The 62,819-nt window shown below is 43.4% G+C and overlaps 3 protein-coding genes across 3 annotated transcripts; all 3 read right to left on the reverse strand.

The window, feature by feature from the left end:
• Window positions 1–13,958: 13,958 nt before the first annotated feature.
• Window positions 13,959–17,785, reverse strand: LOC128496971 (2-acylglycerol O-acyltransferase 1-like). Its single transcript, XM_053466811.1, has 6 exons — window positions 17,701–17,785; window positions 17,056–17,234; window positions 16,399–16,603; window positions 15,608–15,782; window positions 14,716–14,915; window positions 13,959–14,433 (listed from the first exon to the last, which is right to left on the reverse strand). The coding sequence occupies exons 1-6, from the start codon at window positions 17,783–17,785 to the stop codon at window positions 14,279–14,281; spliced, it is 999 nt and encodes a 332-aa protein (XP_053322786.1). The 3' UTR covers window positions 13,959–14,278.
• Window positions 17,786–33,260: 15,475 nt separating this feature from the next.
• Window positions 33,261–39,768, reverse strand: LOC128498125 (2-acylglycerol O-acyltransferase 1-like; the record flags this gene model as incomplete). Its single annotated transcript, XM_053468432.1, has 6 exons — window positions 33,261–33,638; window positions 33,921–34,120; window positions 34,803–34,977; window positions 35,594–35,798; window positions 36,251–36,429; window positions 39,732–39,768. Coding segments are annotated over 6 exons (951 nt in total), but the record flags the coding sequence as incomplete, so codon positions are not given.
• Window positions 39,769–54,462: 14,694 nt separating this feature from the next.
• Window positions 54,463–58,119, reverse strand: LOC128496973 (2-acylglycerol O-acyltransferase 1-like). Its single transcript, XM_053466813.1, has 6 exons — window positions 58,035–58,119; window positions 57,390–57,568; window positions 56,733–56,937; window positions 55,942–56,116; window positions 55,065–55,264; window positions 54,463–54,782 (listed from the first exon to the last, which is right to left on the reverse strand). The coding sequence occupies exons 1-6, from the start codon at window positions 58,117–58,119 to the stop codon at window positions 54,628–54,630; spliced, it is 999 nt and encodes a 332-aa protein (XP_053322788.1). The 3' UTR covers window positions 54,463–54,627.
• Between the last annotated feature and the right edge of the window lie 4,700 nt (window positions 58,120–62,819).

A 62,819-nucleotide genomic window follows, 5' to 3' on the forward strand; every position in this document is an offset into this window, starting at 1 on the left:
CCGCACATTAGGATGGAGAGCCCTCCAGCAGTCGACTAGTCTGTGCGTAGTAAGGAGGGAATGAATCCTGCGGAGGACATGGCGAGGAGTCCGTGAGGACCCGGAAGAGGTGTCTAAAGCCGGGTACAGCGCCACATTAAAATCCCCCCCCAGGACTAGAATCCCCTCCTGAAAGCCAGTGAGTTTTTGCAGGACAGAACGAAGAGTGATATGTTGGCCTCGGTTAGGGAGGTAGACATTCACCAACGTGTACGTTTGATCCGCGATCGTGCCCTTAACCAGTAAATACCTCCCCTCGGAGTCCGCTATAACGTCTAGAGCTTTGAAGGGGACCTGGGCAGAAAAAATAATCGCTACCCCCTTAGCCTTCGCTGTCGGGTTATTACTGAAAAAACTGGTGGGGTAGGAGCGGCAGGAGAGCCGGGGAGCACGAGGCCCCAAGAAGTGAGTTTCCTGAATAAAGGCGATGTCTACCCGACCCCTACGGAGATCTCGGAAGAGGGAGGAGCGTTTCTCAGGGGTATTAAGACCCTTGACATTGAGCGAAAGAAGGTTAAGCCCACGTGTATGGGAAGACGACATGAGAGAAAAAAAAAAAAAAAAAAAAAAAAAAAAAAAAAGGGTAGAGGGGGGGAAGAAAAGAAGCGGGAGCAAGGCGGAGGAAGAAAGGGAGAAAGAACGGAGGGACCTGGTAAGGTGAAGGACAAATAAAGAAAAACACCAACTACGCCCGACGGGTATTATACACCCGACAACAACAGGGCGTCTCTGTGTAGGGGAACAGACGAGACCACGAGAAAGGTGGAACCACCAAATACGAAAACAGAACAGAAAAGAAACACAAAACCAAAAATGAGTGAACCAGGTGCGGGCCGCCGCCCGCCACTCTTTACTAGATAAAACATTAATAGCTATATCGACAATCAGAGGACCGCTGTGCAAGTCAGAACCCAACCATTGAAAAGAAACAAAATGCCTTCAACGGTATCAGCGTAGGATAGAGAGGCCGAACGTCATGGGGAGAAAATAAATAAAACAGGCATATATATATACATACATTATGCATAGGTAGAGAGATAAGTGTGATGTGGTGTGCGCATGGCCTGTAAGTACAGGCATGGGGCAGAATCATCACCTGCTCGGAGGCGGTAGGGGAAAGGTAACCAGCGCGCACGTAGCAGCGCCAGAAGCATAGCTCCCCCCAGCCGTAGTGTAAAAAAAAAAAAAAAAAAAAAAAAAAAAAAAAACAGTGTGTATAGGCATACAGATAGACGTGGTGTGGTGCGTGCATGGCCCGGAGAACCAGGCGAGGGGCAGAGTCGTCACCCGCTCAGAGGGACGGGGGAACCAACACCGAAGGCAAGGCGCCCCCCAGCCACATCAGCAGTGCAATCATAACAGCAATGTAAGCACAAACAAGAGATAAAAAAAAAAAAAAAAAAAAAAAAAAAAAAAAAATAAATAAATAAATAATAATAATAATACAGAGAGACGTGATGTGGTGCGCGTATGGCCCACAGGGACAGGCAGGAGATGAGGCAACCAGTGCACACATAAGAGCCCGAGCAAGGCGCCCTCAGCCGCAGCGGCTGTGACTAATATGAGTTCGAGTAAGTGCGTGCATGCAAAAAAAAAAAAAAAAAAAAAAAAAAAAAAAAAAAAAAATAATAAATAATGATAAGTAAGTGGGGGGGGGGACATATATGAACAGCGTGTATAGGCATACATATGGACGTGATGTGGTGCATGCATGGCCCGGAGAACCAGGCGAGGGGCCGAGTCGCCACCCGCTCAGAGGCGTCAAGGACGGGGGAACCGACAGCACCGAAAGCAAGGTGCCCCCCAGCCACATCAGCAGTGCAAAACATAAAATACATAGACAGTAAATCATAAACAGATGATAAAGTAAAACAGAGAGATGCGATGCGGGGCGGTGGTAGCAGATTTAAACACCACAGGTATAAAAAAAGCCATGGTTCAGGCAGCGAAAAAGTGGTTCCTGACAGTACCCCCTCCCCAAGGAGCGGTCACTGAATGCGAACAGTCTGAACAAAATCTGTACACCTTTAATAAACTGAGCAGAAGGGTGTACTTAACGTGATTTCTTCTTTTTCTTTTTCGGTAAAGCTTGTTCACAGATCTCCAGGTCTTCATTTCTGATTATATTGCCATTAGGGGTAATAACACAATCAAAGGAAAGGTTATCTGTGGTGCAATCATAGGTCAAATTAGGACTGGATGCTGAAGAAGTTGATGAGAAGGTATGATTCAATGCTTTCTCTTTCCATGTACCAGGGGTCACATAGCTGCCCTGTACCCAGGGCACTACTGGGGGCAGGGGGGTAGTACCAGAACTGCACTGGTTCAAAACAGGAGAAGCAGACTTGGTATGGGAAGCACTGATGGAAGGTCCCTTCCTCCTCAGAGATGGAATAGGGTCATGTATCTTTGCTATCAGTCCAGAGGAGATATTAGGGGCTATGGTAGTCTCTGGTGTATCACACTTTGCTGAGGTAAGAGTGAAAGGAGTTGCAATCATGGCTGAACAGAAAGCAATAGGAAGTTCATCCATATGGGAGCAACCCACACTGCCACAGACTGTAGAATCACAGAAGCTGCATTCCATCACAGAACAGTCATCAGGCTTCAGGCTTGGACATCCACTGGAGTTTGAGAAGCATTAGGAATCACCAGGGGTGGTATATACTCCATGGGTTCACTGTCCTGGGGAATAAAGCTACTTCCCCTTTTAGGAGAGCTCTGTGCTTGTGACGTAGACTGTTCAATCAGTACAGAGGGTTTGGGAGGTTTCAGAGGACATTGGGTGATCCAGTGTCCCTTTTTGCCACAGTAAAAGCAAGCCTCATCATCATGCCTTTGTTGCAATTCGGTTGTGGTAAGGGGTTCACGTTTCCTAGAAGATTCCTTTTTCATACTGGTAACAGGCTTGTTGGATTTCTCAGGTGATGTAACAGATGTAGGTGAATGGTCTTCATGAGGACACAAAGGAGGGAGTCTGCTTGGAAGGACACAAAGCAGGGAGTCCGCTTGGAAGGACGCAAAGCAGGGAGTCCGCTTGGAAGGACGCAAAGCAGGGAGTCCGCTTGGAAGGACGCATAGCAGGGAGTCCGTTTGGAAGGACGCATAGCAGGGAGTCCGTTTGGAAGGACGCATAGCAGGGAGTCCGCTTGGAAGGACGCATAGCAGGGAGTCCGCTTGGAAGGACGCATAGCAGGGAGTCCGCTTGGAAGGACGCAAAGCAGGGAGTCCGCTTGGAAGGACGCATAGCAGGGAGTCCGTTTGGAAGGACGCATAGCAGGGAGTCCGCTTGGAAGGACGTAAAGCAGGGAGTCCGCTTGGAAGGACGCAAAGCAGGGAGTCCGCTTGGAAGGACGCAAAGCAGGGAGTCCGCTTGGAAGGACGCAAAGCAGGGAGTCCGCTTGGAAGGACGCAAAGCAGGGAGTCCGCTTGGAAGGACGCAAAGCAGGGAGTCCGCTTGGAAGGACGCAAAGCAGGGAGTCCGCTTGGAAGGACGCAAAGCAGGGAGTCCGCTTGGAAGGACGCAAAGCAGGGAGTCCGCTTGGAAGGACGCAAAGCAGGGAGTCCGCTTGGAAGGACGCAAAGCAGGGAGTGCGCTTGGTAGGACGAAAAGCAGGGAGTCCGCTTGGAAGGACGCAAAGCAGGGAGTCCGCTTGGAAGGACGCAAAGCAGGGAGTCCGCTTGGAAGGACGCAAAGCAGGGAGTCCGCTTGGAAGGACGCAAAGCAGCGAGTCCGCTTGGAAGGACGCAAAGCAGCGAGTCCGCTTGATCAGGACGCAAAGCAGCGAGTCCGCTTGATCAGGACGCAAAGCAGCGAGTCCGCTTGATCAGGACGCAAAGCAGCGAGTCCGCTTGATCAGGACGCAAAGCAGCGAGTCCGCTTGATCAGGACGCAAAGCAGCGAGTCCGCTTGATCAGGACGCAAAGCAGCGAGTCCGCTTGATCAGGACGCAAAGCAGCGAGTCCGCTTGATCAGGACGCAAAGCAGCGAGTCCGCTTGATCAGGACGCAAAGCAGCGAGTCCGCTTGATCAGGACGCAATGCAGCGAGTCCGCTTGATCAGGACGCAATGCAGCGAGTCCGCTTGATCAGGACGCAAAGCAGCGAGTCCGCTTGATCAGGACGCAAAGCAGCGAGTCCGCTTGATCAGGACGCAAAGCAGCGAGTCCGCTTGATCAGGACGCAAAGCAGCGAGTCCGCTTGATCAGGACGCAAAGCAGCGAGTCCGCTTGATCAGGACGCAAAGCAGCGAGTCCGCTTGATCAGGACGCAAAGCAGCGAGTCCGCTTGATCAGGACGCAAAGCAGCGAGTCCGCTTGATCAGGACGCAAAGCAGCGAGTCCGCTTGATCAGGACGCAAAGCAGGGAGCCCGCTTGATCAGGACGCAAAGCAGGGAGCCCGCTTGATCAGGACGCAAAGCAGGGAGTCCGCTTGATCAGGACACAAAGCAGGGAGTCCGATTGATCAGGACACAAAGCAGGGAGTCCGATTGATCAGGACACAAAGCAGGGAACCAGGAACAGTACAGGTGCCGAGCCACAGCAGGAAGATCCATAGACTTCAATACAAAGGCCCTGACTGAAGGGCAGGGCAGGTTCATAAAGGCAGGGTAATCACAGGTAACAAGGGCCAGCTGGATGTATTGGCTAGGGCTCAACCCAGGTAACAAGGCACACCTGAGTTCTGAGTGCTACAGAGGGCGGCCACTAGTGGTAGCAGATTTAAACACCACAGGTATAAAAAAAGCCATGGTTCAGGCAGCGAAAAAGTGGTTCCTGACAATAGCATTAAACATGGACATAGCATTGCACATAGAGATAACATTAAACATGGAGATAGCATTAAACACTGACACTGCCTTACACATGGATAAAGCATTAAACATGGACATATCATTTGTGACAGTGTTAACCCCAGGGAGATGCTTAGTGTGGCATTTGGGTAAATATGGGTCCCTGGGGTGGAGCAATTGGAGAGCAGGGTGGGCCAATGCTCCGTTTCCCCATGCTGTGGAAATTCCATGCCGAGTTTTCCAGGAGGCAAGAAATCTGCAGGATCCGGTCCGGGATTCCTATGGGGCCGGCATCAGGCACAGGTGCTGGACATTAAAAGCCCCTGGAGCTTGATACTCAGAGAGACTGTTGGGGGAAGAGGAAGTTCCCTGTGCTCCTAGGGCAAGGAGAGGCCCTGAAGAAGACAATCCCTGAGCCAAGTGAGGCAATACCTGCCTGGACGTTTTGTGTGTTGTCTGGGGGAGGTTTTCCAGACCCTGGCGTAGCTGGGTCTGGCTGGGAGGTTGAGGTAGTGGGTGATTAGGCTGGTCAGTCTGGACCAGCATAGTTCAGTTAGAGAGGGCTCCAATTGGGAGCTAGGTTTTCTTTTGCAGGTTTCACAGATATGCAATACTTTTATCCAGCAAAAAGAAACTTCACGTCCGGATCATCAATAAGTCGTCACAAACACATCAAGGCCATCCTCCATAAGCATATGTATTTCAGCCAGCAATACACAAGGGCACATACCATGCAACAGTCAAACAGTGGTTTTTGGGGTTTAAGCGGTTAAAATAAAGCGAATTTTTCTCTTTTTTTTTTTTGGTTCCTGCTTTCTGCCCACAGACCATAGCAGTGCTTTGCCCGCATCCTCCACCATATGTGACAAACCCTATAGCATGAGGGCCATACATGTCACTTTTAGGGGTCCTAAGCACCTAAGTCCTCCAGGGCAATTAGAGCCAGGAACAGCAGCTCATTTTTTTTTTGTTTTTTTTTTTTTGGTTCCTGCTTTCTGCCCACAGACCATAGCAGTGCTTTGCCCGCATCCTCCACCATATGTGACAAACCCTATAGCATGAGGGCCATACATGTCACTTTTAGGGGTCCTAAGCACCTAAGTCCTTTAGGGCAATTAGAGCCAGGAACAGCAGCTCATTTTTTTTGTTTTTTTTTCTTTTTTTTCCTCCTTATTTTAACCGCTTAAACCCCAAAAACCACTGTTTGACTGTTGCATGGTATGTGCCCTTGTGTATTGCTGGCTGAAATACATATGCTTATGGAGGATGGCCTTGATGTGTTTGTGATGACTTATTGATGATCCGGACATGAAGTTTCTTTTTGCTGGATAAAAGTATTGCATATCTGTGAAACCTGCAAAAGAAAACCTAGCTCCCAATTGGAGCCCTCTCTAACTGAACTATGCTGGTGCAGACTGACCAGCCTAATCACCCACTACCTCAACCTCCCAGCCAGACCCAGCTACGCCAGGCTCTGGAAAACCTCCCCCAGACAACACACAAAACGTCCAGGCAGGTATTGCCTCACTTGGCTCAGGGATTGTCTTCTTCGGGGCCTCTCCTTGCCCTGGGAGCACAGGGAACTTCCTCTTCCCCCAACAGTCTCTCTGAGTATCAAGCTCCAGGGGTTTTTAATGTCCAGCACCTGTGCCTGATGCCGGCCCCATTGGCATCCCGGACTGGATCCTGCAGATTTCTTGCGTCCTGGAAAACTCGGCATGGAATTTCCACAGCATGGGGAAACGGAGCATTGGCCCACCCTGCTCTCCAATTGCTCCACCCTAGGGACCCATATTTACGATCTGGATAGCACCTGTACCCAAATGCCACACTAAGCATCTCCCTGGGGTTTACACTGTCACACATTACACATAGAGATAACATTAAATATGGAGATAGCATTAAACACTGACACTGCCTTACACATGGATAAAGCATTAAACATGGACATATCATTTGTGACAGTGTAAACCCCAGGGAGATGCTTAGTGTGGCATTTGGGTAAATATGGGTCCCTGGGGTGGAGCAATTGGAGAGCAGGGTGGGCCAATGCTCCGTTTCCCCATGCTGTGGAAATTCCATGCCGAGTTTTCCAGGAGGCAAGAAATCTGCAGGATCCGGTCCGGGATTCCTATGGGGCCGGCATCAGGCACAGGTGCTGGACATTAAAAGCCCCTGGAGCTTGATACTCAGAGAGACTGTTGGGGGAAGAGGAAGTTCCCTGTGCTCCTAGGGCAAGGAGAGGCCCTGAAGAAGACAATCCCTGAGCCAAGTGAGGCAATACCTGCCTGGACGTTTTGTGTGTTGTCTGGGGGAGGTTTTCCAGAGCCTGGCGTAGCTGGGTCTGGATGGGAGGTTGAGGTAGTGGGTGATTAGGCTGGTCAGTCTGGACCAGCATAGTTCAGTTAGAGAGGGCTCCAATTGGGAGCTAGGTTTTCTTTTGCAGGTTTCACAGATATGCAATACTTTTATCCAGCAAAAAGAAACTTCACGTCCGGATCATCAATAAGTCGTCACAAACACATCAAGGCCATCCTCCATAAGCATATGTATTTCAGCCAGCAATACACAAGGGCACATACCATGCAACAGTCAAACAGTGGTTTTTGGGGTTTAAGCGGTTAAAATAAAGCGAATTTTTCTCTTTTTTTTTTTGGGTTCCTGCTTTCTGCCCACAGACCATAGCAGTGCTTTGCCCGCATCCTCCACCATATGTGACAAACCCTATAGCATGAGGGCCATACATGTCACTTTTAGGGGTCCTAAGCACCTAAGTCCTCTAGGGCAATTAGAGCCAGGAACAGCAGCTCATTTTTTTTGGTTCCTGCTTTCTGCCCACAGACCATAGCAGTGCTTTGCCCGCATCCTCCACCATATGTGACAAACCCTATAGCATGAGGGCCATACATGTCACTTTTAGGGGTCCTAAGCACCTAAGTCCTTTAGGGCAATTAGAGCCAGGAACAGCAGCTCATTTTTTTTGTTTTTTTTTCCTCCTTATTTTAACCGCTTAAACCCCAAAAACCACTGTTTGACTGTTGCATGGTATGTGCCCTTGTGTATTGCTGGCTGAAATACATATGCTTATGGAGGATGGCCTTGATGTGTTTGTGATGACTTATTGATGATCCGGACGTGAAGTTTCTTTTTGCTGGATAAAAGTATTGCATATCTGTGAAACCTGCAAAAGAAAACCTAGCTCCCAATTGGAGCCCTCTCTAACTGAACTATGCTGGTGCAGACTGACCAGCCTAATCACCCACTACCTCAACCTCCCAGCCAGACCCAGCTACGCCAGGCTCTGGAAAACCTCCCCCAGACAACACACAAAACGTCCAGGCAGGTATTGCCTCACTTGGCTCAGGGATTGTCTTCTTCGGGGCCTCTCCTTGCCCTGGGAGCACAGGGAACTTCCTCTTCCCCCAACAGTCTCTCTGAGTATCAAGCTCCAGGGGTTTTTAATGTCCAGCACCTGTGCCTGATGCCGGCCCCATTGGCATCCCGGACTGGATCCTGCAGATTTCTTGCGTCCTGGAAAACTCGGCATGGAATTTCCACAGCATGGGGAAACGGAGCATTGGCCCACAAAACAAATAATTTGAAAAACATTTTCCTCCCAACAAAGAAAACAGAAATTAATTTTAATACCTTTCTGGGCAAGAAACCCATTGTTTTTTGCCCATGCGGTAGGTGCAAGTTGTGCACCTACCTACCAAGGAAAACAAACAGTTTTATCAGTAATAGGACAGGGACTACATACGAAATTAAGAAATTCATCACCTGCACCACCAAATCTGTAATTTATTTATTACAATGTCCATGTGGTGCACAGTATGGGGAAGAACAACAAGACCACTTAAAGGAAGAATTTAGGAACATCTTGGGAACATTATGAATTCAAGCATTAAACACGGTGTCCCGCGATACTGTAATTCATGTCCTGTTTTCTCAATTAATCAATTTTGAATCATGGGAATAGACATTGTACCCCCAAATTGGAGAGGAGGGAATAGTGCAGAGAACATTTCAAGAAAGGAAACTAAGTGGATCTTTAAATTAGGAACATATAAAAAAAGTAGGCTTGAACATAAACTTGGATATTCACGCTTTCACCTAAGGGATCCTAACCCCCATTTGAAATAAATATACACAGACTACTTATTCATTCATGGGTTCTTCAATATTACTTTTTACTATACACAATTCCAATATTTCATATTTTGTATTATTGTTTGGCACTTTTCCACCCTTATTGCTCTCTTTTCTGTGGATTCATATAGACATTTATGTATGAACAAAACCCATAGTATGTTTAGTTATAGTTCATATATCCACGTTTAATGCAATCACATCCTTAAACGTTTACATCCTATAGCGTTTATACTTAGCGTTCATGTTAATCTGTCTTCAAATGTCATTTCTTAACATCTGCACTGCACAGCACAGCAGGACACTGGGACCTGATGCAACACCAAGAAAAGAGACATCCCTACGGAGAAGGAGAAGCCGTTTCTATGGGGACGCGTATAAACAGAATGACGGCAGTACGCACATCCAGCCTCCAATACGTCCTCACGTATTGTGGAATGACGTAACAGCGCCACCTAGTGTACATGTGCGTACAACACGTCCTCATGTTCTGGGAAACAACGTTACACCGCCATCTAGCGTATATAGAAGAAAATACAACGAATTAACACACATAAAAAGAGTGGAAGAAGCGATCAAATACTTTTTTCCTGAGGAAGCCATTAAAGCCGAAACGCGTTGAGGAAAGACTTTTTATTTCACTTAATCGTTTGACTTTTACATATTTATATTTTATATATCTTAAAGTACTTTTTTTTTAAATTTAAATAAAATTATTTTAAAGGCATATTCCCATAATAAACCTATATTTTTAAATATAAGCAGCACGGACATAGCACTACACACAGAGACAGAGCCGGCCTTAAGTGTTCTGGCGCCCTGTGCGGACTACTCCTCTGGTGCCCCCCATCCCCAAAAAAAAGAAAGCAAAAAAATCTCCCCCCTCTGCCCCTTCTCACTATCTACCACCTCTGCCCCTTCTCACTGCCGTCCCCCCTCTGCCCCTTTTCACTATCTACCCCCCTCTCCCTATCCTTACTTACCTTGTTGCCGGAGTCCTGCGATGGGAGCCATCTTCCCGCTCTGCCGCGGTGTGGCATAATTCCAGCGCTCAGCATGAAACGCTGGCACCCCGACGGAGTCTCGGAGAGTGAAGGGCGCCAAGCGGTCGCTGAAAACTTCACGAGCGACCCGGGACTTAAATTAAAACACCGTTTTTTTTTGTTTTAACTTTATTTAACATCCTCTTAAGAAAAAAACTTTATTTAACATGAAGGATGTTAAATAAAGTAACCCCCCCCCGATGTTTTAATTTAAACCCTGTGCGGACGCACACCTGTAAGGCCGGCCCTGGCGGGGGCTTCCCGGCTCCTTTGAGTGGCGGACCCGGTCGCAGTTGCGGCGGGCTTAAGGGGCAGGTGCATTTTTCGGTGCACAAGTTTATAGCAAGATGTACAAAACATTTCATAAAAGCCAAAATACACCTACATTTCCATTCCGTCATGTCATGTTTTGGACAGTCTATTTTATTAGTATTAATTTTAATTCCAACTATGTACCACATCCGTAGTTCCCGCTGGTCTCTAATCTTTTGTTCGGAGCTTGGAAGACACTGACCCCGGCATATAACAGCCCTCTGCCATAGTGACCGTCGAACCAGATGCCTCAGATTCTGGTATTGTTCTGTAGGCAGAGTAGTGGTGTAGCAGGAGAGGATGACCCGCAGCAGCCCCTGGAATTCTGATACCACATCCATGTGTTCGTCAAGGCGACCGAAGTCTGTCGTCCTGTCGGTTAATCCCGGTAGAAAGTAAGTGTCCCTCAGACTAAGAAGCAATCCCGCCGCTTGCCACCAATGTCACGGGGCTGGCTTGTCCGACCGACTACCTCCGCTGTCTTGTGCTCCCTTAGCCTGGGACTCACACTCTTTCCCCGGTTCCCCAGTCACTAGCCGAGACTCAGTGTAGGGTAAAACCAAACGAAGACTGATTTATTTTGGACACACAGGGCTGGATATATCCATCAAAACACACATTTACATAAAATAAGATATTGGGACACAAACCGCCCCCCTTAATCTGCCTCCCAGAGACAACAGGGGCAGTAGCGAGATTAACAATACAATGGGGGGGAGACTGATTTATACAACATTAAACTGAAACAATGGCAGTCACTCCCTGGTTGCAGATCCTGGCTGTCTGCTGGAGATAATCCCCTCAGCAAGTGATGAGATGATACTGCTGGGGGTAGCCACAGAAGCCTTTACAAACCCAGGGCCCATAGTCAATAGGGAGGAGGCTGGCAGTCAGGCTTCTCCAGTGGTCCCAGTGATGGAGGCTTCCGTCACAGCATTAAACATAGAGATAACATTATCCTATGGGCATTCCATCAATACTGTCATTCACCTGTAATTCCATAGAACACAGCTATAATTCCACTTAATATGAGGTTTAGAACCTATAACTCTACTAGGGGAGTATACATGACAAAGTTCTATATGATATTTAAGATGGTTTTCTCTAAAAAACAAGTTTAATTTTTCTCCCATTATATCCTATGGGCATTCACTCAAAACTGTCATTCACCTGTCATTCCATAGAAAGTAGTTATAATCCCACATAATCTGAGTTTTAGATCCTGTGTCTGTGCTAGGGGAGAATGTGTGCCAAAGATCTAAATGATATGTTTTAAATTCAAAATCAATTATTCTTTTACCTTCCATTATAGTCTATGGGCATTCCTCCCCATTATAGTCTATGGGCATTCCTCCCCATTATAGTCTATGGGCATTCCTCCCCATTAAAGTCTATGGGCATTCCTCCCCATTAAAGTCTATGGGCATTCCTCCCCATTAAAGTCTATGGGCATTCCTCCCCATTATAGTCTATGGGCATTCCTCCCCATTATAGTCTATGGGCATTCCTCCCCATTAAAGTCTATGGGCATTCCATTTTGTCATTCGTTTTAGTATGTCCCCTATTAACAAAAATATGTTAACCCCCTTACGCTACAGGGCCAGAGCTATTTCCCTAATTTATCTTATTTAATGTACATATATATATATATATATATATACGGTATATATATATACGGTATATATATATATATATATATATATATAACAAGAAGGCCGTTTTTTAAAAGCACATTCATATTTATATATTTTTTTGAGGAATAAAAAACTAAGCCTTGCCTTTGTCATCTGACTGTATCGGTGCAAATGTAAATGTTGTTGTATTAAACTATTTCCTGAATGGCAGCACACTATCCACACACCCAGACCAGCACCTTCTTCGATTCATTTTATGGCTTTCCTGCTGTAGAACATTTATGCAGAACGTGTTTGTAGGTATGGAGGGCAGGTTGTTCCCATTCTAAGTTCTGTGTCGGGGTTGTATAGTGATAACACTTCTGATAATCCTGTGGAAAGCACCGACTTCATCATGGACATTTTCCTAAATGTCCTACATGCACCTCGGACTTCCACACGCCTTTTAACAGATACCGGTGTCCTTCTGCTGACCCTTTACATACCCACTCATTCAAATGTCCCCCCGAGCTGCTGATTTTATTATATTTTTTCCACTACCAGAACCCTTTTAACATAAAAAACATTTTGACATCAGATAAGAACCATTCCACCCATCTAATCTGCCCACTTGCTTTGAAGACTTGGTCTTTAATCTCACCTTGGATTCAGGATAGCCATATGTCTCTTCCATGCGTGTTTAAAAGCTTTCTGTATTAACGTCTCTTCTGGTGGGAAGCTGTTCCTCCTACCACCCTCTCCGTAAATTTGGTGCGTTTTAATTGCATTCCGCAATTAGACAAAGCGGTATCAACAACAATAATGACCAGGAATTAATAAACATTTAATAAACAGTAATTTATTGTATAATGCATGACACACATCCCCCCCCCCATTGATTATACAGCCCACTTAGTATGCAGTGTTTAATATACAGAGGCAAATAACACACGACAATATATAAACTGTTCACCAAAATATAGATTTTTACATAAAAATATATATTTATATCCGTATAAATAGGGTTGCCTTCCTGAGCTTGGCAGACTTGGTCTGTAAATGTTAGGTGTCCTGTAACAAACTGGACGGGAGTGAAGAAAAACAAAACAAACAAACAAAAAAAAAACTACATCCTCCATCTAAATACAACTTCCCAAAACGAATGCCATTACGATTACTAAACACGGTATACCGTTTAACTATACCTGGGAACGCACCCCATGGCCCCGCTCCCAGCCCATTTCCCCTTTATACGGAAGCGTTTCCCGCCATGTCCTGGCCGCGTCCCGTAAGGCAAGGCTCCGGGTAGCCAGAGCCAAACAGTTCCCAGGTAAGCATTTGACAGACACCTCTTTATACAGGGAATCAGTATATAGCAGCGCCCCTCAACGCACACCTAACAGTCCGGGATTTAGGTATTACTCAGGTGTATTTAAGGTGTTTTGGTTTATTTAATGGAGAAACACCTTAGACACACCTGAGTAATACCTAAATCCTGGACTGTTAGGTGTGCGTTGAGGTGAGGGTCGAGGAGCCCTGCCATATAGGACACCATTTTATATAGTTATGACCTTGATTTACCAGTGTTTAACCTTTTGAGTGCAGGATGCTTTTAGAATAGGCTCTGAGCAATAACAGTACGTGATTACATGCGGGTGCAATATGTAGAATGATGCATAGTTATCATGATAGCAACCAGTTCAAATGCCATGATTGTCTCACACTGTTGCATATAAATAAAGGTTAAACTGTACGGTTATTGGCATTCAAGGTCATATTTGTTTCCTAGTACAAGCCAGTCCTTAATTTGAGATAGAAGATTCATATACAACAGCTCTTGGGTCTCAAAATGGCTAATGTGCAAGGACCATCACACATATTTATAAACAAGTCTGTCAGTCCGGAGTACAAAGAGAATATGACCTGGTAACATCCTAAGAATTATGTTTTTGTGATATTAATTTAAATATTGACTATTTATTGATGATTAATATTATTAATAATGAGACTTTATATATTATAGAAATATTTTGGCATTTACATTTGCTGTATATTATATATTAGATGAAACATTTCAAAAGTAAATAGGCTAAAGGAAAAAAATAAAGCATTAACCTATATACTATGACAGATGTTAAGTGATGATTATCTTCTGCTTTAAAGAAAGCCATGATGAGACAGAATTCACATACATAAGAAGGCAAACAAAAGCCTCTTTCAAAAAATAAGGTCACAAACTGATTTGACCGGGTGCTAGGGTGCCAAGGGCAGATTGCGGATTCAATCAGGTGCTTCCATCTAGTGGTGCTGCTAGGAACTACATCTGGGGTCACGTGAAAATGAGGGACTTGTGTTCAGGGATTCCATATTTCCCCTTGTTCTCTTCAAAGAGCTCTTGAAGCGCGTTAAGGTACTTTTGATGGAGTGACTCAATTTCCTCTTGTGTTGGGTTTGACGTTTGGGCCACTGGGATCGGTCTGCCAACTGTGAAACACAACAAAATGTGAGCTACGTAGAAGGTAATTTACACTTTCTCCAATTATTTCACAGGAACTAGCCTTTATGACTACTTTCTTGTTAAATTACACAGATCACTATTTCACTTCAATACAACAAAATATTATTTAAAATCTTTTTAATCATATATAATCATCAACAGACTCATTATGCTGATAATTAACCCGCACCTAGTTTCAAACCATAATAAATTAATCAAAAAACCCTGATAATTCGTTTAACTTAAATATCAGGTCTTAAATTACATACCCACAGTGTGAATGGGCTTCCGGTATGGCATTAAGCCGAAGCTGTACTGGAAGATCCCGCGGGCATGAAACAGCGGCATAGAAAATCCCATGATTTTCTGCAACTTCTCCTGGACCGATCGCAGCAGGGAGCCTTTTGGGTTAGGCACTTGGTGGAAGAGCTCGTTCTCCCCAAACGAGAACACTGGTACCAGATGAGCGCTGCGAAGAGACAGATTAAACAGGATTACAGGTCAGTTGAGAACCCCTACTTATTTCATTCTGTTGGGGAGCTAGCACTCAGATGGGATCTGTCCAGCCTGGAGGCAACATCTCATAAATAAATAGTAGGATGATTACAGTGTGACCACAACTATTTTATTTTACTAAAGACTAACTGTGCAGTATATAAAAGAGGCAAAAAATACCCCAATTATCGAGACACATACTATACTCTTCCTGGCCAGATCTGAGAAAAAAAAAATCCTGTATCATCCGGGTAATACATTTTTTTTTAAGTTCAAAATTGCATTCACCTTCCATAGTTCTCCAAAATAAAAGTTGCAGAAAAGGGGTGATAAAGTTTTCGGAAATTGGCAATAAAAAATGGTGTTTTCTCCCACAAATGTGTGTGTGTATATATATATATATATATATATATATATATACACACATACACATTATATTTATATATATATATACACACACACACACAAATATATACATACACACACACACACACATAAATATACATACTGCTACATAAGTAGTAAAATGTATCACATTCATGGACTTATACAAAGTTACAAAGTGTTTGGTAATTCAGTTTTTTTTATATTGTTACATGGAAGTGCTAATGCGTCGTCTTAATGATTGTTTAGAAAAATGGAAATACATTTGTTAGGGAAACATACCCCCGCTTCATGGCTACTTTGATGAATCCTTTCCTCTTCAAGATGTGGAGTGTTAGGTTTCCAGGGTGTGCGTCCAGAGCCTCCTCGGCTCCCCCGATCACTATGATAGCAGCATTGCCTCCATTCTCTTTGGTTAATACATGATTGACGCTCTTCTTAGAGGCAGAAACCAATCCTATGAATCAATATACAGGATTTACATACGGTGTTATATGGAGATTGTGCAGTGTGTTCCAGATCAATACACAACAACATCTATTGTTACAATCCTTATTAATGAAATATACGTAGCTTTTTTTAATTTACTGACGTAAACCAGTCCATGTCCACTATGGTAGAATAATATCAAAACAGGTAGAGCTTCCTCAAGCCACAAGCTCTCACAAATGCTCTCACGCTAACTCAATTTGGAAATATAAAAAGTACCTATTAATGAACTGTGTTAAGCCGACTGAGCCTTACAGATAAAGAGGCACGCACACAGCAATGTGATCGATACCTGGATGCATCTCAAACCGTTCAAAGGAAAAGAGCGCCTCCTATATTTTTTAAATCAAGGACATAAGAGGATTTTTTCAATGAATGTCTGCAGTAAATTGGAAGCTTTTAAGATTATAACAATAATTAGCATAACAAAAATAAAATGTTAAACCTCTATTAACGTGAAATCCAAATAAACTATCCTGTTGTACATTTCATGTTTTACAAGGTCACATGTTGGAAACCATGATGAAAAGAGTCGTGTTGTTTCGAGTGAGGTATGGAGTTTCTGGAGAATCCCGATCTCTTACCTACGCTCATGATATACTCTCGAAAGAAAGGACAACGGAACCAGAAGGGAAGGATGTGCAGGTAGGGCGTCAGGCCTGGGAAGAGCTCTGCGAAGCCCGTGTAGTTCGTGCAGAAGTTCGCAAAGGCACCGGCGACCAGGACTCCGTGAGGATGGAACCCCATCAGATAATTGTGCTGTGGGTCCAAATCCGCACTTTTCACAAGCTGGGGGGAAAAGTAGTTTAGTGCTCTGCTCTGAGAAAAGGGGTAATCAGATATTAATAACATTCTGTTATAGTCCTATTATATACACAGTTATTGTATTTATTTTAGATTTATACATATAAACATTTAATGTGTAAGGTTCAATCAGATCCGTTTTCTCCCAAAGATCAGCGAAGCAATTCCCCCCCTTTCCTCCTTCCTTCCCTAGTCTTTAGAGGGGCATTAAGGGAAGAAAGAGGGGACTTAGGCCTAATGGAGGGTCTATTTCTCCTACATATGGACACTTGGGAGGTTATACCTTGGTTTGTTGAAGGAGGTAAGGGCAAATAACCATGTGACCCGGAGCTTGACCGGGTGACAGTAGTGCTACCCCTATAGGACTGTTGACATCATATGGTTTTCCACAACTAGAACATATTTTAGGATCACACAATTATACCAGCTACCCTTACCTTAATTGGGAAATAATCCTTAAAAAACCTCCACACAGTCCAGTTTCGCACCCACTGGCATCTCTGTCCTCCAGTCTGGGGAGTCTCCCAGTCAAGGTAGAGCCAAAGAACATACAGAGCTATCAAAAGCCATAATCTTGCAAGGACCAGCAAGAGGAAAATCCCCACACAGCACTGTCCTGCGGAATGACATACAAAGGATATTCAACAAGGGCAACGTCAGCGGGGGAGGGCTGCTAAGGACTTGTGTCTCCCCCAAAGCTCTTCGCATTTCTTGTATGAAATACAAGAGACTGAGTGAAACCTCTGTGGGTGCTCAGATTTAGAGAGAATTTCTGAGGAGCACACACTTCAAACCAATTTAATGGTTGATTTATCAGAAGTGGCAGAGCCAGCCCTTACATGGGACCCAGGCGGCACTTTGACGGGGGAAGGGCTGCAATTTGCTGCCCCAAGCATTGGTGGATCCAGAGGAGGCAATGGGGCAATTGGCGCTACCCCCTCTCCCCAAGAAAGCAGACAGCATGCTCCACAAGTAGCGATAAAGAGGTAAGTCGTGAGTCACAGACTTACTTCTTTATGGCCCTATTGTCAAGAAGAAGGCCTGGTTGAGGAGGGTCACCTAAAATCGTGTTGCTGGAGTACCGCGGCAGCGAACTACATGGAAGGTAAGACGGGGTAAGTGAATTGCTTGTGTCTTTCTGTCTATAGTAAACATGTTAGCCCACATGCTAACATACCCAGGCACACAAATCCAGACAGTAACGTGTCATGTGTATCTGTATGTGTGTCAGAATGGATTTGTGTGTATGTCAGGGCATCACAGCATGTAGGTATACGTATGTGTTGTCTGTCTGGGTTTGCATGTACCTTACACACGGTGTGCAAAAAACGTGTTTTTCCTTCAGTGGCAAAACGGCTGCATGAAAAGTGGCCCTAGTGAAGTACCCTGGGGCCATTTACTATTGTATGGAATAAAAATTAATATATATTAGGTTCATTTTCCTCAGTTTTTTTTCCTTGTAAAAAAATATTTTTTCCAATTTTTTTCTTATACATATTGTTATATATTATATATGGCATGAAAAGACAGAGGCTTACTATATAGTCTAGGTACAATACATTAGGACGAGACAACTTGTGAGAAGAAAAGCAAAATGTCAGTACAGGTCTTAAGGATACCAAATAATCTTATTCAATGAAGGGGTTAATACTGTACTGTGAATTATATTACCAACAATCGTATTTTAGAGAAGGAGAAACCACGCTCGGAGATTCCCATCAGTAAGGTGAAGCTATCCAGAGATGCTCTTCTCTATATTTCTCTGATAACCTGTATGAACCTTCCCGATGACAGTGATTCAGAAGAAACTCTTTAAAGATGACAATGCATCAACATGATTCTAAGAATCATTCCTAGAGTCCTGACTTGGTATGGCCACTTTCACGTTCCCATGAAACCACCAAACTGTTTAAACATAATGAATTATATCATTAATTAGAGAGAGAAAAAACAATTGAAAAAAGTGAAATAAGTGCATTGATATTCAATAAATGAATAAGAAAGAGTTGAATTAAGAGTTCACACTAGAAAACTTGTTCAAGGCTCCACAATATAATAATATCTCCATTTGTCGGGCTTTTGTATTGGACCCACTTGCCAGATAAAATTGAAGATCTGTAACCAATGTGATGAAAACCAGGAATACATCGCTCATAACGGGTTTCAGATTGAATTAATTAATTTTTATTTATGTATATTTTGAAGAAGCCAGGTGTTGTATCTTTAAAACAATATCAACATGTTGTCAGTTCCATTGTACAGTTGTGTCTATGTTAAGTATCCATCGTGTATTTAAAATATTTGAAATAAAATTAAAAGTGTAGCAAAGTCTTGGTATTGTTCTTACTGAGCTCCACAAGCAAAATGGACACTTAACTGCATACGTTGTATGATTTCTATTGAAAGGTGTATGTTTGGACATCAGAGGTCTCTCCTACAGAAGAAATGGCGACGAAAAGACCTCTGAGGTCTAGAAAGCTTATGTGCTTATAGCATGGACCAGGTTAAAAAAAGTATAAAGATCAGTGGGTGCAGGGTTATGTAGCAAGAAGGAAAAATAGGAAACTAGAAATGTATGTACCTTTGGTATCCAGGTAGATAATTCCGATACCAGCCTGGAGTTAATTTTTTATTTTTTTATATATATATATGACACCCCAGCCTAAAAAGCTTCCATCTTCCAATTGGTGTACCCAAAACAAAAGTGCTCTGTGAAGACATGTAGAGTATGTTCTCTCCTCCATACACAATGAAAGTTTGGTGCTGGTACATGTCAGAGGTAAGGGTGATGCACAGTTCCCAAAACCACAGTGCATTATCAATAACAATAAAACGTGGTGGGGTATACCTTTCTGATCAATGTCAACAGCCCTACCTAGTGTTAGGCAAAACCACAACATGGTATACAAAAGTTGTGATCTACCTGACCCAAGTTTCCGTGTTTAATACATAGGTACTTTAAGATAAATTTGGAACTGGAAAGAATTACACTTTTCTACAGTTCCAGCTAAAGATTTTGAGAAACATCCTCTGATCCAAAGACAAAAATGGCATTTTCTTTGTACAATCCCCCCACCAAACGCACAAAAAGTCTGCTATAAAAAAGGTATTAGGACAGACTCCTTAGGTACCACTGCCCTTCCTGTCCCTCTCTACCAGGTCTCTGTATCATACAAAAATAGGGAATTGGAAATGTTTTCAATAATATATATATATATCGTTCTGCTTTTGCTTTAACAGTAGGATTGCAATGACATCCTGGAGTGTTTTGATTCTGTTTTAGTTATGTTTATTTTTTATTAATACTGCTGTATTTTTGTAATACTGTATTTTCTGACACGATCACAGTATGTTGATCTCCTCTCCGTATCTGGTCTTGTTCACTGTTCATTCTAGAGTCTTTCGGACCCTTGTTTTACTGTGCAAACGCGGGAGGTGTCTCTCATTCCTCTAATGTACACACTATAACTTGTCTTTACGCATACCTTGAATAAATGGAGATTTGAATTGAGATAAAAAAAACAAAAAACCGTAGGATTGCTGCAACTTAATAAAACAAGATGAAAATGTAGGGTATTTTGATGGCACATGACCTACATAAAAACTCTACGCAGCTATCAAAAAGTTTGTTCCAAGCAAGTTAAAACAACAATGTAAAACAACCTATGCATGTAGGGTATTTCCATAATCTAAAAAACACATACTGGATTTCTCTGCCATAACTCATAACCTGTGCCAAAAAAATTCTAAAAAACACAGAAGCGTTGGTGAAAAAAAATTCAACAAAGTATTTCTATAGCTAATTTCGGCAGTGATTGGTGGCCAAATGTCTGCTTGGACTGTGTCCTGAAACCACTAGTGACATATCCTAGATTGGGTGGTGTTCATGGCTTCTTTGTTTAAAATTTCCAGTTACAAACCCAACATACTAAATGTAAAAAAAAACAGTTCCAAAACAGCAATATACACCTTATAAGCCCAATTAAAATGCTCGAAATGCATAAACAATCTGGACACCTGAATTGTTGTTGGGGGTATGTTCTGTCAATTTAACTGATTTAGTGAGGGTTTAGATATATATGAAAAATATGGGGTTTTAGTATTTTGTATAACAATACTCATTCTAAATGTTTAACTATGATGTGTGTGAAGATGTAAGTGACGTCTAAACATGAGACGCACGGATGCAAATTTGTAACCTTTTAAATTCATACATTGTCCTTTTTGTACACCTGTGCATTGGTGTTTTTTAATAAAGCATGAAATACCTGGCAAAGGGCCCTGAGGAAGCCAGCCCTTCAGCTCTTTAGCATACACACTGGTTGGGCCCGAACCATTGGTCTGGATAAACTCCATTCATTTTTGTTATCACATATGGTTACAGCTACTTTTAGTCAATAGTATAAAAAACACAACAGAAACTGATAGTCATTTAATTTGTTTATTATTAATTACAAAATTAATAGTCCAATTAATTAGGCCTGAAAGCAATGATCGTGGTGACAGCTACCTCGAGACTCACGAAGAGTCACCTTTCAGCACGCAGGAGAGGAAAAACCACCCTAAGGGTGGAAACCTCTGGGGAACCATGGCTTGAAAGATTGTCCTTCCCTCTGGACACTAAGAGGTTAACTGTGTATTTATACCTGTAGAAAAGAAAAGGCAAAACGTAATTGACAACACGGAAGCACAAAGCTTCTGTGGATGATTATGCCTCCACCGCAAGCTCTTTCCCTGTAATAGACTGCGTAACATCATCAGTTCAATATAAACGGACATCGCATTAAAAATAGACATCGCATTAAAACTAGACATCGCATTACACATGGAGATAGCATTAAACATGGATGTAGACCTACTCACAGACATAGCATTAAACATGGACATAGCATTAAACATGGACAGAGCATTACACATGGAGATAATGATACACATGGACATAGCATTACACATAGAGTTAACATTAAACATGGACATTGCATTACACAATGACATAGCATTAAACATGGATATAGCATTAAACATGGACATAGCATTTGTCACGGAGCTGGCTAGTCCGACCGACTACCTCCGCTGTCTTGTGCTCCCTTAGCCTGGGACAACACACTTTCCCCGGTTCCCCAGTCACTAGCCGAGACTCAGTGTAGGGTAAAACCAAACGAAGACTGATTTATTTTGGACACACAGGGCTGGATATATCCATCAAAACACACATTTACATAAAATAAGCTATTGAGACACAAACTGCCCCCCTTAATCTGCCTCCCAGAGACAACAGGGGCAGTAACTAGATTAACAATACAATGGGGGGGGGCTGATTTATACAACATTAAACTGAAACAATGGCAGTCACTCCCTGGTTGCAGATCCTGGCTGTATGCTGGAGATAATCCCCTCAGCCAGTGATGAGATGGTACTGCTGGGGGTAGCCACAAAAGTCTTTACAAACCCAGGGCCCATAGTCAATAGGGAGGAGGCTAGCAGTTAGGCCTCTCCAGTGGTCCCAGTGATTGAGGGCTCCGTCACAATTCTCCCCCCTCCAAATTGGACTGACACAGGAGGAAACCCCAAACGGGTTGACTCCGTAGTCAGTCAGTTCATTTGGCCCATCAATGCCCTCCCAAAATTGTTGCTCCTGCTGCTGCTGGGGAGATGGGCCGGCTGCGCCATCTTCCGGGTACCGCTGGGGAGTGATGTCTCCTGCATCCCCTCCCTGGTGCTCCTGCTGCCGCAAAGGAGGGAGGTCAGGTTCCTCCTGTCCCGGAATTAGGTTCTGCCGCTGGGGAGATGGACCGGCTGTTCCACCTCCCTGCTTCTGCTGCTGAGGCGGGTCGGCCGCTGTATCTCCCTGAATTCCTGCAGCTTTGGTATGTGCTGGGCAGAGGCCAGCGATGCTCTGCCCTGTTGCCAGCGCTTCAGCTGGGGTTAGGGCATTTTCTGAATCCGCCACTCCGCTGTACTTCCGAAGTCCGGATCCTCCTGAAGACTATCCCATAATAATCCTGGGCCACCAAAGTCATAGCCCTCTGGAGAACATTCTTTCACAGTTCCCCAATATGCTTGCTCTGTATACCACTGCAGAGCCCTATAGTAATTTTCCAGCTCTACCTCCTGTTGGACCAGCTTGTCCAATTTGGATACCCATTGCTCCTGGGGTTGCTGTCCCAGGAATGACATGCGTAGTTCCCGCTGGTCTCTAATCTTTTGTTCGGAGCTTGGAAGACACTGACCCCGGCATATAACAGCCCTCTGCCATAGTGACTGTCGAACCAGTTGCCTCAGATTCTGGTATTGTTCTGTAGGCAGAGTAGTGGTGTAGCAAGAGAGGATGACCCACAGCAGCCCCTGGAATTCTGATACCACATCCATGTCCTCGTCAAGGCGACCGAACTCTGCCGTCCTGTTGGTTAATCCCGGTAGAAAGTGAGTGTCCCTCAGACTAAGAAGCAATCCCACTGCTTGCCACCAATGTCACGGAGCTGGCTAGTCCGACCGACTACCTCCGCTGTCTTGTGCTCCCTTAGCCTGGGACAACACACTTCCCCCGGTTCCCCAGGCACTAGCCGAGACTCGGTGTAGGGTAAAACCAAACGAAGACTGATTTATTTTGGACACACAGGGCTGGATATATCCATCAAAACACCCATTTGACTGAAGGGCAGGGCAGGTTCATAAAGGCAGGGTAATCACAGGTAACAAGGCCCAGCTGGATGTATTGGCTAGGGCTCAACCCAGGAAACAAGGCACACCTGAGTTCTGAGTGCTCCAGAGGGCGGAGGGCAGCCACTAGTGGTAGCAGATTTAAACACCACAGGTATAAAAAAAAAGCCATGGTTCAGGCAGCGAAAAAGTGGTTCCTGACAGTACCCCCTCCCCAAGGAGCGGTCACTGAATGCGAACAGTCTGAACAAAATCTGTACACCTTTAATAAATTTTAACGTGATTTCTTCTTTTTCTTTTTCGGTAAAGCTTGTTCACAGATCTCCAGGTCTTCTTTTCTGATTATATTGCCATTAGAGGTAATAACACAATCAAAGGAAAGGTTATCTGTGGTGCAATCATAGGTCAAATTAGGACTGGATGCTGAAGAAGTTGATGAGAAGGTATGATTCAATGCTTTCTCTTTCCATGTACCAGGAGTCACATAGCTGCCCTGTACCCAGGGCACTACTGGGGGCAGGGGGGTAGTACCAGAACTGCACTGGTTCAAAACAGGAGAAGCAGACTTGGTATGGGAAGCACTGATGGAAGGTCCCTTCCTCCTCAGAGATGGAATAGGGTCATGTATCTTTGCTATCAGTCCAGAGGAGATATTAGGGGCTATGGTAGTCTCTGGTGTATCACACTTTGCTGAGGTAAGAGTGAAAGGAGTTGCAATCATGGCTGAACAGAAAGCAATAGGAAGTTCATCCATATGGGAGCAACCCACACTGCCACAGACTGTAGAATCACAGAAGCTGCATTCCATCACAGAACAGTCATCAGGCTTCAGGCTTCAGCTGGACATCCACTGGAGTTTGAAAAGCATTAGGAATCACCAGGGGTGGTATATACTCCATGGGTTCACTGTCCTGGGGAATAAAGCTACTTCCCCTTTTAGGAGAGCTCTGTGCTTGTGACGTAGACTGTTCAATCAGTACAGAGGGTTTGGGAGGTTTCAGAGGACATTGGGTGATCCAGTGTCCCTTTTTGCCACAGTAAAAGCAAGCCTCATCATCATGCCTTTGTTGCAATTCGGTTGTGGTAAGGGGTTCACGTTTAATAGAAGATTCCTTTTTCATACTGGTAACAGGCTTGTTGGATTTCTCAGGTGATGTAACAGATGTAGGTGAATGGTCTTCATGAGGACACAAAGGAGGGAGTCTGCTTGGAAAAACACAAAGCAGGGAGTCCGCTTGGAAGGACGCAAAGCAGGGAGTCCGTTTGGAAGGACGCATAGCAGGGAGTCCGTTTGGAAGGACGCATAGCAGGGAGTCCGTTTGGAAGGACGCATAGCAGGGAGTCTGTTTGGAAGGACGCATAGCAGGGAGTCCGTTTGGAAGGACGCATAGCAGGGAGTCCGTTTGGAAGGACGCATAGCAGGGAGTCCGCTTGGAAGGACGCAAAGCAGGGAGTCCGCTTGGAAGGACGCATAGCAGGGAGTCCGTTTGGAAGGACGCATAGCAGGGAGTCCGTTTGGAAGGACGCATAGCAGGGAGTCCGCTTGGAAGGACGCAAAGCAGGGAGTCCGCTTGGAAGGACGCATAGCAGGGAGTCCGCTTGGAAGGACGCATAGCAGGGAGTCCGCTTGGAAGGACGCAAAGCAGGGAGTCCGCTTGGAAGGACGCAAAGCAGGGAGTCCGCTTGGTAGGACGCAAAGCAGGGAGTCCGCTTGGTAGGACGCAAATCAGGGAGTCCGCTTGGAAGGACGCAAAGCAGGGAGTCCGCTTGGAAGGACGCAAAGCAGCGAGTCCGCTTGATCAGGACGCAAAGCAGCGAGTCCGCTTGATCAGGACGCAAAGCAGCGAGTCCGCTTGATCAGGACGCAAAGCAGCGAGTCCGCTTGATCAGGACGCAAAGCAGCGAGTCCGCTTGATCAGGACGCAAAGCAGCGAGTCCGCTTGATCAGGACGCAAAGCAGCGAGTCCGCTTGATCAGGACGCAAAGCAGCGAGTCCGCTTGATCAGGACGCAAAGCAGCGAGTCCGCTTGATCAGGACGCAAAGCAGCGAGTCCGCTTGATCAGGACGCAAAGCAGCGAGTCCGCTTGATCAGGACGCAAAGCAGCGAGTCCGCTTGATCAGGACGCAAAGCAGCGAGTCCGCTTGATCAGGACGCAAAGCAGCGAGTCCGCTTGATCAGGACGCAAAGCAGCGAGTCCGCTTGATCAGGACGCAAAGCAGCGAGTCCGCTTGATCAGGACGCAAAGCAGCGAGCCCGCTTGATCAGGACACAAAGCAGGGAGTCCGATTGATCAGGACACAAAGCAGGGAACCAGGAACAGTACAGGTGCCGATCCACAGCAGGAAGATCCATAGACTTCAATACAAAGGCCCTGACTGAAGGGCAGGGCAGGTTCATAAAGGCAGGGTAATCACAGGTAACAAGGGCCAGCTGGATGTATTGGCTAGGGCTCAACCCAGGTAACAAGGCACACCTGAGTTCTGAGTGCTACAGAGGGCGGCCACTAGTGGTAGCAGATTTAAACACCACAGGTATAAAAAAAAAGCCATGGTTCAGGCAGCGAAAAAGTGGTTCCTGACAATAGCATTAAACATGGACATAGCATTGCACATAGAGATAACATTAAACATGGAGATAGCATTAAACACTGACACTGCCTTACACATGGATAAAGCATTAAACATGGACATATCATTTGTGACAGTGTAAACCCCAGGGAGATGCTTAGTGTGGCATTTGGGTAAATATGGGTCCCTGGGGTGGAGCAATTGGAGAGCAGGGTGGGCCAATGCTCCGTTTCCCCATGCTGTGGAAATTCCATGCCGAGTTTTCCAGGAGGCAAGAAATCTGCAGGATCCGGTCCGGGATTCCTATGGGGCCGGCATCAGGCACAGGTGCTGGACATTAAAAGCCCCTGGAGCTTGATACTCAGAGAGACTGTTGGGGGAAGAGGAAGTTCCCTGTGCTCCTAGGGCAAGGAGAGGCCCTGAAGAAGACAATCCCTGAGCCAAGTGAGGCAATACCTGCCTGGACGTTTTGTGTGTTGTCTGGGGGAGGTTTTCCAGAGCCTGGCGTAGCTGGGTCTGGATGGGAGGTTGAGGTAGTGGGTGATTAGGCTGGTCAGTCTGGACCAGCATAGTTCAGTTAGAGAGGGCTCCAATTGGGAGCTAGGTTTTCTTTTGCAGGTTTCACAGATATGCAATACTTTTATCCAGCAAAAAGAAACTTCACGTCCGGATCATCAATAAGTCGTCACAAACACATCAAGGCCATCCTCCATAAGCATATGTATTTCAGCCAGCAATACACAAGGGCACATACCATGCAACAGTCAAACAGTGGTTTTTGGGGTTTAAGCGGTTAAAATAAAGCGAATTTTTCTCTTTTTTTTTTTGGGTTCCTGCTTTCTGCCCACAGACCATAGCAGTGCTTTGCCCGCATCCTCCACCATATGTGACAAACCCTATAGCATGAGGGCCATACATGTCACTTTTAGGGGTCCTAAGCACCTAAGTCCTCTAGGGCAATTAGAGCCAGGAACAGCAGCTCATTTTTTTTTTTTTTTTTTTGGTTCCTGCTTTCTGCCCACAGACCATAGCAGTGCTTTGCCCGCATCCTCCACCATATGTGACAAACCCTATAGCATGAGGGCCATACATGTCACTTTTAGGGGTCCTAAGCACCTAAGTCCTTTAGGGCAATTAGAGCCAGGAACAGCAGCTCATTTTTTTTGTTTTTTTTTCTTTTTTTCCTCCTTATTTTAACCGCTTAAACCCCAAAAACCACTGTTTGACTGTTGCATGGTATGTGCCCTTGTGTATTGCTGGCTGAAATACATATGCTTATGGAGGATGGCCTTGATGTGTTTGTGATGACTTATTGATGATCCGGACGTGAAGTTTCTTTTTGCTGGATAAAAGTATTGCATATCTGTGAAACCTGCAAAAGAAAACCTAGCTCCCAATTGGAGCCCTCTCTAACTGAACTATGCTGGTGCAGACTGACCAGCCTAATCACCCACTACCTCAACCTCCCAGCCAGACCCAGCTACGCCAGGCTCTGGAAAACCTCCCCCAGACAACACACAAAACGTCCAGGCAGGTATTGCCTCACTTGGCTCAGGGATTGTCTTCTTCGGGGCCTCTCCTTGCCCTGGGAGCACAGGGAACTTCCTCTTCCCCCAACAGTCTCTCTGAGTATCAAGCTCCAGGGGTTTTTAATGTCCAGCACCTGTGCCTGATGCCGGCCCCATTGGCATCCCGGACTGGATCCTGCAGATTTCTTGCGTCCTGGAAAACTCGGCATGGAATTTCCACAGCATGGGGAAACGGAGCATTGGCCCACAAAACAAATAATTTGAAAAACATTTTCCTCCCAACAAAGAAAACAGAAATTAATTTTAATACCTTTCTGGGCAAGAAACCCATTGTTTTTTGCCCATGCGGTAGGTGCAAGTTGTGCACCTACCTACCAAGGAAAACAAACAGTTTTATCAGTAATAGGACAGGGACTACATACGAAATTAAGAAATTCATCACCTGCACCACCAAATCTGTAATTTATTTATTACAATGTCCATGTGGTGCACAGTATGGGGAAGAACAACCAGACCACTTAAAGGAAGAATTTAGGAACATCTTGGGAACATTATGAATTCAAGCATTAAACACGGTGTCCCGCGATACTGTAATTCATGTCCTGTTTTCTCAATTAATCAATTTCGAATCATGGGAATAGACATTGTACCCCCAAATTGGAGAGGAGGGAATAGTGCAGAAAACATTTCAAGAAAGGAAACTAAGTGGATCTTTAAATTAGGAACATATAAAAAAAGTAGGCTTGAACATAAACTTGGATATTCACGCTTTCACCTAAGGGATCCTAACCCCCATTTGAAATAAATATACACAGACTACTTATTCATTCATGGGTTCTTCAATATTACTTTTTACTATACACAATTCCAATATTTCATATTTTGTATTATTGTTTGGCACTTTTCCACCCTTATTGCTCTCTTTTCTGTGGATTCATATAGACATTTATGTATGAACAAAACCCATAGTATGTTTAGTTATAGTTCATATATCCACGTTTAATGCAATCACATCCTTAAACGTTTACATCCTATAGCGTTTATACTTAGCGTTCATGTTAATCTGTCTTCAAATGTCATTTCTTAACATCTGCACTGCACAGCACAGCAGGACACTGGGACCTGATGCAACACCAAGAAAAGAGACATCCCTACGGAGAAGGAGAAGCCGTTTCTATGGGGACGCGTATAAACAGAATGACGGCAGTACGCACATCCAGCCTCCAATACGTCCTCACGTATTGTGGAATGACGTAACAGCGCCACCTAGTGTACATGTGCGTACAACACGTCCTCATGTTCTGGGAAACAACGTTACACCGCCATCTAGCGTATATAGAAGAAAATACAACGAATTAACACACATAAAAAGAGTGGAAGAAGCGATCAAATACTTTTTTCCTGAGGAAGCCATTAAAGCCGAAACGCGTTGAGGAAAGACTTTTTATTTCACTTAATCGTTTGACTTTTACATATTTATATTTTATATATCTTAAAGTACTTTTTTTTAAAATTTAAATAAAATTATTTTAAAGGCATATTCCCATAATAAACCTATATTTTTAAATATAAGCAGCACGGACATAGCACTACACACAGAGACAGAGCCGGCCTTAAGTGTTCTGGCGCCCTGTGCGGACTACTCCTCTGGCGCCCCCATCCCCAAAAAAAAGAAAGCAAAAAAATCTCCCCCCTCTGCCCCTTCTCACTATCTACCACCTCTGCCCCTTCTCACTGCCGTCCCCCCTCTGCCCCTTTTCACTATCTACCCCCCTCTCCCTATCCTTACTTACCTTGTTGCCGGAGTCCTGCGATGGGAGCCATCTTCCCGCTCTGCCGCGGTGTGGCATAATTCCAGCGCTCAGCATGAAACGCTGGCACCCCGACGGAGTCTCGGAGAGTGAAGGGCGCCAAGCGGTCGCTGAAAACTTCACGAGCGACCCGGGACTTAAATTAAAACACCGTTTTTTTTTGTTTTAACTTTATTTAACATCCTCTTAAGAAAAAAACTTTATTTAACATGAAGGATGTTAAATAAAGTAACCCCCCCCCGATGTTTTAATTTAAACCCTGTGCGGACGCACACCTGTAAGGCCGGCCCTGGCGGGGGCTTCCCGGCTCCTTTGAGTGGCGGACCCGGTCGCAGTTGCGGCGGGCTTAAGGGGCAGGTGCATTTTTCGGTGCACAAGTTTATAGCAAGATGTACAAAACATTTCATAAAAGCCAAAATACACCTACATTTCCATTCCGTCATGTCATGTTTTGGACAGTCTATTTTATTAGTATTAATTTTAATTCCAACTATGTACCACATCCGTAGTTCCCGCTGGTCTCTAATCTTTTGTTCGGAGCTTGGAAGACACTGACCCCGGCATATAACAGCCCTCTGCCATAGTGACCGTCGAACCAGATGCCTCAGATTCTGGTATTGTTCTGTAGGCAGAGTAGTGGTGTAGCAGGAGAGGATGACCTGCAGCAGCCCCTGGAATTCTGATACCACATCCATGTGTTCGTCAAGGCGACCGAAGTCTGTCGTCCTGTCGGTTAATCCCGGTAGAAAGTAAGTGTCCCTCAGACTAAGAAGCAATCCCGCCGCTTGCCACCAATGTCACGGGGCTGGCTTGTCCGACCGACTACCTCCGCTGTCTTGTGCTCCCTTAGCCTGGGACTCACACTCTTTCCCCGGTTCCCCAGTCACTAGCCGAGACTCAGTGTAGGGTAAAACCAAACGAAGACTGATTTATTTTGGACACACAGGGCTGGATATATCCATCAAAACACACATTTACATAAAATAAGATATTGGGACACAAACCGCCCCCCTTAATCTGCCTCCCAGAGACAACAGGGGCAGTAGCGAGATTAACAATACAATGGGGGGGAGACTGATTTATACAACATTAAACTGAAACAATGGCAGTCACTCCCTGGTTGCAGATCCTGGCTGTCTGCTGGAGATAATCCCCTCAGCAAGTGATGAGATGATACTGCTGGGGGTAGCCACAGAAGCCTTTACAAACCCAGGGCCCATAGTCAATAGGGAGGAGGCTGGCAGTCAGGCTTCTCCAGTGGTCCCAGTGATGGAGGCTTCCGTCACAGCATTAAACATAGAGATAACATTATCCTATGGGCATTCCATCAATACTGTCATTCACCTGTAATTCCATAGAACACAGCTATAATTCCACTTAATATGAGGTTTAGAACCTATAACTCTACTAGGGGAGTATACATGACAAAGTTCTATATGATATTTAAGATGGTTTTCTCTAAAAAACAAGTTTAATTTTTCTCCCATTATATCCTATGGGCATTCACTCAAAACTGTCATTCACCTGTCATTCCATAGAAAGTAGTTATAATCCCACATAATCTGAGTTTTAGATCCTGTGTCTGTGCTAGGGGAGAATGTGTGCCAAAGATCTAAATGATATGTTTTAAATTCAAAATCAATTATTCTTTTACCTTCCATTATAGTCTATGGGCATTCCTCCCCATTATAGTCTATGGGCATTCCTCCCCATTATAGTCTATGGGCATTCCTCCCCATTAAAGTCTATGGGCATTCCTCCCCATTAAAGTCTATGGGCATTCCTCCCCATTAAAGTCTATGGGCATTCCTCCCCATTATAGTCTATGGGCATTCCTCCCCATTATAGTCTATGGGCATTCCTCCCCATTAAAGTCTATGGGCATTCCATTTTGTCATTCGTTTTAGTATGTCCCCTATTAACAAAAATATGTTAACCCCCTTACGCTACAGGGCCAGAGCTATTTCCCTAATTTATCTTATTTAATGTACATATATATATATATATATATATACGGTATATATATATACGGTATATATATATATATATATATATATATAACAAGAAGGCCGTTTTTTAAAAGCACATTCATATTTATATATTTTTTTGAGGAATAAAAAACTAAGCCTTGCCTTTGTCATCTGACTGTATCGGTGCAAATGTAAATGTTGTTGTATTAAACTATTTCCTGAATGGCAGCACACTATCCACACACCCAGACCAGCACCTTCTTCGATTCATTTTATGGCTTTCCTGCTGTAGAACATTTATGCAGAACGTGTTTGTAGGTATGGAGGGCAGGTTGTTCCCATTCTAAGTTCTGTGTCGGGGTTGTATAGTGATAACACTTCTGATAATCCTGTGGAAAGCACCGACTTCATCATGGACATTTTCCTAAATGTCCTACATGCACCTCGGACTTCCACACGCCTTTTAACAGATACCGGTGTCCTTCTGCTGACCCTTTACATACCCACTCATTCAAATGTCCCCCCGAGCTGCTGATTTTATTATATTTTTTCCACTACCAGAACCCTTTTAACATAAAAAACATTTTGACATCAGATAAGAACCATTCCACCCATCTAATCTGCCCACTTGCTTTGAAGACTTGGTCTTTAATCTCACCTTGGATTCAGGATAGCCATATGTCTCTTCCATGCGTGTTTAAAAGCTTTCTGTATTAACGTCTCTTCTGGTGGGAAGCTGTTCCTCCTACCACCCTCTCCGTAAATTTGGTGCGTTTTAATTGCATTCCGCAATTAGACAAAGCGGTATCAACAACAATAATGACCAGGAATTAATAAACATTTAATAAACAGTAATTTATTGTATAATGCATGACACACATCCCCCCCCCCATTGATTATACAGCCCACTTAGTATGCAGTGTTTAATATACAGAGGCAAATAACACACGACAATATATAAACTGTTCACCAAAATATAGATTTTTACATAAAAATATATATTTATATCCGTATAAATAGGGTTGCCTTCCTGAGCTTGGCAGACTTGGTCTGTAAATGTTAGGTGTCCTGTAACAAACTGGACGGGAGTGAAGAAAAACAAAACAAACAAACAAAAAAAAAACTACATCCTCCATCTAAATACAACTTCCCAAAACGAATGCCATTACGATTACTAAACACGGTATACCGTTTAACTATACCTGGGAACGCACCCCATGGCCCCGCTCCCAGCCCATTTCCCCTTTATACGGAAGCGTTTCCCGCCATGTCCTGGCCGCGTCCCGTAAGGGAAGGCTCCGGGTAGCCAGAGCCAAACAGTTCCCAGGTAAGCATTTGACAGACACCTCTTTATACAGGGAATCAGTATATAGCAGCGCCCCTCAACGCACACCTAACAGTCCGGGATTTAGGTATTACTCAGGTGTATTTAAGGTGTTTTGGTTTATTTAATGGAGAAACACCTTAGACACACCTGAGTAATACCTAAATCCTGGACTGTTAGGTGTGCGTTGAGGTGAGGGTCGAGGAGCCCTGCCATATAGGACACCATTTTATATAGTTATGACCTTGATTTACCAGTGTTTAACCTTTTGAGTGCAGGATGCTTTTAGAATAGGCTCTGAGCAATAACAGTACGTGATTACATGCGGGTGCAATATGTAGAATGATGCATAGTTATCATGATAGCAACCAGTTCAAATGCCATGATTGTCTCACACTGTTGCATATAAATAAAGGTTAAACTGTACGGTTATTGGCATTCAAGGTCATATTTGTTTCCTAGTACAAGCCAGTCCTTAATTTGAGATAGAAGATTCATATACAACAGCTCTTGGGTCTCAAAATGGCTAATGTGCAAGGACCATCACACATATTTATAAACAAGTCTGTCAGTCCGGAGTACAAAGAGAATATGACCTGGTAACATCCTAAGAATTATGTTTTTGTGATATTAATTTAAATATTGACTATTTATTGATGATTAATATTATTAATAATGAGACTTTATATATTATAGAAATATTTTGGCATTTACATTTGCTGTATATTATATATTAGATGAAACATTTCAAAAGTAAATAGGCGAAAGGAAAAAAATAAAGCATTAACCTATATACTATGACAGATGTTAAGTGATGATTATCTTCTGCTTTAAAGAAAGCCATGATGAGACAGAATTCACATACATAAGAAGGCAAACAAAAGCCTCTTTCAAAAAATAAGGTCACAAACTGATTTGACCGGGTGCTAGGGTGCCAAGGGCAGATTGCGGATTCAATCAGGTGCTTCCATCTAGTGGTGCTGCTAGGAACTACATCTGGGGTCACGTGAAAATGAGGGACTTGTGTTCAGGGATTCCATATTTCCCCTTGTTCTCTTCAAAGAGCTCTTGAAGCGCGTTAAGGTACTTTTGATGGAGTGACTCAATTTCCTCTTGTGTTGGGTTTGACGTTTGGGCCACTGGGATCGGTCTGCCAACTGTGAAACACAACAAAATGTGAGCTACGTAGAAGGTAATTTACACTTTCTCCAATTATTTCACAGGAACTAGCCTTTATGACTACTTTCTTGTTAAATTACACAGATCACTATTTCACTTCAATACAACAAAATATTATTTAAAATCTTTTTAATCATATATAATCATCATCAGACTCATTATGCTGATAATTAACCCGCACCTAGTTTCAAACCATAATAAATTAATCAAAAAACCCTGATAATTCGTTTAACTTAAATATCAGGTCTTAAATTACATACCCACAGTGTGAATGGGCTTCCGGTATGGCATTAAGCCGAAGCTGTACTGGAAGATCCCGCGGGCATGAAACAGCGGCATAGAAAATCCCATGATTTTCTGCAACTTCTCCTGGACCGATCGCAGCAGGGAGCCTTTTGGGTTAGGCACTTGGTGGAAGAGCTCGTTCTCCCCAAACGAGAACACTGGTACCAGATGAGCGCTGCGAAGAGACAGATTAAACAGGATTACAGGTCAGTTGAGAACCCCTACTTATTTCATTCTGTTGGGGAGCTAGCACTCAGATGGGATCTGTCCAGCCTGGAGGCAACATCTCATAAATAAATAGTAGGATGATTACAGTGTGACCACAACTATTTTATTTTACTAAAGACTAACTGTGCAGTATATAAAAGAGGCAAAAAATACCCCAATTATCGAGACACATACTATACTCTTCCTGGCCAGATCTGAGAAAAAAAAAATCCTGTATCATCCGGGTAATACATTTTTTTTTAAGTTCAAAATTGCATTCACCTTCCATAGTTCTCCAAAATAAAAGTTGCAGAAAAGGGGTGATAAAGTTTTCGGAAATTGGCAATAAAAAATGGTGTTTTCTCCCACAAATGTGTGTGTATATATATATATATATATATATATATATACACACATACACATTATATTTATATATATATATACACACACAAATATATACATACACACACACACACACATAAATATACATACTGCTACATAAGTAGTAAAAGGTATCACATTCATGGACTTATACAAAGTTACAAAGTGTTTGGTAATTCAGTTTTTTTTATATTGTTACATGGAAGTGCTAATGCGTCGTCTTAATGATTGTTTAGAAAAATGGAAATACATTTGTTAGGGAAACATACCCCCGCTTCATGGCTACTTTGATGAATCCTTTCCTCTTCAAGATGTGGAGTGTTAGGTTTCCAGGGTGTGCGTCCAGAGCCTCCTCGGCACCCCCGATCACTATGATAGCAGCATTGCCTCCATTCTCTTTGGTTAATACATGATTGACGCTCTTCTTAGAGGCAGAAACCAATCCTATGAATCAATATACAGGATTTACATACGGTGTTATATGGAGATTGTGCAGTGTGTTCCAGATCAATACACAACAACATCTATTGTTACAATCCTTATTAATGAAATATACGTAGCTTTTTTTAATTTACTGACGTAAACCAGTCCATGTCCACTATGGTAGAATAATATCAAAACAGATAGAGCTTCCTCAAGCCACAAGCTCTCACAAATGCTCTCACGCTAACTCAATTTGGAAATATAAAAAGTACCTATTAATGAACTGTGTTAAGCCGACTGAGCCTTACAGATAAAGAGGCACGCACACAGCAATGTGATCGATACCTGGATGCATCTCAAACCGTTCAAAGGAAAAGAGCGCCTCCTATATTTTTTAAATCAAGGACATAAGAGGATTTTTTCAATGAATGTCTGCAGTAAATTGGAAGCTTTTAAGATTATAACAATAATTAGCATAACAAAAATAAAATGTTAAACCTCTATTAACGTGAAATCCAAATAAACTATCCTGTTGTACATTTCATGTTTTACAAGGTCACATGTTGGAAACCATGATGAAAAGAGTCGTGTTGTTTCGAGTGAGGTATGGAGTTTCTGGAGAATCCCGATCTCTTACCTACGCTCATGATATACTCTCGAAAGAAAGGACAACGGAACCAGAAGGGAAGGATGTGCAGGTAGGGCATCAGGCCTGGGAAGAGCTCTGCGAAGCCCGTGTAGTTCGTGCAGAAGTTCGCAAAGGCACCGGCGACCAGGACTCCGTGAGGATGGAACCCCATCAGATAATTGTGCTGTGGGTCCAAATCCGCACTTTTCACAAGCTGGGGGGAAAAGTAGTTTAGTGCTCTGCTCTGAGAAAAGGGGTAATCAGATATTAATAACATTCTGTTATAGTCCTATTATATACACAGTTATTGTATTTATTTTAGATTTATACATATAAACATTTAATGTGTAAGGTTCAATCAGATCCGTTTTCTCCCAAAGATCAGCGAAGCAATTCCCCCCCTTTCCTCCTTCCTTCCCTAGTCTTTAGAGGGGCATTAAGGGAAGAAAGAGGGGACTTAGGCCTAATGGAGGGTCTATTTCTCCTACATATGGACACTTGGGAGGTTATACCTTGGTTTGTTGAAGGAGGTAAGGGCAAATAACCATGTGACCCGGAGCTTGACCGGGTGACAGTAGTGCTACCCCTATAGGACTGTTGACATCATATGGTTTTCCACAACTAGAACATATTTTAGGATCACACAATTATACCAGCTACCCTTACCTTAATTGGGAAATAATCCTTAAAAAACCTCCACACAGTCCAGTTTCGCACCCACTGGCATCTCTGTCCTCCAGTCTGGGGAGTCTCCCAGTCAAGGTAGAGCCAAAGAACATACAGAGCTATCAAAAGCCATAATCTTGCAAGGACCAGCAAGAGGAAAATCCCCACACAGCACTGTCCTGCGGAATGACATACAAAGGATATTCAACAAGGGCAACGTCAGCGGGGGAGGGCTGCTAAGGACTTGTGTCTCCCCCAAAGCTCTTCGCATTTCTTGTATGAAATACAAGAGACTGAGTGAAACCTCTGTGGGTGCTCAGATTTAGAGAGAATTTCTGAGGAGCACACACTTCAAACCAATTTAATGGTTGATTTATCAGAAGTGGCAGAGCCAGCCCTTACATGGGACCCAGGCGGCACTTTGACGGGGGAAGGGCTGCAATTTGCTGCCCCAAGCATTGGTGAATCCAGAGGAGGCAATGGGGCAATTGGCGCTACCCCCTCTCCCCAAGAAAGCAGACAGCATGCTCCACAAGTAGCGATAAAGAGGTAAGTCGTGAGAAACAGACTTACTTCTTTATGGCCCTATTGTCAAGAAGAAGGCCTGGTTGAGGAGGGTCACCTAAAATCGTGTTGCTGGAGTACCGCGGCAGCGAACTACATGGAAGGTAAGACGGGGTAAGTGAATTGCTTGTGTCTTTCTGTCTATAGTAAACATGTTAGCCCACATGCTAACATACCCAGGCACACAAATCCAGACAGTAACGTGTCATGTGTATCTGTATGTGTGTCAGAATGGATTTGTGTGTATGTCAGGGCATCACAGCATGTAGGTATACTTATGTGTTGTCTGTCTGGGTTTGCATGTACCTTACACACGGTGTGCAAAAAACGTGTTTTTCCTTCAGTGGCAAAACGGCTGCATGAAAAGTGGCCCTAGTGAAGTACCCTGGGGCCATTTACTATTGTATGGAATAAAAATTAATATATATTAGGTTCATTTTCCTCAGTTTTTTTTCCTTGTAAAAAAATATTTTTTCCAATTTTTTTCTTATACATATTGTTATATATTATATATGGCATGAAAAGACAGAGGCTTACTATATAGTCTAGGTACAATACATTAGGACGAGACAACTTGTGAGAAGAAAAGCAAAATGTCAGTACAGGTCTTAAGGATACCAAATAATCTTATTCAATGAAGGGGTTAATACTGTACTGTGAATTATATTACCAACAATCGTATTTTAGAGAAGGAGAAACCACGCTCGGAGATTCCCATCAGTAAGGTGAAGCTATCCAGAGATGCTCTTCTCTATATTTCTCTGATAACCTGTATGAACCTTCCCGATGACAGTGATTCAGAAGAAACTCTTTAAAGATGACAATGCATCAACATGATTCTAAGAATCATTCCTAGAGTCCTGACTTGGTATGGCCACTTTCACGTTCCCATGAAACCACCAAACTGTTTAAACATAATGAATTATATCATTAATTAGAGAGAGAAAAAACAATTGAAAAAAGTGAAATAAGTGCATTGATATTCAATAAATGAATAAGAAAGAGTTGAATTAAGAGTTCACACTAGAAAACTTGTTCAAGGCTCCACAATATAATAATATCTCCATTTGTCGGGCTTTTGTATTGGACCCACTTGCCAGATAAAATTGAAGATCTGTAACCAATGTGATGAAAACCAGGAATACATCGCTCATAACGGGTTTCAGATTGAATTAATTAATTTTTATTTATGTATATTTTGAAGAAGCCAGGTGTTGTATCTTTAAAACAATATCAACATGTTGTCAGTTCCATTGTACAGTTGTGTCTATGTTAAGTATCCATCGTGTATTTAAAATATTTGAAATAAAATTAAAAGTGTAGCAAAGTCTTGGTATTGTTCTTACTGAGCTCCACAAGCAAAATGGACACTTAACTGCATACGTTGTATGATTTCTATTGAAAGGTGTATGTTTGGACATCAGAGGTCTCTCCTACAGAAGAAATGGCGACGAAAAGACCTCTGAGGTCTAGAAAGCTTATGTGCTTATAGCATGGACCAGGTTAAAAAAGTATAAAGATCAGTGGGTGCAGGGTTATGCAGCAAGAAGGAAAAATAGGAAACTAGAAATGTATGTACCTTTGGTATCCAGGTAGATAATTCCGATACCAGCCTGGAGTTAATTTTTAATTTTTTTATATATATATATGACACCCCAGCCTAAAAAGCTTCCATCTTCCAATTGGTGTACCCAAAACAAAAGTGCTCTGTGAAGACATGTAGAGTATGTTCTCTCCTCCATACACAATGAAAGTTTGGTGCTGGTACATGTCAGAGGTAAGGGTGATGCACAGTTCCCAAAACCACAGTGCATTATCAATAACAATAAAACGTGGTGGGGTATACCTTTCTGATCAATGTCAACAGCCCTACCTAGTGTTAGGCAAAACCACAACATGGTATACAAAAGTTGTGATCTACCTGACCCAAGTTTCCGTGTTTAATACATAGGTACTTTAAGATAAATTTGGAACTGGAAAGAATTACACTTTTCTACAGTTCCAGCTAAAGATTTTGAGAAACATCCTCTGATCCAAAGACAAAAATGGCATTTTCTTTGTACAATCCCCCCACCAAACGCACAAAAAGTCTGCTATAAAAAAGGTATTAGGACAGACTCCTTAGGTACCACTGCCCTTCCTGTCCCTCTCTACCAGGTCTCTGTATCATACAAAAATAGGGAATTGGAAATGTTTTCAATAATATATATATATATCGTTCTGCTTTTGCTTTAACAGTAGGATTGCAATGACATCCTGGAGTGTTTTGATTCTGTTTTAGTTATGTTTATTTTTTATTAATACTGCTGTATTTTTGTAATACTGTATTTTCTGACACGATCACAGTATGTTGATCTCCTCTCCGTATCTGGTCTTGTTCACTGTTCATTCTAGAGTCTTTCGGACCCTTGTTTTACTGTGCAAACGCGGGAGGTGTCTCTCATTCCTCTAATGTACACACTATAACTTGTCTTTACGCATACCTTGAATAAATGGAGATTTGAATTGAGATAAAAAAACAAAAAACCGTAGGATTGCTGCAACTTAATAAAACAAGATGAAAATGTAGGGTATTTTGATGGCACATGACCTACATAAAAACTCTACGCAGCTATCAAAAAGTTTGTTCCAGGCAAGTTAAAACAACAATGTAAAACAACCTATGCATGTAGGGTATTTCCATAATCTAAAAAACACATACTGGATTTCTCTGCCATAACTCATAACCTGTGCCAAAAAAATTCTAAAAAACACAGAAGCGTTGGTGAAAAAAAATTCAACAAAGTATTTCTATAGCTAATTTCGGCAGTGATTGGTGGCCAAATGTCTGCTTGGACTGTGTCCTGAAACCACTAGTGACATATCCTAGATTGGGTGGTGTTCATGGCTTCTTTGTTTAAAATTTCCAGTTACAAACCCAACATACTAAATGTAAAAAAAACCAGTTCCAAAACAGCAATATACACCTTATAAGCCCAATTAAAATGCTCGAAATGCATAAACAATCTGGACACCTGAATTGTTGTTGGGGGTATGTTCTGTCAATTTAACTGATTTAGTGAGGGTTTAGATATATATGAAAAATATGGGGTTTTAGTATTTTGTATAACAATACTCATTCTAAATGTTTAACTATGATGTGTGTGAAGATGTAAGTGACGTCTAAACATGAGACGCACGGATGCAAATTTGTAACCTTTTAAATTCATACATTGTCCTTTTTGTACACCTGTGCATTGGTGTTTTTTAATAAAGCATGAAATACCTGGCAAAGGGCCCTGAGGAAGCCAGCCCTTCAGCTCTTTAGCATACACACTGGTTGGGCCCGAACCATTGGTCTGGATAAACTCCATTCATTTTTGTTATCACATATGGTTACAGCTACTTTTAGTCAATAGTATAAAAAACACAACAGAAACTGATAGTCATTTAATTTGTTTATTATTAATTACAAAATTAATAGTCCAATTAATTAGGCCTGAAAGCAATGATCATGGTGACAGCTACCTCGAGACTCACGAAGAGTCACCTTTCAGCACGCAGGAGAGGAAAAACCACCCTAAGGGTGGAAACCTCTGGGGAACCATGGCTTGAAAGATTGTCCTTCCCTCTGGACACTAAGAGGTTAACTGTGTATTTATACCTGTAGAAAAGAAAAGGCAAAACGTAATTGACAACACGGAAGCACAAAGCTTCTGTGGATGATTATGCCTCCACCGCAAGCTCTTTCCCTGTAATAGACTGCGTAACATCATCAGTTCAATATAAACGGACATCGCATTAAAAATAGACATCGCATTAAAACTAGACATCGCATTACACATGGAGATAGCATTAAACATGGATGTAGACCTACTCACAGACATAGCATTAAACATGGACATAGCATTAAACATGGACAGAGCATTACACATGGAGATAATGATACACATGGACATAGCATTACACATAGAGTTAACATTAAACATGGACATTGCATTACACAATGACATAGCATTAAACATGGATATAGCATTAAACATGGACATAGCATTTGTCACGGAGCTGGCTAGTCCGACCGACTACCTCCGCTGTCTTGTGCTCCCTTAGCCTGGGACAACACACTTTCCCCGGTTCCCCAGTCACTAGCCGAGACTCAGTGTAGGGTAAAACCAAACGAAGACTGATTTATTTTGGACACACAGGGCTGGATATATCCATCAAAACACACATTTACATAAAATAAGCTATTGAGACACAAACTGCCCCCCTTAATCTGCCTCCCAGAGACAACAGGGGCAGTAACTAGATTAACAATACAATGGGGGGGGCTGATTTATACAACATTAAACTGAAACAATGGCAGTCACTCCCTGGTTGCAGATCCTGGCTGTATGCTGGAGATAATCCCCTCAGCCAGTGATGAGATGGTACTGCTGGGGGTAGCCACAAAAGTCTTTACAAACCCAGGGCCCATAGTCAATAGGGAGGAGGCTAGCAGTTAGGCCTCTCCAGTGGTCCCAGTGATTGAGGGCTCCGTCACAATTCTCCCCCCTCCAAATTGGACTGACACAGGAGGAAACCCCAAACGGGTTGACTCCGTAGTCAGTCAGTTCATTTGGCCCATCAATGCCCTCCCAAAATTGTTGCTCCTGCTGCTGCTGGGGAGATGGGCCGGCTGCGCCATCTTCCGGGTACCGCTGGGGAGTGATGTCTCCTGCATCCCCTCCCTGGTGCTCCTGCTGCCGCAAAGGAGGGAGGTCAGGTTCCTCCTGTCCCGGAATTAGGTTCTGCCGCTGGGGAGATGGACCGGCTGTTCCACCTCCCTGCTTCTGCTGCTGAGGCGGGTCGGCCGCTGTATCTCCCTGAATTCCTGCAGCTTTGGTATGTGCTGGGCAGAGGCCAGCGATGCTCTGCCCTGTTGCCAGCGCTTCAGCTGGGGTTAGGGCATTTTCTGAATCCGCCACTCCGCTGTACTTCCGAAGTCCGGATCCTCCTGAAGACTATCCCATAATAATCCTGGGCCACCAAAGTCATAGCCCTCTGGAGAACATTCTTTCACAGTTCCCCAATATGCTTGCTCTGTATACCACTGCAGAGCCCTATAGTAATTTTCCAGCTCTACCTCCTGTTGGACCAGCTTGTCCAATTTGGATACCCATTGCTCCTGGGGTTGCTGTCCCAGGAATGACATGCGTAGTTCCCGCTGGTCTCTAATCTTTTGTTCGGAGCTTGGAAGACACTGACCCCGGCATATAACAGCCCTCTGCCATAGTGACTGTCGAACCAGTTGCCTCAGATTCTGGTATTGTTCTGTAGGCAGAGTAGTGGTGTAGCAAGAGAGGATGACCCACAGCAGCCCCTGGAATTCTGATACCACATCCATGTCCTCGTCAAGGCGACCGAACTCTGCCGTCCTGTTGGTTAATCCCGGTAGAAAGTGAGTGTCCCTCAGACTAAGAAGCAATCCCACTGCTTGCCACCAATGTCACGGAGCTGGCTAGTCCGACCGACTACCTCCGCTGTCTTGTGCTCCCTTAGCCTGGGACAACACACTTCCCCCGGTTCCCCAGGCACTAGCCGAGACTCGGTGTAGGGTAAAACCAAACGAAGACTGATTTATTTTGGACACACAGGGCTGGATATATCCATCAAAACACCCATTTGACTGAAGGGCAGGGCAGGTTCATAAAGGCAGGGTAATCACAGGTAACAAGGCCCAGCTGGATGTATTGGCTAGGGCTCAACCCAGGAAACAAGGCACACCTGAGTTCTGAGTGCTCCAGAGGGCGGAGGGCAGCCACTAGTGGTAGCAGATTTAAACACCACAGGTATAAAAAAAAAAGCCATGGTTCAGGCAGCGAAAAAGTGGTTCCTGACAGTACCCCCTCCCCAAGGAGCGGTCACTGAATGCGAACAGTCTGAACAAAATCTGTACACCTTTAATAAATTTTAACGTGATTTCTTCTTTTTCTTTTTCGGTAAAGCTTGTTCACAGATCTCCAGGTCTTCTTTTCTGATTATATTGCCATTAGAGGTAATAACACAATCAAAGGAAAGGTTATCTGTGGTGCAATCATAGGTCAAATTAGGACTGGATGCTGAAGAAGTTGATGAGAAGGTATGATTCAATGCTTTCTCTTTCCATGTACCAGGAGTCACATAGCTGCCCTGTACCCAGGGCACTACTGGGGGCAGGGGGGTAGTACCAGAACTGCACTGGTTCAAAACAGGAGAAGCAGACTTGGTATGGGAAGCACTGATGGAAGGTCCCTTCCTCCTCAGAGATGGAATAGGGTCATGTATCTTTGCTATCAGTCCAGAGGAGATATTAGGGGCTATGGTAGTCTCTGGTGTATCACACTTTGCTGAGGTAAGAGTGAAAGGAGTTGCAATCATGGCTGAACAGAAAGCAATAGGAAGTTCATCCATATGGGAGCAACCCACACTGCCACAGACTGTAGAATCACAGAAGCTGCATTCCATCACAGAACAGTCATCAGGCTTCAGGCTTCAGCTGGACATCCACTGGAGTTTGAAAAGCATTAGGAATCACCAGGGGTGGTATATACTCCATGGGTTCACTGTCCTGGGGAATAAAGCTACTTCCCCTTTTAGGAGAGCTCTGTGCTTGTGACGTAGACTGTTCAATCAGTACAGAGGGTTTGGGAGGTTTCAGAGGACATTGGGTGATCCAGTGTCCCTTTTTGCCACAGTAAAAGCAAGCCTCAACATCATGCCTTTGTTGCAATTCGGTTGTGGTAAGGGGTTCACGTTTAATAGAAGATTCCTTTTTCATACTGGTAACAGGCTTGTTGGATTTCTCAGGTGATGTAACAGATGTAGGTGAATGGTCTTCATGAGGACACAAAGGAGGGAGTCTGCTTGGAAAAACACAAAGCAGGGAGTCCGCTTGGAAGGACGCAAAGCAGGGAGTCCGTTTGGAAGGACGCATAGCAGGGAGTCCGTTTGGAAGGACGCATAGCAGGGAGTCCGTTTGGAAGGACGCATAGCAGGGAGTCCGTTTGGAAGGACGCATAGCAGGGAGTCCGTTTGGAAGGACGCATAGCAGGGAGTCCGTTTGGAAGGACGCATAGCAGGGAGTCCGCTTGGAAGGACGCAAAGCAGGGAGTCCGCTTGGAAGGACGCATAGCAGGGAGTCCGTTTGGAAGGACGCATAGCAGGGAGTCCGTTTGGAAGGACGCATAGCAGGGAGTCCGCTTGGAAGGACGCAAAGCAGGGAGTCCGCTTGGAAGGACGCATAGCAGGGAGTCCGCTTGGAAGGACGCATAGCAGGGAGTCCGCTTGGAAGGACGCAAAGCAGGGAGTCCGCTTGGAAGGACGCAAAGCAGGGAGTCCGCTTGGTAGGACGCAAAGCAGGGAGTCCGCTTGGTAGGACGCAAATCAGGGAGTCCGCTTGGAAGGACGCAAAGCAGGGAGTCCGCTTGGAAGGACGCAAAGCAGCGAGTCCGCTTGATCAGGACGCAAAGCAGCGAGTCCGCTTGATCAGGACGCAAAGCAGCGAGTCCGCTTGATCAGGACGCAAAGCAGCGAGTCCGCTTGATCAGGACGCAAAGCAGCGAGTCCGCTTGATCAGGACGCAAAGCAGCGAGTCCGCTTGATCAGGACGCAAAGCAGCGAGTCCGCTTGATCAGGACGCAAAGCAGCGAGTCCGCTTGATCAGGACGCAAAGCAGCGAGTCCGCTTGATCAGGACGCAAAGCAGCGAGTCCGCTTGATCAGGACGCAAAGCAGCGAGTCCGCTTGATCAGGACGCAAAGCAGCGAGTCCGCTTGATCAGGACGCAAAGCAGCGAGTCCGCTTGATCAGGACGCAAAGCAGCGAGCCCGCTTGATCAGGACACAAAGCAGGGAGTCCGATTGATCAGGACACAAAGCAGGGAACCAGGAACAGTACAGGTGCCGAGCCACAGCAGGAAGATCCATAGACTTCAATACAAAGGCCCTGACTGAAGGGCAGGTTCATAAAGGCAGGGTAATCACAGGTAACAAGGGCCAGCTGGATGTATTGGCTAGGGCTCAACCCAGGTAACAAGGCACACCTGAGTTCTAAGTGCTACAGAGGGCGGCCACTAGTGGTAGCAGATTTAAACACCACAGGTATAAAAAAAAGCCATGGTTCAGGCAGCGAAAAAGTGGTTCCTGACAATAGCATTAAACATGGACATAGCATTGCACATAGAGATAACATTAAACATGGAGATAGCATTAAACACTGACACTGCCTTACACATGGATAAAGCATTAAACATGGACATATCATTTGTGACAGTGTAAACCCCAGGGAGATGCTTAGTGTGGCATTTGGGTAAATATGGGTCCCTGGGGTGGAGCAATTGGAGAGCAGGGTGGGCCAATGCTCCGTTTCCCCATGCTGTGGAAATTCCATGCCGAGTTTTCCAGGAGGCAAGAAATCTGCAGGATCCGGTCCGGGATTCCTATGGGGCCGGCATCAGGCACAGGTGCTGGACATTAAAAGCCCCTGGAGCTTGATACTCAGAGAGACTGTTGGGGGAAGAGGAAGTTCCCTGTGCTCCTAGGGCAAGGAGAGGCCCTGAAGAAGACAATCCCTGAGCCAAGTGAGGCAATACCTGCCTGGACGTTTTGTGTGTTGTCTGGGGGAGGTTTTCCAGAGCCTGGCGTAGCTGGGTCTGGCTGGGAGGTTGAGGTAGTGGGTGATTAGGCTGGTCAGTCTGGACCAGCATAGTTCAGTTAGAGAGGGCTCCAATTGGGAGCTAGGTTTTCTTTTGCAGGTTTCACAGATATGCAATACTTTTATCCAGCAAAAAGAAACTTCACGTCCGGATCATCAATAAGTCGTCACAAACACATCAAGGCCATCCTCCATAAGCATATGTATTTCAGCCAGCAATACACAAGGGCACATACCATGCAACAGTCAAACAGTGGTTTTTGGGGTTTAAGCGGTTAAAATAAAGCGAATTTTTCTCTTTTTTTTTTTTGGTTCCTGCTTTCTGCCCACAGACCATAGCAGTGCTTTGCCCGCATCCTCCACCATATGTGACAAACCCTATAGCATGAGGGCCATACATGTCACTTTTAGGGGTCCTAAGCACCTAAGTCCTCTAGGGCAATTAGAGCCAGGAACAGCAGCTCATTTTTTTTTTTTTTTTTGGTTCCTGCTTTCTGCCCACAGACCATAGCAGTGCTTTGCCCGCATCCTCCACCATATGTGACAAACCCTATAGCATGAGGGCCATACATGTCACTTTTAGGGGTCCTAAGCACCTAAGTCCTTTAGGGCAATTAGAGCCAGGAACAGCAGCTCATTTTTTTTGTTTTTTTTTCTTTTTTTTCCTCCTTATTTTAACCGCTTAAACCCCAAAAACCACTGTTTGACTGTTGCATGGTATGTGCCCTTGTGTATTGCTGGCTGAAATACATATGCTTATGGAGGATGGCCTTGATGTGTTTGTGATGACTTATTGATGATCCGGACGTGAAGTTTCTTTTTGCTGGATAAAAGTATTGCATATCTGTGAAACCTGCAAAAGAAAACCTAGCTCCCAATTGGAGCCCTCTCTAACTGAACTATGCTGGTGCAGACTGACCAGCCTAATCACCCACTACCTCAACCTCCCAGCCAGACCCAGCTACGCCAGGCTCTGGAAAACCTCCCCCAGACAACACACAAAACGTCCAGGCAGGTATTGCCTCACTTGGCTCAGGGATTGTCTTCTTCGGGGCCTCTCCTTGCCCTGGGAGCACAGGGAACTTCCTCTTCCCCCAACAGTCTCTCTGAGTATCAAGCTCCAGGGGTTTTTAATGTCCAGCACCTGTGCCTGATGCCGGCCCCATTGGCATCCCGGACTGGATCCTGCAGATTTCTTGCGTCCTGGAAAACTCGGCATGGAATTTCCACAGCATGGGGAAACGGAGCATTGGCTCACCCTGCTCTCCAATTGCTCCACCCTAGGGACCCATATTTACGATCTGGATAGCACCTGTACCCAAATGCCACACTAAGCATCTCCCTGGGGTTTACACTGTCACACATTACACATAGAGATAACATTAAATATGGAGATAGCATTAAACACTGACACTGCCTTACACATGGATAAAGCATTAAACATGGACATATCATTTGTGACAGTGTAAACCCCAGGGAGATGCTTAGTGTGGCATTTGGGTAAATATGGGTCCCTGGGGTGGAGCAATTGGAGAGCAGGGTGGGCCAATGCTCCGTTTCCCCATGCTGTGGAAATTCCATGCCGAGTTTTCCAGGAGGCAAGAAATCTGCAGGATCCGGTCCGGGATTCCTATGGGGCCGGCATCAGGCACAGGTGCTGGACATTAAAAGCCCCTGGAGCTTAATACTCAGAGAGACTGTTGGGGGAAGAGGAAGTTCCCTGTGCTCCTAGGGCAAGGAGAGGCCCTGAAGAAGACAATCCCTGAGCCAAGTGAGGCAATACCTGCCTGGACGTTTTGTGTGTTGTCTGGGGGAGGTTTTCCAGAGCCTGGCGTAGCTGGGTCTGGATGGGAGGTTGAGGTAGTGGGTGATTAGGCTGGTCAGTCTGGACCAGCATAGTTCAGTTAGAGAGGGCTCCAATTGGGAGCTAGGTTTTCTTTTGCAGGTTTCACAGATATGCAATACTTTTATCCAGCAAAAAGAAACTTCACGTCCGGATCATCAATAAGTCGTCACAAACACATCAAGGCCATCCTCCATAAGCATATGTATTTCAGCCAGCAATACACAAGGGCACATACCATGCAACAGTCAAACAGTGGTTTTTGGGGTTTAAGCGGTTAAAATAAAGCGAATTTTTCTCTTTTTTTTTTTTGGTTCCTGCTTTCTGCCCACAGACCATAGCAGTGCTTTGCCCGCATCCTCCACCATATGTGACAAACCCTATAGCATGAGGGCCATACATGTCACTTTTAGGGGTCCTAAGCACCTAAGTCCTCTAGGGCAATTAGAGCCAGGAACAGCAGCTCATTTTTTTTTTTTTTTTTTTTTGGTTCCTGCTTTCTGCCCACAGACCATAGCAGTGCTTTGCCCGCATCCTCCACCATATGTGACAAACCCTATAGCATGAGGGCCATACATGTCACTTTTAGGGGTCCTAAGCACCTAAGTCCTCTAGGGCAATTAGAGCCAGGAACAGCAGCTCATTTTTTTTTTTTTTTTTTTTGGTTCCTGCTTTCTGCCCACAGACCATAGCAGTGCTTTGCCCGCATCCTCCACCATATGTGACAAACCCTATAGCATGAGGGCCATACATGTCACTTTTAGGGGTCCTAAGCACCTAAGTCCTTTAGGGCAATTAGAGCCAGGAACAGCAGCTCATTTTTTTTGTTTTTTTTTCTTTTTTTTCCTCCTTATTTTAACCGCTTAAACCCCAAAAACCACTGTTTGACTGTTGCATGGTATGTGCCCTTGTGTATTGCTGGCTGAAATACATATGCTTATGGAGGATGGCCTTGATGTGTTTGTGATGACTTATTGATGATCCGGACGTGAAGTTTCTTTTTGCTGGATAAAAGTATTGCATATCTGTGAAACCTGCAAAAGAAAACCTAGCTCCCAATTGGAGCCCTCTCTAACTGAACTATGCTGGTGCAGACTGACCAGCCTAATCACCCACTACCTCAACCTCCCAGCCAGACCCAGCTACGCCAGGCTCTGGAAAACCTCCCCCAGACAACACACAAAACGTCCAGGCAGGTATTGCCTCACTTGGCTCAGGGATTGTCTTCTTCGGGGCCTCTCCTTGCCCTGGGAGCACAGGGAACTTCCTCTTCCCCCAACAGTCTCTCTGAGTATCAAGCTCCAGGGGTTTTTAATGTCCAGCACCTGTGCCTGATGCCGGCCCCATTGGCATCCCGGACTGGATCCTGCAGATTTCTTGCGTCCTGGAAAACTCGGCATGGAATTTCCACAGCATGGGGAAACGGAGCATTGGCCCACAAAACAAATAATTTGAAAAACATTTTCCTCCCAACAAAGAAAACAGAAATTAATTTTAATACCTTTCTGGGCAAGAAACCCATTGTTTTTTGCCCATGCGGTAGGTGCAAGTTGTGCACCTACCTACCAAGGAAAACAAACAGTTTTATCAGTAATAGGACAGGGACTACATACGAAATTAAGAAATTCATCACCTGCACCACCAAATCTGTAATTTATTTATTACAATGTCCATGTGGTGCACAGTATGGGGAAGAACAACCAGACCACTTAAAGGAAGAATTTAGGAACATCTTGGGAACATTATGAATTCAAGCATTAAACACGGTGTCCCGCGATACTGTAATTCATGTCCTGTTTTCTCAATTAATCAATTTTGAATCATGGGAATAGACATTGTACCCCCAAATTGGAGAGGAGGGAATAGTGCAGAAAACATTTCAAGAAAGGAAACTAAGTGGATCTTTAAATTAGGAACATATAAAAAAAGGAGGCTTGAACATAAACTTGGATATTCACGCTTTCACCTAAGGGATCCTAACCCCCATTTGAAATAAATATACACAGACTACTTATTCATTCATGGGTTCTTCAATATTACTTTTTACTATACACAATTCCAATATTTCATATTTTGTATTATTGTTTGGCACTTTTCCACCCTTATTGCTCTCTTTTCTGTGGATTCATATAGACATTTATGTATAAACAAAACCCATAGTATGTTTAGTTATAGTTCATATATCCACGTTTAATGCAATCACATCCTTAAACGTTTACATCCTATAGCGTTTATACTTAGCGTTCATGTTAATCTGTCTTCAAATGTCATTTCTTAACATCTGCACTGCACAGCACAGCAGGACACTGGGACCTGATGCAACACCAAGAAAAGAGACATCCCTACGGAGAAGGAGAAGCCGTTTCTATGGGGACGCGTATAAACAGAATGACGGCAGTACGCACATCCAGCCTCCAATACGTCCTCACGTATTGTGGAATGACGTAACAGCGCCACCTAGTGTACATGTGCGTACAACACGTCCTCATGTTCTGGGAAACAACGTTACACCGCCATCTAGCGTATATAGAAGAAAATACAACGAATTAACACACATAAAAAGAGTGGAAGAAGCGATCAAATACTTTTTTCCTGAGGAAGCCATTAAAGCCGAAACGCGTTGAGGAAAGACTTTTTATTTCACTTAATCGTTTGACTTTTACATATTTATATTTTATATATCTTAAAGTACTTTTTTTTAAAATTTAAATAAAATTATTTTAAAGGCATATTCCCATAATAAACCTATATTTTTAAATATAAGCAGCACGGACATAGCACTACACACAGAGACAGAGCCGGCCTTAAGTGTTCTGGCGCCCTGTGCGGACTACTCCTCTGGCGCCCCCCATCCCCAAAAAAAAGAAAGCAAAAAAATCTCCCCCCTCTGCCCCTTCTCACTATCTACCACCTCTGCCCCTTCTCACTGCCGTCCCCCCTCTGCCCCTTTTCACTATCTACCCCCCTCTCCCTATCCTTACTTACCTTGTTGCCGGAGTCCTGCGATGGGAGCCATCTTCCCGCTCTGCCGCGGTGTGGCATAATTCCAGCGCTCAGCATGAAACGCTGGCACCCCGACGGAGTCTCGGAGAGTGAAGGGCGCCAAGCGGTCGCTGAAAACTTCACGAGCGACCCGGGACTTAAATTAAAACACCGTTTTTTTTTGTTTTAACTTTATTTAACATCCTCTTAAGAAAAAAACTTTATTTAACATGAAGGATGTTAAATAAAGTAACCCCCCCCCCCGATGTTTTAATTTAAACCCTGTGCGGACGCACACCTGTAAGGCCGGCCCTGGCGGGGGCTTCCCGGCTCCTTTGAGTGGCGGACCCGGTCGCAGTTGCGGCGGGCTTAAGGGGCAGGTGCATTTTTCGGTGCACAAGTTTATAGCAAGATGTACAAAACATTTCATAAAAGCCAAAATACACCTACATTTCCATTCCGTCATGTCATGTTTTGGACAGTCTATTTTATTAGTATTAATTTTAATTCCAACTATGTACCACATCCGTAGTTCCCGCTGGTCTCTAATCTTTTGTTCGGAGCTTGGAAGACACTGACCCCGGCATATAACAGCCCTCTGCCATAGTGACCGTCGAACCAGATGCCTCAGATTCTGGTGTTGTTCTGTAGGCAGAGTAGTGGTGTAGCAGGAGAGGATGACCTGCAGCAGCCCCTGGAATTCTGATACCACATCCATGTGTTCGTCAAGGCGACCGAAGTCTGTCGTCCTGTCGGTTAATCCCGGTAGAAAGTAAGTGTCCCTCAGACTAAGAAGCAATCCCGCCGCTTGCCACCAATGTCACGGGGCTGGCTTGTCCGACCGACTACCTCCGCTGTCTTGTGCTCCCTTAGCCTGGGACTCACACTCTTTCCCCGGTTCCCCAGTCACTAGCCGAGACTCAGTGTAGGGTAAAACCAAACGAAGACTGATTTATTTTGGACACACAGGGCTGGATATATCCATCAAAACACACATTTACATAAAATAAGATATTGGGACACAAACCGCCCCCCTTAATCTGCCTCCCAGAGACAACAGGGGCAGTAGCGAGATTAACAATACAATGGGGGGGAGACTGATTTATACAACATTAAACTGAAACAATGGCAGTCACTCCCTGGTTGCAGATCCTGGCTGTCTGCTGGAGATAATCCCCTCAGCAAGTGATGAGATGATACTGCTGGGGGTAGCCACAGAAGCCTTTACAAACCCAGGGCCCATAGTCAATAGGGAGGAGGCTGGCAGTCAGGCTTCTCCATTGGTCCCAGTGATGGAGGCTTCCGTCACAGCATTAAACATAGAGATAACATTATCCTATGGGCATTCCATCAATACTGTCATTCACCTGTAATTCCATAGAACACAGCTATAATTCCACTTAATATGAGGTTTAGAACCTATAACTCTACTAGGGGAGTATACATGACAAAGTTCTATATGATATTTAAGATGGTTTTCTCTAAAAAACAAGTTTAATTTTTCTCCCATTATATCCTATGGGCATTCACTCAAAACTGTCATTCACCTGTCATTCCATAGAAAGTAGTTATAATCCCACATAATCTGAGTTTTAGATCCTGTGTCTGTGCTAGGGGAGAATGTGTGCCAAAGATCTAAATGATATGTTTTAAATTCAAAATCAATTATTCTTTTACCTTCCATTATAGTCTATGGGCATTCCTCCCCATTATAGTCTATGGGCATTCCTCCCCATTATAGTCTATGGGCATTCCTCCCCATTAAAGTCTATGGGCATTCCTCCCCATTAAAGTCTATGGGCATTCCTCCCCATTAAAGTCTATGGGCATTCCTCCCCATTATAGTCTATGGGCATTCCTCCCCATTATAGTCTATGGGCATTCCTCCCCATTAAAGTCTATGGGCATTCCATTTTGTCATTCGTTTTAGTATGTCCCCTATTAACAAAAATATGTTAACCCCCTTACGCTACAGGGCCAGAGCTATTTCCCTAATTTATCTTATTTAATGTACATATATATATATATATATATATATATACGGTATATATATATACGGTATATATATATATATATATATATATATATATATATATATATATAACAAGAAGGCCGTTTTTTAAAAGCACATTCATATTTATATATTTTTTTGAGGAATAAAAAACTAAGCCTTGCCTTTGTCATCTGACTGTATCGGTGCAAATGTAAATGTTGTTGTATTAAACTATTTCCTGAATGGCAGCACACTATCCACACACCCAGACCAGCACCTTCTTCGATTCATTTTATGGCTTTCCTGCTGTAGAACATTTATGCAGAACGTGTTTGTAGGTATGGAGGGCAGGTTGTTCCCATTCTAAGTTCTGTGTCGGGGTTGTATAGTGATAACACTTCTGATAATCCTGTGGAAAGCACCGACTTCATCATGGACATTTTCCTAAATGTCCTACATGCACCTCGGACTTCCACACGCCTTTTAACAGATACCGGTGTCCTTCTGCTGACCCTTTACATACCCACTCATTCAAATGTCCCCCCGAGCTGCTGATTTTATTATATTTTTTCCACTACCAGAACCCTTTTAACATAAAAAACATTTTGACATCAGATAAGAACCATTCCACCCATCTAATCTGCCCACTTGCTTTGAAGACTTGGTCTTTAATCTCACCTTGGATTCAGGATAGCCATATGTCTCTTCCATGCGTGTTTAAAAGCTTTCTGTATTAACGTCTCTTCTGGTGGGAAGCTGTTCCTCCTACCACCCTCTCCGTAAATTTGGTGCGTTTTAATTGCATTCCGCAATTAGACAAAGCGGTATCAACAACAATAATGACCAGGAATTAATAAACATTTAATAAACAGTAATTTATTGTATAATGCATGACACACATCCCCCCCCATTGATTATACAGCCCACTTAGTATGCAGTGTTTAATATACAGAGGCAAATAACACACGACAATATATAAACTGTTCACCAAAATATAGATTTTTACATAAAAATATATATTTATATCCGTATAAATAGGGTTGCCTTCCTGAGCTTGGCAGACTTGGTCTGTAAATGTTAGGTGTCCTGTAACAAACTGGACGGGAGTGAAGAAAAACAAAACAAACAAACAAAAAAAAAACTACATCCTCCATCTAAATACAACTTCCCAAAACGAATGCCATTACGATTACTAAACACGGTATACCGTTTAACTATACCTGGGAACGCACCCCATGGCCCCGCTCCCAGCCCATTTCCCCTTTATACGGAAGCGTTTCCCGCCATGTCCTGGCCGCGTCCCGTAAGGGAAGGCTCCGGGTAGCCAGAGCCAAACAGTTCCCAGGTAAGCATTTGACAGACACCTCTTTATACAGGGAATCAGTATATAGCAGCGCCCCTCAACGCACACCTAACAGTCCGGGATTTAGGTATTACTCAGGTGTATTTAAGGTGTTTTGGTTTATTTAATGGAGAAACACCTTAGACACACCTGAGTAATACCTAAATCCTGGACTGTTAGGTGTGCGTTGAGGTGAGGGTCGAGGAGCCCTGCCATATAGGACACCATTTTATATAGTTATGACCTTGATTTACCAGTGTTTAACCTTTTGAGTGCAGGATGCTTTTAGAATAGGCTCTGAGCAATAACAGTACGTGATTACATGCGGGTGCAATATGTAGAATGATGCATAGTTATCATGATAGCAACCAGTTCAAATGCCATGATTGTCTCACACTGTTGCATATAAATAAAGGTTAAACTGTACGGTTATTGGCATTCAAGGTCATATTTGTTTCCTAGTACAAGCCAGTCCTTAATTTGAGATAGAAGATTCATATACAACAGCTCTTGGGTCTCAAAATGGCTAATGTGCAAGGACCATCACACATATTTATAAACAAGTCTGTCAGTCCGGAGTACAAAGAGAATATGACCTGGTAACATCCTAAGAATTATGTTTTTGTGATATTAATTTAAATATTGACTATTTATTGATGATTAATATTATTAATAATGAGACTTTATATATTATAGAAATATTTTGGCATTTACATTTGCTGTATATTATATATTAGATGAAACATTTCAAAAGTAAATAGGCTAAAGGAAAAAAATAAAGCATTAACCTATATACTATGACAGATGTTAAGTGATGATTATCTTCTACTTTAAAGAAAGCCATGATGAGACAGAATTCACATACATAAGAAGGCAAACAAAAGCCTCTTTCAAAAAATAAGGTCACAAACTGATTTGACCGGGTGCTAGGGTGCCAAGGGCAGATTGCGGATTCAATCAGGTGCTTCCATCTAGTGGTGCTGCTAGGAACTACATCTGGGGTCACGTGAAAATGAGGGACTTGTGTTCAGGGATTCCATATTTCCCCTTGTTCTCTTCAAAGAGCTCTTGAAGCGCGTTAAGGTACTTTTGATGGAGTGACTCAATTTCCTCTTGTGTTGGGTTTGACGTTTGGGCCACTGGGATCGGTCTGCCAACTGTGAAACACAACAAAATGTGAGCTACGTAGAAGGTAATTTACACTTTCTCCAATTATTTCACAGGAACTAGCCTTTATGACTACTTTCTTGTTAAATTACACAGATCACTATTTCACTTCAATACAACAAAATATTATTTAAAATCTTTTTAATCATATATAATCATCATCAGACTCATTATGCTGATAATTAACCCGCACCTAGTTTCAAACCATAATAAATTAATCAAAAAACCCTGATAATTCGTTTAACTTAAATATCAGGTCTTAAATTACATACCCACAGTGTGAATGGGCTTCCGGTATGGCATTAAGCCGAAGCTGTACTGGAAGATCCCGCGGGCATGAAACAGCGGCATAGAAAATCCCATGATTTTCTGCAACTTCTCCTGGACCGATCGCAGCAGGGAGCCTTTTGGGTTAGGCACTTGGTGGAAGAGCTCGTTCTCCCCAAACGAGAACACTGGTACCAGATGAGCGCTGCGAAGAGACAGATTAAACAGAATTACAGGTCAGTTGAGAACCCCTACTTATTTCATTCTGTTGGGGAGCTAGCACTCAGATGGGATCTGTCCAGCCTGGAGGCAACATCTCATAAATAAATAGTAGGATGATTACAGTGTGACCACAACTATTTTATTTTACTAAAGACTAACTGTGCAGTATATAAAAGAGGCAAAAAATACCCCAATTATCGAGACACATACTATACTCTTCCTGGCCAGATCTGAGAAAAAAAAAATCCTGTATCATCCGGGTAATACATTTTTTTTAAGTTCAAAATTGCATTCACCTTCCATAGTTCTCCAAAATAAAAGTTGCAGAAAAGGGGTGATAAAGTTTTCGGAAATTGGCAATAAAAAATGGTGTTTTCTCCCACAAATGTGTGTGTATATATATATATATATATATATATATATATACACACATACACATTATATTTATATATATATATACACACACAAATATATACATACACACACACATAAATATACATACTGCTACATAAGTAGTAAAAGGTATCACATTCATGGACTTATACAAAGTTACAAAGTGTTTGGTAATTCAGTTTTTTTTATATTGTTACATGGAAGTGCTAATGCGTCGTCTTAATGATTGTTTAGAAAAATGGAAATACATTTGTTAGGGAAACATACCCCCGCTTCATGGCTACTTTGATGAATACTTTCCTCTTCAAGATGTGGAGTGTTAGGTTTCCAGGGTGTGCGTCCAGAGCCTCCTCGGCACCCCCGATCACTATGATAGCAGCATTGCCTCCATTCTCTTTGGTTAATACATGATTGACGCTCTTCTTAGAGGCAGAAACCAATCCTATGAATCAATATACAGGATTTACATACGGTGTTATATGGAGATTGTGCAGTGTGTTCCAGATCAATACACAACAACATCTATTGTTACAATCCTTATTAATGAAATATACGTAGCTTTTTTTAATTTACTGACGTAAACCAGTCCATGTCCACTATGGTAGAATAATATCAAAACAGGTAGAGCTTCCTCAAGCCACAAGCTCTCACAAATGCTCTCACGCTAACTCAATTTGGAAATATAAAAAGTACCTATTAATGAACTGTGTTAAGCCGACTGAGCCTTACAGATAAAGAGGCACGCACACAGCAATGTGATCGATACCTGGATGCATCTCAAACCGTTCAAAGGAAAAGAGCGCCTCCTATATTTTTTAAATCAAGGACATAAGAGGATTTTTTCAATGAATGTCTGCAGTAAATTGGAAGCTTTTAAGATTATAACAATAATTAGCATAACAAAAATAAAATGTTAAACCTCTATTAACGTGAAATCCAAATAAACTATCCTGTTGTACATTTCATGTTTTACAAGGTCACATGTTGGAAACCATGATGAAAAGAGTCGTGTTGTTTCGAGTGAGGTATGGAGTTTCTGGAGAATCCCGATCTCTTACCTACGCTCATGATATACTCTCGAAAGAAAGGACAACGGAACCAGAAGGGAAGGATGTGCAGGTAGGGCGTCAGGCCTGGGAAGAGCTCTGCGAAGCCCGTGTAGTTCGTGCAGAAGTTCGCAAAGGCACCGGCGACCAGGACTCCGTGAGGATGGAACCCCATCAGATAATTGTGCTGTGGGTCCAAATCCGCACTTTTCACAAGCTGGGGGGAAAAGTAGTTTAGTGCTCTGCTCTGAGAAAAGGGGTAATCAGATATTAATAACATTCTGTTATAGTCCTATTATATACACAGTTATTGTATTTATTTTAGATTTATACATATAAACATTTAATGTGTAAGGTTCAATCAGATCCGTTTTCTCCCAAAGATCAGCGAAGCAATTCCCCCCCTTTCCTCCTTCCTTCCCTAGTCTTTAGAGGGGCATTAAGGGAAGAAAGAGGGGACTTAGGCCTAATGGAGGGTCTATTTCTCCTACATATGGACACTTGGGAGGTTATACCTTGGTTTGTTGAAGGAGGTAAGGGCAAATAACCATGTGACCCGGAGCTTGACCGGGTGACAGTAGTGCTACCCCTATAGGACTGTTGACATCATATGGTTTTCCACAACTAGAACATATTTTAGGATCACACAATTATACCAGCTACCCTTACCTTAATTGGGAAATAATCCTTAAAAAACCTCCACACAGTCCAGTTTCGCACCCACTGGCATCTCTGTCCTCCAGTCTGGGGAGTCTCCCAGTCAAGGTAGAGCCAAAGAACATACAGAGCTATCAAAAGCCATAATCTTGCAAGGACCAGCAAGAGGAAAATCCCCACACAGCACTGTCCTGCGGAATGACATACAAAGGATATTCAACAAGGGCAACGTCAGCGGGGGAGGGCTGCTAAGGACTTGTGTCTCCCCCAAAGCTCTTCGCATTTCTTGTATGAAATACAAGAGACTGAGTGAAACCTCTGTGGGTGCTCAGATTTAGAGAGAATTTCTGAGGAGCACACACTTCAAACCAATTTAATGGTTGATTTATCAGAAGTGGCAGAGCCAGCCCTTACATGGGACCCAGGCGGCACTTTGACGGGGGAAGGGCTGCAATTTGCTGCCCCAAGCATTGGTGGATCCAGAGGAGGCAATGGGGCAATTGGCGCTACCCCCTCTCCCCAAGAAAGCAGACAGCATGCTCCACAAGTAGCGATAAAGAGGTAAGTCGTGAGAAACAGACTTACTTCTTTATGGCCCTATTGTCAAGAAGAAGGCCTGGTTGAGGAGGGTCACCTAAAATCGTGTTGCTGGAGTACCGCGGCAGCGAACTACATGGAAGGTAAGACGGGGTAAGTGAATTGCTTGTGTCTTTCTGTCTATAGTAAACATGTTAGCCCACATGCTAACATACCCAGGCACACAAATCCAGACAGTAACGTGTCATGTGTATCTGTATGTGTGTCAGAATGGATTTGTGTGTATGTCAGGGCATCACAGCATGTAGGTATACGTATGTGTTGTCTGTCTGGGTTTGCATGTACCTTACACACGGTGTGCAAAAAACGTGTTTTTCCTTCAGTGGCAAAACGGCTGCATGAAAAGTGGCCCTAGTGAAGTACCCTGGGGCCATTTACTATTGTATGGAATAAAAATTAATATATATTAGGTTCATTTTCCTCAGTTTTTTTTCCTTGTAAAAAAATATTTTTTCCAATTTTTTTCTTATACATATTGTTATATATTATATATGGCATGAAAAGACAGAGGCTTACTATATAGTCTAGGTACAATACATTAGGACGAGACAACTTGTGAGAAGAAAAGCAAAATGTCAGTACAGGTCTTAAGGATACCAAATAATCTTATTCAATGAAGGGGTTAATACTGTACTGTGAATTATATTACCAACAATCGTATTTTAGAGAAGGAGAAACCACGCTCGGAGATTCCCATCAGTAAGGTGAAGCTATCCAGAGATGCTCTTCTCTATATTTCTCTGATAACCTGTATGAACCTTCCCGATGACAGTGATTCAGAAGAAACTCTTTAAAGATGACAATGCATCAACATGATTCTAAGAATCATTCCTAGAGTCCTGACTTGGTATGGCCACTTTCACGTTCCCATGAAACCACCAAACTGTTTAAACATAATGAATTATATCATTAATTAGAGAGAGAAAAAACAATTGAAAAAAGTGAAATAAGTGCATTGATATTCAATAAATGAATAAGAAAGAGTTGAATTAAGAGTTCACACTAGAAAACTTGTTCAAGGCTCCACAATATAATAATATCTCCATTTGTCGGGCTTTTGTATTGGACCCACTTGCCAGATAAAATTGAAGATCTGTAACCAATGTGATGAAAACCAGGAATACATCGCTCATAACGGGTTTCAGATTGAATTAATTAATTTTTATTTATGTATATTTTGAAGAAGCCAGGTGTTGTATCTTTAAAACAATATCAACATGTTGTCAGTTCCATTGTACAGTTGTGTCTATGTTAAGTATCCATCGTGTATTTAAAATATTTGAAATAAAATTAAAAGTGTAGCAAAGTCTTGGTATTGTTCTTACTGAGCTCCACAAGCAAAATGGACACTTAACTGCATACGTTGTATGATTTCTATTGAAAGGTGTATGTTTGGACATCAGAGGTCTCTCCTACAGAAGAAATGGCGACGAAAAGACCTCTGAGGTCTAGAAAGCTTATGTGCTTATAGCATGGACCAGGTTAAAAAAGTATAAAGATCAGTGGGTGCAGGGTTATGTAGCAAGAAGGAAAAATAGGAAACTAGAAATGTATGTACCTTTGGTATCCAGGTAGATAATTCCGATACCAGCCTGGAGTTAATTTTTAATTTTTTTATATATATATATGACACCCCAGCCTAAAAAGCTTCCATCTTCCAATTGGTGTACCCAAAACAAAAGTGCTCTGTGAAGACATGTAGAGTATGTTCTCTCCTCCATACACAATGAAAGTTTGGTGCTGGTACATGTCAAAGGTAAGGGTGATGCACAGTTCCCAAAACCACAGTGCATTATCAATAACAATAAAACGTGGTGGGGTATACCTTTCTGATCAATGTCAACAGCCCTACCTAGTGTTAGGCAAAACCACAACATGGTATACAAAAGTTGTGATCTACCTGACCCAAGTTTCCGTGTTTAATACATAGGTACTTTAAGATAAATTTGGAACTGGAAAGAATTACACTTTTCTACAGTTCCAGCTAAAGATTTTGAGAAACATCCTCTGATCCAAAGACAAAAATGGCATTTTCTTTGTACAATCCCCCCACCAAACGCACAAAAAGTCTGCTATAAAAAAGGTATTAGGACAGACTCCTTAGGTACCACTGCCCTTCCTGTCCCTCTCTACCAGGTCTCTGTATCATACAAAAATAGGGAATTGGAAATGTTTTCAATAATATATATATATATCGTTCTGCTTTTGCTTTAACAGTAGGATTGCAATGACATCCTGGAGTGTTTTGATTCTGTTTTAGTTATGTTTATTTTTTATTAATACTGCTGTATTTTTGTAATACTGTATTTTCTGACACGATCACAGTATGTTGATCTCCTCTCCGTATCTGGTCTTGTTCACTGTTCATTCTAGAGTCTTTCGGACCCTTGTTTTACTGTGCAAACGCGGGAGGTGTCTCTCATTCCTCTAATGTACACACTATAACTTGTCTTTACGCATACCTTGAATAAATGGAGATTTGAATTGAGATAAAAAAACAAAAAACCGTAGGATTGCTGCAACTTAATAAAACAAGATGAAAATGTAGGGTATTTTGATGGCACATGACCTACATAAAAACTCTACGCAGCTATCAAAAAGTTTGTTCCAGGCAAGTTAAAAACAAAATAATGTAAAACAACCTATGCATGTAGGGTATTTCCATAATCTAAAAAACACATACTGGATTTCTCTGCCATAACTCATAACCTGTGCCAAAAAAATTCTAAAAAACACAGAAGCGTTGGTGAAAAAAAATTCAACAAAGTATTTCTATAGCTAATTTCGGCAGTGATTGGTGGCCAAATGTCTGCTTGGACTGTGTCCTGAAACCACTAGTGACATATCCTAGATTGGGTGGTGTTCATGGCTTCTTTGTTTAAAATTTCCAGTTACAAACCCAACATACTAAATGTAAAAAAAAACAGTTCCAAAACAGCAATATACACCTTATAAGCCCAATTAAAATGCTCGAAATGCATAAACAATCTGGACACCTGAATTGTTGTTGGGGGTATGTTCTGTCAATTTAACTGATTTAGTGAGGGTTTAGATATATATGAAAAATATGGGGTTTTAGTATTTTGTATAACAATACTCATTCTAAATGTTTAACTATGATGTGTGTGAAGATGTAAGTGACGTCTAAACATGAGACGCACGGATGCAAATTTGTAACCTTTTAAATTCATACATTGTCCTTTTTGTACACCTGTGCATTGGTGTTTTTTAATAAAGCATGAAATACCTGGCAAAGGGCCCTGAGGAAGCCAGCCCTTCAGCTCTTTAGCATACACACTGGTTGGGCCCGAACCATTGGTCTGGATAAACTCCATTCATTTTTGTTATCACATATGGTTACAGCTACTTTTAGTCAATAGTATAAAAAACACAACAGAAACTGATAGTCATTTAATTTGTTTATTATTAATTACAAAATTAATAGTCCAATTAATTAGGCCTGAAAGCAATGATCATGGTGACAGCTACCTCGAGACTCACGAAGAGTCACCTTTCAGCACGCAGGAGAGGAAAAACCACCCTAAGGGTGGAAACCTCTGGGGAACCATGGCTTGAAAGATTGTCCTTCCCTCTGGACACTAAGAGGTTAACTGTGTATTTATACCTGTAGAAAAGAAAAGGCAAAACGTAATTGACAACACGGAAGCACAAAGCTTCTGTGGATGATTATGCCTCCACCGCAAGCTCTTTCCCTGTAATAGACTGCGTAACATCATCAGTTCAATATAAACGGACATCGCATTAAAAATAGACATCGCATTAAAACTAGACATCGCATTACACATGGAGATAGCATTAAACATGGATGTAGACCTACTCACAGACATAGCATTAAACATGGACATAGCATTAAACATGGACAGAGCATTACACATGGAGATAATGATACACATGGACATAGCATTACACATAGAGTTAACATTAAACATGGACATTGCATTACACAATGACATAGCATTAAACATGGATATAGCATTAAACATGGACATAGCATTTGTCACGGAGCTGGCTAGTCCGACCGACTACCTCCGCTGTCTTGTGCTCCCTTAGCCTGGGACAACACACTTTCCCCGGTTCCCCAGTCACTAGCCGAGACTCAGTGTAGGGTAAAACCAAACGAAGACTGATTTATTTTGGACACACAGGGCTGGATATATCCATCAAAACACACATTTACATAAAATAAGCTATTGAGACACAAACTGCCCCCCTTAATCTGCCTCCCAGAGACAACAGGGGCAGTAACTAGATTAACAATACAATGGGGGGGGCTGATTTATACAACATTAAACTGAAACAATGGCAGTCACTCCCTGGTTGCAGATCCTGGCTGTATGCTGGAGATAATCCCCTCAGCCAGTGATGAGATGGTACTGCTGGGGGTAGCCACAAAAGTCTTTACAAACCCAGGGCCCATAGTCAATAGGGAGGAGGCTAGCAGTTAGGCCTCTCCAGTGGTCCCAGTGATTGAGGGCTCCGTCACAATTCTCCCCCCTCCAAATTGGACTGACACAGGAGGAAACCCCAAACGGGTTGACTCCGTAGTCAGTCAGTTCATTTGGCCCATCAATGCCCTCCCAAAATTGTTGCTCCTGCTGCTGCTGGGGAGATGGGCCGGCTGCGCCATCTTCCGGGTACCGCTGGGGAGTGATGTCTCCTGCATCCCCTCCCTGGTGCTCCTGCTGCCGCAAAGGAGGGAGGTCAGGTTCCTCCTGTCCCGGAATTAGGTTCTGCCGCTGGGGAGATGGACCGGCTGTTCCACCTCCCTGCTTCTGCTGCTGAGGCGGGTCGGCCGCTGTATCTCCCTGAATTCCTGCAGCTTTG

The sequence above is a fragment of the Spea bombifrons genome, chromosome 5 (assembly GCF_027358695.1).
Source record: "Spea bombifrons isolate aSpeBom1 chromosome 5, aSpeBom1.2.pri, whole genome shotgun sequence".
Taxonomy (NCBI): Eukaryota; Metazoa; Chordata; class Amphibia; order Anura; family Pelobatidae; genus Spea; species Spea bombifrons.

Coding starts and splice junctions, on each gene's coding strand:
- LOC128496971 (XM_053466811.1), bottom strand. CDS start 17,785: ATGTGGGCTAACATGTTTACTATAGACAGAAAGACACAAGCAATTCAC. Junction 17,235..17,700: donor CCATGTAGTTCGCTGCCGCG/GTACTCCAGCAA, acceptor GTCATTCCGCAG/GACAGTGCTGTGTGGGGATT. Junction 14,916..15,607: donor AAAGTAGCCATGAAGCGGGG/GTATGTTTCCCT, acceptor GTCTCTTCGCAG/CGCTCATCTGGTACCAGTGT.
- LOC128496973 (XM_053466813.1), bottom strand. CDS start 58,119: ATGTGGGCTAACATGTTTACTATAGACAGAAAGACACAAGCAATTCAC. Junction 57,569..58,034: donor CCATGTAGTTCGCTGCCGCG/GTACTCCAGCAA, acceptor GTCATTCCGCAG/GACAGTGCTGTGTGGGGATT. Junction 55,265..55,941: donor AAAGTAGCCATGAAGCGGGG/GTATGTTTCCCT, acceptor GTCTCTTCGCAG/CGCTCATCTGGTACCAGTGT.